At 42.0% G+C, this 72,089-nt stretch overlaps 3 protein-coding genes and 1 long non-coding RNA gene across 8 annotated transcripts in view; all 4 read right to left on the bottom strand.

The window, feature by feature from the left end:
• LOC143481829 (uncharacterized) overlaps positions 1–3,076 on the bottom strand; it is an 11,813-nt gene extending 8,737 nt beyond the window's left edge. The window contains exons 1-2 of the mRNA XM_076979986.1: positions 2,350–3,076; positions 2,118–2,154 (exon numbers count right to left, since the gene is read on the bottom strand). The gene's annotated coding sequence lies outside the window, so the exon portion shown is untranslated. The remainder of the gene's footprint in view (positions 1–2,117; positions 2,155–2,349) is intronic.
• Positions 3,077–3,126: 50 nt separating this feature from the next.
• Positions 3,127–5,457, bottom strand: LOC143481832 (uncharacterized). The gene is made up of 5 exons (XM_076979990.1): positions 4,967–5,457; positions 4,366–4,683; positions 3,751–3,843; positions 3,575–3,642; positions 3,127–3,256 (listed from the first exon to the last, which is right to left on the bottom strand). Exons 1-5 carry the CDS (start codon positions 5,013–5,015, stop codon positions 3,182–3,184), a joined length of 603 nt encoding a protein of 200 aa, XP_076836105.1. The 5' UTR covers positions 5,016–5,457; the 3' UTR covers positions 3,127–3,181.
• Positions 5,458–11,576: 6,119 nt separating this feature from the next.
• Positions 11,577–16,533, bottom strand: LOC143481915 (uncharacterized). 2 transcript variants are annotated; one of them, XR_013122103.1, is made up of 5 exons: positions 16,402–16,533; positions 15,013–15,747; positions 13,732–13,863; positions 13,588–13,655; positions 11,577–12,062 (listed from the first exon to the last, which is right to left on the bottom strand). It is a non-coding gene; the product is annotated as an uncharacterized LOC143481915 (long non-coding RNA). The 2 variants fall into 2 exon arrangements; XR_013122104.1 differs by having other exon boundaries at positions 15,634–15,747.
• Positions 16,534–31,279: 14,746 nt separating this feature from the next.
• Positions 31,280–62,103, bottom strand: LOC143481687 (apoptosis-associated speck-like protein containing a CARD). 4 transcript variants are annotated; one of them, XR_013122050.1, is made up of 5 exons: positions 62,020–62,034; positions 42,154–42,345; positions 33,473–33,642; positions 31,785–31,817; positions 31,280–31,632 (listed from the first exon to the last, which is right to left on the bottom strand). XR_013122050.1 is itself a non-coding variant. In XM_076979789.1 (5 exons), exons 3-5 carry the CDS (start codon positions 33,609–33,611, stop codon positions 31,361–31,363), a joined length of 444 nt encoding a protein of 147 aa, XP_076835904.1. In that variant the 5' UTR covers positions 33,612–33,642; positions 42,154–42,380; positions 62,020–62,076; the 3' UTR covers positions 31,280–31,360. The 4 variants fall into 4 exon arrangements, 3 of the variants coding, with proteins under 3 accessions (XP_076835904.1, XP_076835903.1, XP_076835905.1); XM_076979789.1 differs by having other exon boundaries at positions 42,154–42,380; positions 62,020–62,076; XM_076979788.1 differs by lacking the exon at positions 42,154–42,345 and having other exon boundaries at positions 62,020–62,103.
• Between the last annotated feature and the right edge of the window lie 9,986 nt (positions 62,104–72,089).

The following is a 72,089-nucleotide window of genomic DNA, read 5'->3' as shown; positions in this document are numbered from 1 at the left end:
TTTCCACTTCAAAGTAAATACCTAAAACACTCAGATAAATGAATAAACATGGTAGGTTGGCTTTATTCAGCTTTTATTTATTTACTTGTTTATTTTTTAAAGAAACGTTAGAGAACATTAACCGTCAGTGCGCAGTGCGCATATCGAACTGTCAAACAGGCACTGTGCAAAATGTCAAAAATAATTTAAATAAAATATGCCTGCCTGAAAATATATATAAAAAAATTGCCACACAACAGCAAAAAAATTATAAGTAAAGGTTCAAGTAACGGGGTTTAAAAAGCAAACAACAACAAAAAATGTTTAAAGGTACTTGCCGAGACGCGCCGCGATGAGACGACACAACACGACCGAAACGACAAACGGCTGAACTGTTTTTTTCGCCTTACCCGTTTTAAATGGTATGTTATGGAGTCAAATTAGGGTCTTTAATGGTGACGAAAAAAAAATAATATCGCAAATATAAGATTAGCATTTTGCATTTTACGTTCCTAATTTGTTTCTGCAATACTTTCCCTCTTTTGCATTTCTTTCTTTTCTTTGCGTTTCACATTTTATGTTGCTGCTTTTTTGCAATACTTTCTCCCTTTTGCGTTTCTTTCTTTTGTTTGCGCGTCACTGCTTTTCTTTGCGTCTCGCATTTTACGTTCATAATTTTTTTTTGCGCTTCTCTCTTTTCTTTGCTCCGGTTTTACCCTCTGTGTGGGGGCCGGGAAAGAGGCGTAGCCAAGAGCGAAAGGCGTGCTGTGAACGTTCAGCGCCGTCAGTTCAGACGGTCGCCCAGCTGGACCACAGGTATATGCGTGCAGACATAGACATCAGGTGCTAAAGCACCACCAACTCTGCCCTTTATCAACGAAAGTGCCCTTTTAAAACTTCGTTTAAAAAATATATTATTATATGTGATATATATACTCAGTGATAACAGAGCAGGCTCCCTCCTATCTTCACTCGCTTTTAAAGCCTTACGTTCCGGCCCGACCGTTGCTCTCCTCCACTGAACGTCGCTTTGCTTTACCTAACATCCGTAGGAAGCAATCCAGACTGTTCTCCTCTGTAGTTCCTGGATGGTGGAATAAGCTGCCCTCGACCATCAGAGCAGAGCAGTCTCTCACTAGTTTTAAGAAACTCTTAAAAACTGAGCTCTTCAGTGAGCACCTGCTCTAGTGACTTTAAACACTCCACTGCACCATCATCCATTTTTTTTTTTTTTGCGCCAAGTCTGAATTTTATTGTATCTACTCTTTTATAGTATTGTAAGTCGCTTTGGATAAAAGCGTCAGCTAAATAAACAAATAAATAAAATAGTCATTACATTATAAGTCTGGCATATTGACTCTGCCATGCAAAAACCTTAATTCAAAAGGACAACTGTACATCTTTTGTTATACACATTGTAAGATAGCAATGCGACTGTAGGGCTACGCCCCCCTCTCTAGCTGTCACTTCGGGTTCCTGCTCCTCGTGTCTGTGTTGTTCCCTGCGTGTCCATCTCCATGGTCTCCCCTTGTCTGACACGCCCGTGTCATCAGTGTCTTCACCTGTGTGTCTAGTTTAGTTTAGTGTATTTATAGTTCCAGTGTTTCACATATCGGTTATCGGTTGTTTTGTTCCAATTGGTTAGTTTGTGCTCTTGTTATTCATGCTCTTTGGTCTGTGTTCTACGCTTCCTGGTCTCTGAGTTCTACTCGTTTCGTTGCTTAGTCGTCTGTGTTTTCCGTAGCCTGATTTTCTAGTTTGTGTGCGTTTACCCCGTGTTGGGTTTAAAGTGTTCGTTCGGTGTTTAATTCTTAGTATCGTCATGCCTGTTTATTTGTCAAACCTGGATGGCTCGCCCGTTATGACCCCTGCCTGTTTGAATGACTTTGATCATGGAATTCCTCTTAATAAATCTCGCTCTCCTCAGCGTTTGTGTCTCCTCGCTCTGTAGCACGAGCTACGTTACAGCGACACATTTACCTGAACAACACACCTCACTTAGAGACCAGCGCACATATATACACAACATATATGTGCAAAGACCGCTGTTATTTGAGCAGCAAACAAACATTTACATCAATAAACAGAATATAAAATAAAATAGAGCTACATTTATCAAAAACTGGAATTAACTTTACCTCTGAACTTCGTTTTAAAAAGTGATTTCTTCATTGTCTGTGAACATAAAATAAAAGATGACGTTTGCAAGTTAGCTATAATGCTCCTATTAGCTCAAAAATATATCGGTGTTCAGTCAAGTGTTCGTTGGATAATAATTCTCACACTATTTCTTAAATATATATCTTAAAATGTAGAGTTAAATTGAGTGATGGACCTTTTATACATAACTATTAACCAAATTCTACTTACCATTTCCTATTGTCTCCGTTTCCCAGCGGTTCCTTTGAATTTGCGCCTTTTCGCTCCCGCGCATTCATTGGTAGACATGGGCAGATGGGTTCGCTTTCTTTTTTTTAATTAAGGGGTGAAAATAGCCTCGCTGTGTGGCAAATGCTACTTGTACCCGGGTGCAAATAGACACTCCGTTTTAATTAAAAGGGAAACACTTGACTTCTTGTGCTGGTCTCTTTAGGCACTGGGATGTTGATCAAAACCAGAGGAGCAGACACAGAGGTAGACGTGAGAACAGTCTGATGGGTTTGAAGCCATGAGTCAATCCGCCTAAACTAACAAACCAGACAAGGAAGGAGCAAAGTCGAAAAACCAGAAGCCAAAACAGAATGATAACTAGAGAAGCCAAATAATAGAACACTTTGACAATACTTCACATCGGCTGGGTCAGTGTAGCGGGTTTAAATGGGGAGATGGATAGGTGAAGGTAATCATTAATCAGAGGATGCAGATCTGGCAAGAACACGTCACTTGAATGGATTATTGGTAGATGGTTTCTGGGTGGTGGAGTTCATGTTAGACAGCTAGCTAAAAATACGCAGCAAGAAACTATAATCCATAGTCAGAGACATTTTAATGAAATACAAGCTTCAATATGCTTTACTGACAAACCAGTATAAAACACATGTAATTGTACTATTTGTCTGCAGTTCTGCTGATCAGGGATGAGTTTCCCGAAACGTTCTTAGCGTTAAGTACTTCTTAACCTCATACGTTTCATATGAGGTTACGAAGTACTTAGCGCTACGAACGTTTCGGGAAACCCACCCCAGGTCTGTAAAACTGTATGTTATTTTGTGTAGGTTATCTCTGGGACAGTTCTGGCTGTGTTACTGTATTCTATTGTAGAGTACATCACATTGTCCTGTAACGAAAACACAGCAAACATTAATGCTCACACACCACCACACAGTCTGGTACTGCTGTCTCTGAAGGGAAGTTCCAACACCTTCTCTAATACTTTAGCTAAGGAATGATGTTCCTTTATCCTTCATGGTCCTAAACCACACCATGTACGTCTATGCAGACCAGCGAGACGAGCTCCACTATCTAAATGTTCATGTTCATAGCCATAAAACAGCTGAGGACAGATTGGGTTGAGTTGCCACTGATACTAATAAGAACCTGATACTAAATCCAGGTATTAGAGATGAGCCAAGACAGACGGTATGTGAACACTCACCTGTGTCTGCTGCTCTCTCCTCTGTCCTGTTTGTCCCTCTCTGGTTGCCGTCTGTCCGTGCCTCTGAACTACAGCAAGAAGCCAGACAATGTGACACATCAAATATCATGGATAGCTCATGATACTGTGTGTGTGTGTGTGTGTGTGTGTGTGTGTGTGTGTGTGTGTGTGTGTACCTTTGAATGGCCAAAATATGACTCCGAGTCCCAAAAACAGCAGCAAAACAGGAATAGCAATGAGGAAGCGCTTGTTTAAGGTGTCCGAGGAGCCTGAAACATTGAGTAAAAAGTACTTTTGTTTTTGATTGTGTGTGTGTGTTACTCTGTGTGTTAATGTTTGTCTCCAACAAACTGAAATTTCTCTATAACACTGAAGACAACAGAGCATTTTCCTCATCTTAACTGGAGCTGAACCCTCCTGTGTACCACCAGCTCTTGAGTCATCAGACACGACTACATTAAAACATTTGCTGTTAATTTACCTGTTCAGTTCATTAAAATGCATGAATCCACAGATATATTATAAAATTCAAAGCAGTGTTGCCACAAAGGTCAATCAAATCAGATGGTTTTGTATTGTCTACGATCTACGATCACCATGATGGTGTCACTGTCCAGTCATCACTCAGACAACAGGACACGCCCACACTCTCCTACACACCTTAGTGTGACTCTTCTTGTGAGTTCATAATCTTTAAAATCTCTATTTGCAAGATGTCACAGATGAATTAGTTTAATAATAATTTAGTCTTAAAATGAAAGTAGGAACACAGATCTTAAGAATGACTTTACCTTCCACAGTGAGTATCATGTCTGTGTGTTCCTGTCCTCCAAGATCACACCTGTATTCTCCCTCATCCTCTTCAGTCAGGTGTGATATGAGTAGAGAGTGATTTCCTGGAAAGTGAGCAGTACCCAGCTGAACTCTGTTTCTGTACTGTTCACTCTCACTGGAGATCACGTCCCATGTGTTTCTGTTTGTGTTGAGTTTCTCCCAGGTGAATCTCTCAGGTGTGGTGTGTGTGTTGGTGCAGGAACAGGGCAGCAGTACTGACTCTCCTACATGAGCTCTGATGTAAACGGCTTGAGAACTTTTTACCACAGTGCAGCCTGCAGAAGCACAAACCAGTACGTTAAAGGTTTATTAACATTATACTGTGTTAACATACATGCAATAATCAGTATGTTAAATGTTTATTAACATACTGTGTTAACATACATGTAATAATCAGTATGTTAACAATTTATATTCATTATACTGTGTAAACATGCAAGGCATTAATTGACATCAGAGGATTATCAGATTTAACCAATGTGAAATTAAGAAATAATTAATGAAAAATATACCAAATACTAAATGCAATTCAGTATTATGAGATAATTTTAAACTCACTTTCAGATAAATGAACAAGAATGATGAGAAGACACAAACTCGACAGCATTGTCACTATGGAAACATCACTGGTAATCCACGACCACTGTGGACACACACTGACAACTCTCCACCCAGAACTCCACTACCACTGTGGACACACTGTCTCCAGACGTCTCTCAGCAGCACTTTAGTCCTCCAGACCCTGATGTCCACCCAGCAGAGAGGAACTGAGAACAGATGAACTTCACCAGAGATCTTCTGTCCTTTAATGTTCTCATCAGCAGTTATTTTAGTCTCACATTTCCACACCCATGTGGTGTGAGAACACTTCCTGTTTCTCTTTTCTAACACTTCACAGGCACACTGACCCAGTCTCACCCTGCTACTCGCTCTGTGGGATGCACATACATACTGTGGCCAGTCTATGTTTACAACAGCAGGCCCGAGACTGTTGATGCCCACTGTGTGAAACCATGACAACTAAAGCCACAGAAAAATGCCCAGATCACAAAGACACCTTCTTCTGCCAAAGTCCTTACAAGCTCCTTCTCTCTCTAATATGGTTATGAAGTTCTTTATGAAGATTGTTCATTCCTCAAAAACTGCAGGGAAGGTAAAAGACCTGAAACATGATTCATTTTCATATTGGTAATGAAACACAAGGGGACCATTTCATGTTATACTTTATTTCCTTGTTTACTGATTAAATGATATATTTATTTCACAAGCAATTAAGACATGAACACCATGTAAATTTTGTGAGTGTGAGTGTGTGTTAGTTTAATCTGATGTGTGTGGAGGGTGTGTGCTTTAGGTTAATCTGATGCTGCTCCTGCACTACACAATACTGTGATTATGTACTACTGTACATAATCTCTTAAAGGAGAACTGTGTGTGTGTGTGTGTGTGTGTGTGTGTGTGTGTGTGTGTGTGTGTGTGTGTGTGTGTGTGTGTGATACCTCTGTATCTCCAGTAAATGACTCCTCCCATTCCTACCAGCATCAGAAGAGGGATAGTGATGCAGGCCATGGTGATGTAAATGGACTTCTGTGTGTAAACAGATCAATAAATAAAGGAGGTGCATGTTTACATATTTGGGAGTGATTACTGCATTGTATCTGTGTAAGTGAACTCATTATAAAATTACAATAAAGCATCCATGTAGATCGGATAGCAATGCAAGACAGAAATACAAATCACAGGTGTAAAATATGAGAGGAGACATGAGAAAGAGTGAGAGAGAGAGAGAAAATAGAACTATGTGTGTGTGAGAGTGTAAAATTGCAAACTTTTGGCACTGGAAGAATATCTGACAGACACCCAAGAAAATATGAAAGAAGAACTGTGAATGTTTGATAACTCAACTATGACATCTGACCTTTAGGGGCCTCTGTGCTGGGCTCACTGTGATTGGTCCTTTGAGAGGACACTGGGGTTGCGGTTGCTGGCCAGTCTGTCTGGTCTGTCTGTCTTGTGTGGCTAGTGACCACTGGAGTAGATGTTGTAGTTTGAAGTGGAACGTGTTGAAGGAGAGAAGATTTCAGGGTTGAGTGTTATGTGATGAGAGATCTGCATTTCTGAGTGATACAGAGTTACAGCATTAGAGATACAGCATTATCTAAAATAATACAGTCCTACTAGTAACACAGCACATCACACACACACGTGTTATTGTGTGAGTCACATCTGAACTCTTTGCTCTGTAGGTATTGAACTGTGCTGCATATACCCGGGTGCAAATAGCATCTGCCTTAATAAAATGACTTTAGCTGTCTGCAAGCATTTAGTCTTTGATGTTCTCGTTACAGTAAGACATTATTCATTAAATAAAATCTTATTTCAAACATCCATCCATCCATTATCCAAACCGCTTAATCCTGCTAGTCGGGGTCACAGGGGGCTGGAGCCAATCCCAGCAACTCCAGGCGAAGGCAGGGTACACCATGGGCAGGTCGCCAGTCCACTGCACAGCCAACACACACGCACGCACTCACACCTACGGGCAATTTAGAGTGATCAATCAACCTACCACGCATGTCTTTGGACTGTGGGAGGAAACCAGAGTACCCAGAGAAAACCCACACAGGCAGAACATGCAACCTCCACACAGAGCAGCCCAGACCGAGAATCGAACCCAGACTGCCTTGCTGTGAGGTGACAGCGCTAACCACCACACCACCGTGCCGCCCCTTATTTCAAACATTTGTTTTAATTTCTATGTATATCTAAAATGTCAAGTAGGAGACTGAGAATTCTTCAACAGAAGTCAGTAAGATCTTAATGTCATAAACTACACGACCCAGATGACCTGAGGCTTCACTGCATCTGAAGCCTTTGTCATGTCCCAGAAGCCTTTGCACACTGGGTTTGACCTTTGTAACTGAAGCCAATATAGAAATAAAGATAAATGTGCCATAAGTGGTCCGTTCACCTCAGGAAAACCAATAGCTTGTGTTGTCTTGAAAACAGATCAAATTGTCTCCACTGCAGTAATGAACTGAATGCTGTTCTGGCTCTGCTGGGAGTTCAGCTGTTGGTTGTGTTACTATTCAAGAGATCAGAACTCACTATAGCCCCTCCCCCAAATCCACTCCACTTCCCCCTTGGGAAAACACACAGAAGCAATAAACACCTACATCACAACCCACATGTAAAGTACTGCACCACATATACAATCAACCACAGCTGGATACAGAAGTGGGTAGAGGACATAGAGATGAGTCATACACAGAATAAACAAGTGAGGATAAAACAACAAACACAAATTAACCAGTGAGCACATTTCACATACCACACCCTGTGGACCCAGTTAAGCAATACATGTCTGAGGAGGAAGAGGTGCATGCTGGGAATTGTCATAAACAGTAAATACAATACAGTAGCATGGCCACAGTGACATCAGAATAAAACAGTTCTAACTACTGTAAAAAATAAATAAATAAAACAGACTTTAAACTGGAGTCACTGGAGTGAATGTGAGTGTCTCTCAGAATCCACACTGACATGGATTCAGTCAAGGATCTTGTACAGAGTCAGATTGTGATTGGCTGATTAAACCATGAAGGTCAGAACTGGATCACAGTCACTGATGCGGATTTGGAGGTTGTTTGACCGTCTTCATGAATGTGTGAAAGAAGAAATGATATCTGTACACACCACTAGAAGAGGAACAACACAACAGAATTTAAAGCCCACAAACCCAAACAAGGAGCATGTGTGTGTGTGTGTGTGTGTGTGTGTGTGTGTGTGTGTGTGTGTGTGTGTGTGTGTGTGTGTGTGTGTGTTATATATTGCTAAACAGTGCACCATCTTTAGAAACACATGTAATGTTCATCGCATTGCTAGATGTTGCGCCAAGTCTAGTAATACACATGTAAGGAGGAAGTGGTGGATGCTGGGAAACTGTACTGCCTTCATGGTATTACAGTTTTTTGCAATTTTTAAGACAAACCCTGGGACCCTTAAACATAACTGAAGCTAACTCCTCTACAGAGGTTTCAATTCCAGGTTCAGAAAGTAAAAGTCCTCACCAGGATTTTGCTCAGGCTTCCTGGATTGTGTTGATTCCACTAATTTTACCTGGATTGCACCAATTAGAAAGTCTAGCAAGCTTGAGCAAAATCCTGGTGAGGACTTTTACTTTCTGAACCTGGAATTGACAGCACTGCTCCTCTAGACTATTGATCTATTATACTAAGCACATTCTGTGCTATACTTTGCAATCCTAAAACATACTTTTTACAGAACACTAAATGCAGTTCTCTACATTACTCACGTAATTCACAACTGAGATAGATAGATAGATAGATAGATAGATAGATAGATAGATAGATAGATAGATAGATAGATAGATAGATAGATAGATAGTTAGTTAGTTAGTTAGTTAGTTAGTTAGTTAGTTAGTTAGTTAGTCTTTATTGTCCACAGGGGAAATTTGTTTTCACCATCAATACAAAGCCTCATCAACATAGATACATACATAGATATACTTAACACATACCCTCCCCTCTCCCCACCAAACATAAATACATATATATAAACACATACACGTCAGACAGAGCAGATCACATAGGTATACTTAACACATACCCTCCCCTCTCTACACCAAACATAAATACATATATAAACACATACACGTCAGACAGAGCAGATCACATAGGTATACTTAACACATACCCTCCCCTCTCCCCACCAAACATAAATACATATATATAAACACATACACGTCAGACAGAGCAGATCACATAGGTATACTTAACACATACCCTCCCCTCTCTACACCAAACATAAATACATATATAAACACATACACGTCAGACAGAGCAGATCACATAGGTATACTTAACACATACCCTCTCCCCACCAAACATAAATACATATATAAACACATACACGTCAGACAGAGCAGATCACATAGGTATACTTAACACATACTCTCCCCTCTCTACACCAAACATAAATACATATATATAAACACATACACGTCAGACAGAGCAGATCACATAGGTATACTTAACACATACCCTCCCCTCTCCCCACCAAACATAAATACATATATATAAACACATACACGTCAGACAGAGCAGATCACATAGGTATACTTAACACATACCCTCCCCTCACCCCACCAAACATAAATACATATATATAAACACATACACGTCAGACAGAGCAGATCACATAGGTATACTTAACACATACCCTCCCCTCTCCCCACCAAACATAAATACATATATATAAACACATACACGTTAGACAGAGCAGATCACATAGGCAGTCCAGCAGATGTCACAGAGGACACGGGGAAGCGTTCCACCGCCCGCCGTGTGCTTACATTCAGAGCAGCTATCGCGGAGGGCACAAAACTTTTCCCAAACCGTGCCCGTTTCCACGCCAAAGCCCTGTATCTACACCCTGATGGGAGCAGAATGATGTGGCGGTTGAGGGGGTGGCTGGGGTCATGTGCAATCATATGTGCTCTGTTCCTGGTGGATTTGCTGTTCTGGTCTGGTAAGTTGGGGGTGGGTAGGCCTATTATCTTGGATGCAGTGTGAGTGATGCGTATAAGTTTGTTCCTATTGGTAATAGTTAACATGTTGAAAAAGCAGGGTAGACAGTATAGGAGGATGGGTTGGACTATGCTCTTGTACAGGAGAAGTAAGTGACATGGGGCAACAGAAAGCTTTAAGCTTGCGAATAGCTGTAAGTCTTTGTTGGCTGCGTTTGTGGAAATACACGTTTCATTTTGAATACACTGCCATACAAATGAAACACCCGTTTACCAATTAACCAAACCCAGTCCACACAGGGGTAAACATGTGTAGCCAATTTGAGGCCACAGGTTGTTTGTGTTGGTTTGGATATCAGTGGAGGGCAATACTGGAGAGAGGATGAGGAAGAGGAAGGGTTAGGGTTAGGGTTAGATGAGATGGCTTTGTTTGGACAAAATGAGCCATGTTTTCAGGAAATGTGTAAAACACTGTAAACACACACAACTAATTAGGCTACTGTCACTGAGGAGGACTTGGAGGCTGATTGACAGTCTTCATGTGTGTGTGAAAGAAACATGGACGTCATTCACACACCACTGAAGAGGAACAAAAGAGACTTTAAAGCCCATGAACCCACACAAGAGAAAGATAGATAGATAGAGAGAGAGAGAGAGAGAGAGAGAGAGATAGCTATGCACCAAGATGTTGCACCAAGTCTAGCAATACAGTACATATGCAAGGAGGAAGAGGTGCATGCTGGGAAACACTGTGGTGTTCATTTTTTTCTCTGAGGTTTTTCCATGTGTAAACCTCACCAGTTTTTCTAAGCCTCTGCAATAAGAGGAACCGCACAGCACAACAAACCATGAGTGCTCAAAAAGCAATGTGCTTCACACAGAACACTGGGCCACAGTCACCTGTGTGGGATAAAATGTGGCTTTGATATTTGGTATTTCTGTCTGAGTGAGACTATTTATGCCACTGATCTGGTTTTACACTGTACAGTTCTGAAGAGCCGTCTGTTCTTGTATTCAACCCTCCTGGTCAAGTTTGTCTGTAATGTGTAAGTAATGTGTGTATGTGAACCAGACCACAGCTCAGTTAGAATGGTTTCCACTTTAAATGTAAATGTGCCATATTTTGCCAATTGTGATTTTTCACCGCAATCGGAATTTGTGCTCCGCTTTTAACCCATCTGTGCAGTTAGAACACACACACACACACACACACACACACACACACACACACACACACACACACACACACACTAGTGATTACTAAGGGGCTGTGTTACACACGTGCCCAGAGCGGTGGGCAGCCCTAGCCCAGCGCCCGGGGAGCAGTTGGGGTTAGGTGCCTTGCTCAAGGGCACCTCAGTCATGGCCTCAGGTCTGGGAATCGAACCCATGACCCTCCGGTCACAAGACCAGTTCCCTAACACCAGGCCATGACTGCCCTAAGGTCTTAAAGAGAGAGAAACAGACAGTGTCCTGTCAAACTGCTGTCAGTGAACTGCACTCTACACACATTCTACTGTCAGTGAGCTGCACTCTACACATATTCTGCTGTCAAACTACCTCACACTCCTTCATGATGTATGTGGTGGTCAGTGGGTGTAAACAGAAACCACAACTCTGTCCTGCTTCAACTCTTTATTATGAAACACAATTACTCACACTGCAGATGTGTACAGACAACACTTTGGCATCAGACTTTAAAAGACAAGCTTAATTACAGAAAAAAAGTTTTTAAAGGTAAAATATACAACACTTATTTAGCAGAGACCACATTATAGTTGAAAATTGGCAATATGTAAATTGATTAATCTATATTGAGCATTTAGATGAAGCTGTCTTGTCCCAAGTAGAAATAAACACAAGTTCTGTGTCTGGGAGAAACATTAGTATAACAGTCCAAGTCCATCATGTTATCACCTCCCCTACAAACCCTATCCAATGTTAATCTGTGTGTGTGTGTGTGTGTGTGTGTGTGTGTGTGTGTTTAGATTCATTACTTTAGTTTGATAATGGTGTATTTTGTATTATCTACTTAATCCATTGCTCTTGGTGTTGGTCAGGCGGTGGTAATATACAGTAGGTTACAGTAGAGTACATCATATCATCCTGCAGAAAACATCACAATAAACAAAATAATGAAATAAATAATAACAGAATACTGCACACAATGTCTTGTAGATTAATACCATTATTAATTTCCATGGTTTAAATTACAAAAATTGACAACCCAAACAAACCAAATGGCACTTATGTACACATTAAAACACACATCCACAAATATGTGTACACCTAGACTCTACACACACACACACACACATCAGGCATAATACACAATGGACTGTCATACACTTAACAATTCACTGTAATTTGTAACCCACCACTGCTGTTGTGCTATGGGGTCCAGAGACTGACAGTTCAGTTTTGTACCCTTTGTATGTTGTGTCACCTTTATTTACCTTTTTCACAAGTAAACAGATTATGTCCTAAGCACAGGTGTTAAAGGGAGACTTATAAAATACATTTAAACCATAACTGGACATCAAGTACAGGTGCACCTGTACTTTAACAGCCTGTTTAGTGTCGGGCCACAGGAGCACTGCTGGGTGGGTCTTACCTGGATGGTGGACCACACTCAACAAACAAGTGACTGCAGCGGTAGTGGCTTTAGGGTTTGGGTTCAGGTCAGTATGAGTGACACGTATGAGTGTCTACAGATAACAGCAGAGTGGCTGGAGTTTGTACACAAGTGTAACTGTACTGTAGGTCTATAAAGCACCTAGAAGAGAACTGGATGTAGGAGCAGAGGTGGTTCTAACAACCTCAACTAACAACCTAATCACATACATACGTCACCTCCCCATTCTGAATTCAAATGATAAATGTGCATGTTCCTCTTTAATGAATGAGTGCTTAGTGAAGAGATCATGAGGACTAGTCAGACTTTAAGGTTTCTTGTCTCATTCTGGTGTCAGTTGAAGGTCTAAGAACAATAACACTGACATTATTTCCACTCACCCTAGATGGGGCAGACAGGTGTTTCTCCTTCAGTTTACAACAAGAGCTGCTAATGTTGTTAACAAACACTGACAGACAACAGCAACACCAGCTAATAGTCTTTGTAAATACGTTAGACAGTTACAAACTTCTCTTCACCTGCTCAGACCTGATCCAGGCTGCTGCCCGTAGTACTGACATGTTAATTCACTTTTATAGTTCACAGTGAGTCATACTCCACACCGACTGCTCTGTGGGAACTTTATTAAGACCTGGATGTGGTGTAAGAGATGGCTGTGGGCCTGTATTATGAAGGTTATATTTGGTGTGCTGTCGGCCATGTTTTTATCAACATTATTAGTTAAAACCTTTTGTTCTAAACTAAAGGAAGAAAATTTGGACTCCAAAAATATTCCACATCTGACCCAAGTGGTAAATCCTGAATGTTTTGCACTGTAATTCTCTTTTAAATGCCTGAGCTGTCTATTTAAATATCTCTCCTCTGGGTCTCTGAAACAGACACTACAGCTTACAGAAACATTAATGCATGTCATGTTTCCTTCACTATTGACACTGTAGAACATCCCTGTAGTGACAAATAGTCCAGTGATGTTACAGCACGGATGTGAACACTCACCTGTGTCTGCTGATCTCTCCTCTGTCCTGTTTGTCCCTCTCTGCTCACTGTCTGTCCACGTCTCTGAACTACAAAATTAACTCAGTGTCAAATGGATGTGTACAGTGTGTGTGTGTGTGTGTGTGTGTGTGTGTGTGTGTGTACCTCTGTATCTCCAGTATATGACTCCTCCTAATCCCATCAACATCAACACCAGTACACCCCCCACACCAGCTACAGGTGTGTAGAGTGGAACAGTGTGTCCTGCAGTGTGTCCTGACTCTGGGGTGGTTGAGGCTGGATGCAAATGTGAGTTTACAGTTTATCAAAGGCACAAAGAAAACTACGATTAAGAAAACATCAAACACCGATAAACCGAACAAGACTCAAGACAACAACCACGAAATACTAACTACAACTACAGACACATCAACGAACAAGAACATGGACATATTAAACATACAGTGACAGACAAACAAAGGCACATGAAGCAAACGTACTTACAAACTATAAAGTGATAAGACAAACACAAATAACAGGTAATAGAGACAGAACTGAACAGAATCTAGAGTATCTAATTAATACCGCAATTAATACAAGACATGAGTGATATCAACCAGAAAGACTATAGAATATTTAGATGCTTCATGCAAAACCTGAGAACATACAACAAGGTCTATGTGCAGGACCAGCAATGGTTATACTGGAAATATGGGCTATATATACCTGTGGAATTAGTGAGTGAAACTAGGCACCGGTGAAAATGCTAATGAGGAGGAAGGTAACAAGGATGGAGCATGAAGATTGACACAATGTAACACACCACTCCGCCCCCCTGTCATTCATTTTTGTCTTTCCTTCTGTTTGTTGCGATTTTCAGTTTAATCCCTTCATAGTTTGTTTACATTACAGTATTGAATCAACAGCTTATCATAATTTATATATTTTGAATAGTCATAAAGTATTAATTAAATCTCTAATATTAATCACTATATGTTTTGCTTACATTATATTATTGATCAAGTTGTTTGTTAGTAAGAATGACGGTGTAAGCACTTGTGTGCCACTTCCAATACTCCATGCGTCTGCAGTAGGCTAAAATGGGATGTGTAAGAGAAGGCTCACTGTGGCCTTATGTGGTGAGGCCAGGTAGTAAGACCTCGCTTCCAGAATAGAGACAGCTGTAGGTTGAACTATGGAATGTGCAGTTCCTATGTTTAGGAAGGAAAGCATATATAATGGTGAAAGAGAGCAGACAACTTCAGAGCTGCACATGGGGTGATATGATTAGGTTTTGTGAGCTCTCCAGAGATCTCTGTATTTATCAATAGGCCTATGTGTATTTTTAATAAAAGGCTAAAGACAAGACTGGTAAAGTTTTTTCTTTTGCAATCAACGAACACGCTGCACTAAGCTAAGAAAATGTTAAAGCGTTATGTGTCTCACCTGTGCCTCGTTGCCTCCTAAATTATCCTTTTATTTAAATCCTTGGTTTGTACACTGTTCTTGTCAATCGTTGTTTCGTACTCTCCGTGTTTCCAGGTTGTTTTGACTTTCCTATGTCCTAGTCCCTTGCCTACAGTAGGTTTGTTCTAGTTTTCGTTTCTATCTCTATTATCAGTCCTCTCGATCTCCTAGTGTTACTATTCGTTCTATCGCTGCAGTTGGTTGTTGGTATTAAGTGTGTGTTTGCCTCAGGGTTAGTTTATTGTGTTCGTCTCTTCCTTGCTCCCCGTATGTTTGTTCGTAAGATTTATGATCCTCTGCCCAGGTGTATTTTTATTTCCCGATGTACATGGTCATTACTCTGTTTTTCTTCTGTCGTCATAACTATTACCTGTTTTCCAAGTTCTCTTGTTCCCTCCCTGCTCTCATGTACTGGCGTGTTGCCTATGTACACTGATTTATCCTCGTTTGTTAGTTTGTTAAAGCACACATAAAAAGAAATCCAGGCAGTAAAGTCAAAACCGAAGACAAGAGGATTTGCCGTGTGAACCGCAGCGGCACAAAGGGGGCGATCATGACACGTGCATCCATCCCAACACTTGACACACAGACGCATCTTACCTTTAGTGGTAGTTGATGGACTGGATGAGTTATAACCATGTTGATATGTAGTAGGAGATGATGTAGTAGATGTAGTAGATGTTGTTGTCACTGTTGTAGTAGCTTTAGCTGAAACTGTTGGACATGAATTATCAGTGTCTACTGAAGTAGGATTTCGGCCCTCTGCCGAAATCCACTTCATGGCTGAGTTGCTGTCGTTCCTAAACACTCCCATTTTCTGATAATACAGCTGACAGTTGACTGTGGAATATTTAAGAGTGAGGACATTTCACGACTGGATTTGTTGCACAGGTGGAATTCTATCACAGTTCCACACTGGAATTTGCTAAAAAAAACATGCCTAGGTGATTAATTTTATACATATGTTGCCATGGAAGTGGTTGAAACACCTGATTCCAATAACTTGGATGGGTGAGCAAATGCTTTTGGCAATATGGATATGCAGTGATGTACACACAGTAGGGTGTGATGAGTCATTCAAAGTTAATACTGGGTTGCATTTATGGAACATCTCTGTAATTCCAGTGTCTTCACACATATACACACACAAACACGTATACACACACCCACACTCCACATACCTTATTAGAAACACATCATTCACTGTCACTTACTGTCTTGTGTCTTTAAAGTGTATTTTATATGTGGTCAGACATGTAGATGTCGTCTCTAACTGGACTCCTACTAGATGTGTGAAGTGTTTCTTATAAAATATCTACTGAGAGGATATTTGATGATGTTCAGAAGTAGAGAGAAAGTCACACTCACCATCAGCAGCATGGAGCATGAGGAGCAGATACACACACATCTGCATTCTTACTGAGTTCAACATACACACACACTCTTCAATACTACAGGCAACTGAAAGCTTTGAGAAGTGTATTCAAATGAAGGTCATTCTCTCCTGTGCCTCGCATGCTATTTTAAGTGTCCAGTAAGCGGCACTGTTGTGATATGTAGTTTGCCAGAGTTTCTCGTGCATGTATGTAGTTGCACGTATGACGCCACCCAGCACAAAAGCCCAACTGAGTGAAATGTTGCTAAGTAGTGCCAACCGCCTCACTGTAAATATGAAGTAGCGAGACAATGTGCGTATTTAAATTTGTTTTTATTGAATGTTTGTGTGTTGTGTTCATGTGGTAACGATGTAAAAATGAGTTTTATTGACACAGATGTACATTTGATTGATTTAGAGGGGAGAAAGCACTGTCCACTGGAGTGTGTGTCCTTCAGTTAGACAGACTGTCCGAAATTTTGAATGTAAGCAAGCTGGTATCGCACAATAGGAATGTGTTTTATTTTCAGAATATGTTTGTGTACTGATGATTTTACTGTATTTTGGATGTGAAATGAGTGTCTATTCGATGTTTTATTGTAGGAACAGTCCACCACTGTTGTCTTTTTTCTTTCCTTCTGAAAGGAATAAACTTATGAACTAGTTGTTAGAAGTTCTGAATTTTCATTTATGAACTAGAAGCCACTGTTTGAATGATAACGAATGTACTGGACTTTTGAAGAGTTTACCATCTGATTTTTGCTGAAGTACTTGTTATAGTTATAATTATTTAATTATTTTTAAGTATCCAAATCAAACATAATTAATGCTGGTTCCTGTCGGGAGCAGTCAGGGAATAAAAGTCCCACATTAATTTTGGAGCTGTCTGCTTTGTGCGATTCCCTTCTACTACACTTGGCCACATTTATAATATTTTATATTTGGCACAAACCAGAAATTGCAACATGAAACTTAACTAAACGGACGTTGGGGAAACTACTGTACTAAACAAAAGCTGCTTTCGTGCTAGTTTACAGTATTAATTTTATGACGTGACATGCAAATGTCACCACACCGATTTTTCTCCGTTCCGTCCTTTGTGCAAGAGTCGCCATCTCACGGTAATTATGTGTCAGTACCATGTTCCTCTGTTTAGACCAGGAGTGTTAATCACAAGCTTCATTGCCATATAATCCTTCTTTCATCCACCAATTCAATGCTTTTCGATACCTCAAGATTTGCTGTGATACGATGCAATTTGGTTTGATACTGCAGTCTAGAATCAATATAAAATTATGTGGTTAAATTTCACATTGGTTCAATTGGTTAGATTTATATGAATTCAATCACAAACTAAATATATTTGGAATATTTTTATTAGTAAATGTCAAAAACTGAAGTTCTAAGTAAACAACGTCTCATTACAAGTACAATTAAGTTTCATTGTGAAATGAATGAGGTAGGCTAACCAATACTAGTCCTACTGCAAATCTCTACAGAAGCAGATGCTTTGTTCACTACTATTGTTTAGTAGTTCTGAATGACATTTTAACCAAGATAATCAAGTAATGTATGTCCATAACACAACCATATAAAGTGAAATAAACTAGTAGCATGGATATATGTAATGGATTGGATATGGATTGTATATTGTAATGTCTATAGGGAAGAAAGTCTTTTAGTGGTATTCTCTGAGAGGTTTTTCCTGGAAGCAGAACCACATTCTAGAATAACACAAAAAATTATGTTGGAAAAATATTTTTGAATGTCGTGGAAATTCTCTGTCACAACAACCAGGGTCTCTCTGTAAGAAGAGTTATGAGCGAGAGAGTGTCAGTCAGTGAAAGCAACACACACACACAGAATGGTTACTTCACCAAAATCACTCTAGTTTATTGCTCATGCCGCCAGTCCTTATATATCATGAGGGCTGGCTGATTATGTGTTATGTGTTACAAAGTCATGACCAAAGTCATAATTATATATATATATGTTTCTCAACAGCAGGAGTGATGCAAATGCAGATGTATGAATATTTATTAAAAAGGAAGTAATAAAACACTAAACTACAACACAGGAGGCAGAAAGGGACTAAACACAGAGGGGATGGTACATTCAGACGGGTAAGCAAGACAACTAGCAACAATAACACAAACATTAAATGAAGTAGATAATGAGGAGCGGGGCAGAGGGGCGAGTATCAATCAATCAAATTTTATTTATATAGCGCTTTTTACAACAGTTGTTGTCACAAAGCAGCTTTACAAGTGCCGAGTCCTAGCCCCCAGTGAGCAAGCCAAAGGTGACTCCCTAGTTTTTTTTTGCATGAAGAAGAAACCTTGAGAGGAACCCATCCTCCTCTGGCCAACACCAGTCACCATGACAACAACAATTTAGACAAAGAAATAAAGAAAAGGAAAAAGATGTAATAATGTCCATCATGGTGTAGGCTTATCCAGTCAGGCAGTAGGTGGCTGGCACTGGATGGATCGCTTGTCATCTCATTTTTCCTCGAGCAGACGGGCAGCCATGTGGAGAAAATAAAACAGGGAAAATTAGCTCTGTACGGGGACATATACAGGACAGATGAGATTATGAACATTTCTGGAGTGTGGCAGCAACTCCGGCATTAAGTTAAATTATTACAGCCTAGCTAAAAAAGGCAGAACTAGAAGGTAACATAGGCTTGGGGGCATTCTGAGACAATGGCATCCATCCACTGCAATGTCAACAAACTTGAGTGACCACAAGCAGTGACAGGATGACAGCACCAGCGCCCCAGTCTGCCATAAAACCCTTCGTCTATGAACCCCTGGATCTGTACCTTTATCTAAGGGGGAATATTAATTATCAAACGCTAAACCAAATAGGTGGGTTTTCAAACTAGACTTAAAGATTGTGACTGTGTCAGAGTCCCGGACGCATTTTGGAAGGTTGTTCCAAAGCTGGGGGGCCTTACAAGAAAAGGCTCTTCCCCCTGCTGTTACCTTGTTAATTTGTGGAACTAATAAAAGACCAGCACCCTGTGATCTTAGTTGACGTGGGGGTTCATAGTAGGAAATAAGTTCCTGGAGGTATTCAGGAGCAAGCCCATGCAGTGCTTTATAAGGTAATAATAGAATTTTAAAATCAATACGAGATTTAACTGGGAGCCAATGCAGGGCTGATAGGACTGGTCTAATATGCTGAAATTTTCTAGTTCTGGTCAGAACTCTGGCTGTGGCATTTTGAACTATTTGAAGTTTATTTAGATTCCTATTTGAACATCCTGACAGTAGTGAATTGCAGTAGTCTAATCTAGAGCTAACAAAGGCGTGCACCAATTTTTCTGCATCATCCTGTGATAATGCATTTCTTAACTTGGCAATTGTAACGTTTCAGCCAGGAAGACACGGATCCAAATGCGGATTACTGATGTTTTTATTTCTTGAGTGAATACGGAGTACTCGCACAGGTGAATAACTCCGTGTGGTGTGTGCAGTGTGTGAGTGCGGTTGTCGTGGTCAGGACAGTCCGAGTTCACGCCGGGTAGACAGATGGCTGGAGGTACAAAGGGGCTAGGCTGGAGACGAGGTCTGGAACGAGAGCAGAGGTCAAAACACAGGAGAGCAATCAGGAGATAACACTTGGTAGATGGCATGCCAACAATACTTCGCAACCCGGAAGATAGAGGAGGAAGCTTAAATAGCGTGAAAGGGGAGGGGCGATGAGCGGCAGGTGAAACGCATCTCGTGGCGATCATGTGCTGTTCCTGACAGCAATGTTGCGGAGATGTAGAAAAGCTATCCTGGTAGTATTATCTATGTATTTATCAAATGATAAGTCATAGTCAAGTATGATGCCTAGATTTTTACCTACACTGTAAAACTGTAACGTTCCCACAAGGAAGACAGGGATCCAATTGCGGATTTTCGTTTTCTGATTATTTTTTGAAGTGAATACGGAGTACTCGTATAGACGAGCAACACCGTGGAGTGTGTGCGGTGTATGTGTGTGATAGCCGAGGTCGAGACGGTCCGAGTTCACGCCGGGTAGACAGATGGCTGGAGGTACAAGAGGACTAGGCTGGGAACGATGTCTGGAACGAGAGCAGAGGTCAGAACACAGGAGATCAATCACGGAGAGATAACGCTTAGTCAGTGGCATGCCAACAATACTTCGCAACCCGGTGGTGAGAGGGGAAGGCTAAGTACACGTGGCTATGGGAGGTAACGAGCGGCAGGTGCAAGGACTAAGTAGGTGGTCACGTGCTGTTCCTGACAAAAACATTACAGCCACATTATGTTATGTGAACTCACTTCTTCTTTTCAGTTCCAATTGCCATGGTAAGTTTAGGATATTCAACTCAAGTTCCTTCGTTTTAAATAAAAATAACTTAAAATACCACGTTGTCTTAACTTCTGGTGAGTTTTTCAGAATTGCCCAAGTTTATTTAACTTATTGGTTAAAAAAAGGAAAGTGGGAAGATTTGAATATGCAGAGATGTAGGCACCATTTTAGAATTTAGAAAATATTGGAATACTTTTTACAACTTTAAAACCATGGGAGCATTGGGCTAACCACTTTTTTACAGCGGCATAGCAATTAATATTAACAAGGAGCAACAAATCATCAACTATAGGGAAGTACTTTCAGCGGCGGAGGGACACGCCTGATTCCGGACGGCAATCTGAATGCAGCGTGATTCACCAAGTGGCGTTTGGCAAGCTGGAGTAGCATTTACAACGGAACCACACAGCAGCGACAGTGGGTTTTCATTGTTCAAAACCTGCAAAATTGCTCCTAACATATGTCGTGCATTGTAACACCCTATTTATCTGTTGGTGTTGAAGAATTTGTCTTTTGTCATTTACTCTTTAGACTCTTAAATAATTAAACTATCGTGGCGTTGCCACTGGTGTATAGGGGTGGAGCATGGAGTACGCTACCTCCCATGAGCACTTGCGGCACGAAGCGGTACGCTAAAAGAGTAAATGTGATGGATTATGTTATTATGTGGTTTGTTTTGGTCATACGTGTTTGTTCCGTACAGTCATTTGTGTTTATTTTAGCACTGTTAGGCTCACCGTGTTCATGTCATGTTGGAAGAGTGATGACCTAGTTTGAACAGCGTATGTAAAAGAACAACAAAAATGTTGATTGACTGTGTGATCCTCTCCTTATTGTCTAAAAAGGAGTTAATAAAGAATTGAAGTGAACATGCAAAATCTGTCGCATTTTCCCTTCAGTTTTTTCATAAGAAAGATGTACCAACAGCCAAGGTGAAAGCTTAAGTAACATTAAGCAGGGCTCTCAAGTCTCACGCATTGAGCGTGTGCCACAAACCCCCCCCCCCCCTCTGCTCAACAACTCACGTTCGCCCCCCCCCCCCCCCGCTCAACAATTAACGTTCGCCACCCCCCCCCCCCGTCAACAACTCTCACACTCTGACATGAATCCAAAACTTGAGAGCCCTGCATTAAGTAACAACAATGTTAGAAATAACTTAAAAACATAAGCATGGTTAACTTAAAATAATAAGTTATGTGAATATTGCTGAAGTTTTAATAACTTGAAAGTATGTGTTAAACCAGTCAGGAATTGCAAGTTTATTTAACTAAATAGATAATTTTTAAAATGGATAAATTAAACACAGTGAGTTGTTTTAATTCAGTGCATCAAGTTGAAACAATGAATAATCAGTATTTGAACAACTTGTTTAACTTAACATCTTGAGTTGTAACAAAGATTTCCTTCAAGTTGAGTTTACTCAGCTTTTTAAGGCACCAGGGGAACTTATGTTGCTGAGTTTAACCAACTTGAAATGTTTTACAGTGTACTGTGCCAGGTGTAATGGGGTAGTCTGCAAGATTAAGCATTAGATCTGGAATTTTCTGTCTTGCAGCCTTAGGGCCCAGAAGGAGAACTTCTGTTTTGTCCTCATTAAGTTGGAGGAAGTTTAGAGACATCCAGCATTTAATATCTCTTACACAGGCCTCAATTTTTCCTAAACTGTGTTTGTCATCAGGTTTGGCTGATACTATAATGTAATAAGTTTAGAATCTTACCTGTCTTTATATCTCAGGTCCAACAATGTAGCAAGAGCGTAGACAGGTTAATCTTCTGCAGTGCCGAAGCGTTTGGCGACAGCTTGGGTCTTTTTCATTGTTTTAATGCCGGTATCTGCCTCACCTTCCTTAGTTAGGATGCGTTTGAGGACTGTGACAGTTGGAATGACATCAGCGGTGGAGGAGGTGGATGAGCTTACTTTCCTAGTTAGCACTTCAAATGGTGCTAGAACAGTGTTAGTTTTTTCTAGCAAGGCCCACTGGTTAGCAGTCAGTGTCGTGGGCAGGTCTTGGTCAGCAACGTAAGCACAAAGCACTCGCTTCTGTTCCAGAAGTCTCTATCATAAAGTAGTTGCTATGACTTGCAGGCATTTAGGTTGCATTTGCATCTGGAGCTGGACATCATGTAGCCATGAATATGCGAGTGGAGAATGTTTAAAATGTCCCACAATCTGCCTGCCGCTAGCAATGGCTTCACTCACGCTCCGTTGTGACAATAGTCCCTCCTTAATAACGAGCTGCAATGTATGAGCAAAGCAGCCTACACTACGCACTCCCATGCTGTCCATCGCCTTTTTCATGTTGCTAGCCTTGTCCCTCAAAATGTCGTGCACTTTTTTCAAGGGAATATGCCACTGATTGAGCATTTCCCTCATGGTAGTCGAAATTCAGTGGTGTGTGATCCGTGAGTTTTTTGCTTGGAGCATCGCACTGTGAGGTGTAAAAATCACATCTAACCAGTGGACAGTAAAGCTTAAAAGTGACATAGCTTTAGATATCTGTTGTGAAGCTCATTACTTTAACATCTTTTAATTGTTCTGATATGTGTCCACATGCTTTCTCAAACAGTTCTGGCAGAGCGGTCTTGGAAAAATATTTTCGTGATGGTAAATTATACCTTGATTCCAGGTGTTCAAGCAAGCGACAAAAGCCTTCATCTTCGAACACCGACATGGGTTGCACATCCCAAACAATAGAACTTTCTGTTATTTTTGTCGCTTTCACACTGTCGGGTGGAAATTCTTCACGTATTTGCAGTGCGTCCACCACTGTTTCGTCGTATTGCCTCCTCGACTGTTGTATTCGACTGTAACATTGTGAACTCGGCATGCTCTTTACCATGGTAGATTTGAAGGTGCTTAATTAAATTTGTTGTATTGTATTTTGCAGCGCTACCACCACGCCTTGCAACATTTGTTTTACAAATATTGCCGTCTAACTTGTTGGAGTAGCAAGGGTGAAATACCTCCACATAGCTGACTCTTTGGCTCGCTCCATGGTGTTGTACCTACTTGTAAGTAGGGGTGGGCGGATCGATATTTATATCGATAGTATCGATACAAAGGTGAGGATCGGTATCGGATCGATACCACGGCGAAAATATCGATTCTTTTGCTGCAGTTTAGAGGTCTGCGTGGGACTGCTTTTTAAATCATGCTCCCGCTTGTTTTAATCCCGCTCCTGCCAAAAAATCGCTTGTTTTAATCCCGATCCCGCCCGCACCTGCTTGTTTTAGTCCCGCTCCCGCCCGCACCGGCCAAAAAATCGCTTGTTTTAATCCCGCACCCGCCCATTCTACGGGATGCAGACCCACTTCTTTGGTGGAAAATGAATGAGCCAACATTTCCCTCTCTGAGCAAGATTGCAAAGAAACAGCTGGGAGTAATTGCAACATCTGTACCTGCAGAAAGGCTTTTCTCTAAGGCAGGACAGTTAATAACTCAGAGAAGAAGCGTAATAAAAGGGAAGAATGTAAACATGCTACTGTTCCTGAATAAAAACCTTTAAATCTGTTGTCAACATGGGAACAGAGCCAAAAGGGCACCTTGAGGGATACTTCCTAGGAGGGCTTTGTGAGCAAAGAGCCAAAGGTTACGAAAGAGAGCCAATTATAGTTTACACTTTATTTGCACTACTGAATTTATTTACAAATATCTGTGTGCAATGAAAGACATTTTTTGTGTTTATATTGTTATATTTATATTTTTGTTAAATTGTTGCTTTTTTGTTATTTTGCACAAGAGACCTTTTTCTTAAACAAATGTGTGTTATTCTTTATATTCTTAAATATTTTATATTGTTCTAGTTAATAAAAAGCATTTTTATTTGCCTAAAATCTTCATCCTGTGTTTAATCATAATCAACTAACTAAGGCAAAATTACAAACTATTCAATGATCATGAGTCACATTTCAAGTAAAAAGTATCGCCCTCCCCCAACGGTTTGGAAGTATCGGTATCGGTATCGGCGATACTGACCAGTATTGTATCGATATCGTATCGATACCAAAATTCCGAGTATCGCCTACCCCTACTTGTAAGTCTCCTGGCACGCTGCACACGTATGACGCTGACGTATGGTGTAGTAACACATTTTACAAGAGGTGAAGATACTTTTGTTTGAGGTTATGGGGTGGACCTCAGAGTTTGTTCTTATTGAATTTTGTTTTTCACTTGTGAGTCTCTTTTTTGTTTTTCTTTACCATGCTTAGAATTTAAATAGCAATTTAATTATCCTAAGTTGCTTGCTGCTAATGGCAGTAATCACATGCTAAATACTACATATAATATACACTGCCAGTGATAAATAATGTTAAAACACAAGTTAATATCGGTCTGTAGCACCCTGGTATGTACACCACATTGTATGATGTATACAAATATTCTTCCTGCCAGTACATTATCAGCCCCTTTAATTTTATTTAATTTCACAGAATGCAGATTTGACTTTTTAAATTTTAATAATAATAATGATGAATAATAATTATTGTATTATTATTATTATTGTTATTATTGTATAATAATAATAATAATAATAATAATAATAATACAAATAATAATAATAATAATAATAATGTGAATAAATGTTTAGTGTGATGTTTAATGTGAATAAATATTATGCTACTACCCTGGTAAAAGTATCTATATATGTATGTGTAAGTATTTTTCTCTTTAGAATAACAAGTTATCAAATAAAAGTTACATTCAATATACAAATTCAAATATTTAGTACAGGTATAATGATATCAAATAGTATTAAAATTTAAATTGTGTAACCAATGTCCTTGTGTTTCACAGGCTGTAGATGGACGTGCCAGAGGTCTAATGTGGAAAAGAAAAATGAGTGTTCCTGCTACCGCAATGGAGATGAGGTCTCATAACACACAAAGTTAAAAAAATTAAAAGAAGGCTTCACAGATTATTGACGTCCTCTGGACTTCAATGAACAGCTTTCTCAGGTTCAAACTCGGGGAGGCTCGCCATTAGTGTTTGTAATGAAAATTTGCAGGATGATTCCATAATTTTTTCCTCAGAATTGAGTGATTCCGTAATTTTTTCCTGTTACTGTTACTGGCTACCACAAAATTTTTTCTTGATTTCTTTTAGTGTTTCTTAAAGCCAGAAGGTTGCCATTTAAATTGCCTTTAGTTTTTTGTCATGTCTGTGATCTGCTTTTTTCTAGAAAATTAAACAACTGAAGGAACAGCCTCAGAGATTGGTAATTCCATAATTTTTGCCAGGAGTTGTAGATCATAAATCCAAGTTATCTCCAAGTTTAAATTCACTTTTAACATATTTTAACATAAGTGACAACTCTAATCAGAATAACACACAGTTATCTACACATATATAATAATAATTATAGGAACTTACCTCTGGGATCAATAAAGTATCTATCAATAAAGTATCTATCAATAAAGTATCTATCTATCTATCTATCTATCTATCTATCTATCTATCTATCTATCTATCTATCTAATAATGTTTATTTTATATAGCGCCTTTCACAAAGCCAAGGTCGCTTTACATGAACATGGTCATACATAAGAGAGGAGAGTTAGGGAGTATCAGAGAGAGTGGAAGTAATGAGAGAATAGGAAGGTCTTTACATGAACATGGTCATATATAAGAGAGGAGAGTTAGGGAGTATCAGAGAGAGTGGAAGTAGTGAGAGAATAGGAAGGTCTTTACATGAACATGGTCATATATAAGAGAGGAGAGTTAGGGAGTATCAGAGAGAGTGGAAGTAGTGAGAGAATAGGAAGGTCTTTACATGAACATGGTCATATATAAGAGAGGAGAGTTAGGGAGTATCAGTGAGAGTGGAAGTAGTGAGAGAATATGAAGGTCTACATGAACATGGTCATATATAAGAGAGGAGAGTTAGGGAGTATCAGAGAGAGTGGGAGTAGTGAGAGAATATGAAGGTCTACATGAACATGGTCATACATAAGAGAGGAGAGTTAGGGAGTATCAGTGAGAGTGGAAGTAGTGAGAGAATAGGAAGGTCTTTACATGAACATGGTCATATATAAGAGAGGAGAGTTGGGGAGTATAGGAGAGAGTGGGAGTAGTGAGAGAATAGGAAGGTCTTTACATGAACATGGTCATATATAAGAGAGGAGAGTTAGGGAGTATCAGCGAGAGTGGAAGTAGTGAGAGAATAGGAAGGTCTTTACATGAACATGGTCATATATAAGAGAGGAGAATTAGGGAGTATCAGTGAGAGTGGAAGTAGTGAGAGAATATGAAGGTCTACATGAACATGGTCATATATAAGAGAGGAGAGTTAGGAGTATCAGAGAGAGTGGAAGTAGTGAGAGAATAGGAAGGTCTTTACATGAACATGGTCATATATAAGAGAGGAGAATTAGGGAGTATCTGTGAGAGTGGAAGTAGTGAGAGAATAGGAAGGTCTTTACATGAACATGGTCATATATAAGAGAGGAGAGTTAGGGAGTATCAGAGAGAGTGGAAGTAGTGAGAGAATAGGAAGGTCTTTACATGAACATGGTCATATATAAGAGAGGAGAGTTAGGGAGTATCAGTGAGAGTGGGAGTAGTGAGAGAATATGAAGGTCTACATGAACATGGTCATATATAAGAGAGGAGAGTTAGGGAGTATCAGTGAGAGTGGAAGTAGTGAGAGAATAGGAAGGTCTTTACATGAACATGGTCATATATAAGAGAGGAGAGTTGGGGAGTATAGGAGAGAGTGGGAGTAGTGAGAGAATAGGAAGGTCTTTACATGAACATGGTCATATATAAGAGAGGAGAGTTAGGGAGTATCAGAGAGAGTGGGAGTAGTGAGAGAATAGGAAGGTCTTTACATGAACATGGTCATATATAAGAGAGGAGAGTTAGGAGTATCAGAGAGAGTGGAAGTAGTGAGAGAATAGGAAGGTCTTTACATGAACATGGTCATATATAAGAGAGGAGAGTTAGGGAGTATCAGTGAGAGTGGGAGTAGTGAGAGAATAGGAAGGTCTTTACATGAACATGGTCATATATAAGAGAGGAGAGTTAGGGAGTATCAGAGAGAGTGGGAGTAGTGAGAGAATAGGAAGGTCTTTACATGAACATGGTCATATATAAGAGAGGAGAGTTAGGGAGTATCAGTGAGAGTGGGAGTAATGAGAGAATAGGAAGGTCTTTACATGAACATGGTCATATATAAGAGGGGAGAGTTAGGGAGTATCAGTGAGAGTGGGAGTAGTGAGAGTAGGAAGGTCTTTACATGAACAAGGTCATATATAAGAGAGGAGAGTTAGGGAGTATCAGTGAGAGTGGAAGTAGTGAGAGAATATGAAGGTCTTTACATGAACATGGTCATATATAAGAGAGGAGAGTTAGGGAGTATCAGTGAGAGTGGAAGTAGTGAGAGAATATGAAGGTCTTTACATGAACATGGTCATATATAAGAGGGGAGAGTTAGGGAGTATCAGAGAGAGTGGGAGTAGTGAGAGAATAGGAAGGTCTTTACATGAACATGGTCATATATAAGAGAGGAGAGTTAGGGAGTATCAGAGAGAGTGGAAGTAGTGAGAGAATATGAAGGTCTTTACATGAACATGGTCATATATAAGAGAGGAGAGTTAGGGAGTATCAGCGAGAGTGGGAGTAGTGAGAGAATATGAAGGTCTTTACATGAACATGGTCATATATAAGAGAGGAGAGTTAGGGAGTATCAGTGAGAGTGGAAGTAGTGAGAGAATATGAAGGTCTTTACATGAACATGGTCATATATAAGAGAGGAGAGTTAGGGAGTATCAGTGAGAGTGGGAGTAGTGAGAGAATATGAAGGTCTTTACATGAACATGGTCATATATAAGAGAGGAGAGTTAGAGAGTATCAGTGAGAGTGGGAGTAGTGAGAGAATAGGCAGGTCTTTAGCTGAGCTTTGAAAATAGGCAGAGGAGTGAAGAGAGGAAGGTAGAGAGTTCCAGAGAGTGGGGGCAGCAACACTGAAAGATCTGCCACCCATAGTGGAGAGTGTGTGTGTTGGGATGGTTAATAGACCGGAGTTAGAGGACCTGAGCTGACGTGATGGAACGTGAGGGTGCAACAGGTTGGAGAGGTAAACAGGTGCAAGCCCATGGAGGGCTTTAAAAGTCATTAAGAGGATTTTGTAGCGGATGCGTTCTGAGACCGGGAGCCAGTGAAGTTTATGGAGTATTGCAGTGATATGTTCAAATTTTTTAACTGAGACAAGGACACTGGCTGCAGAATTTTGAATGTACTGGAGAGGGTGAAGTGTTTTTGCTGGTAGACCGTAGAGCAGTGAGTTACAGTAATCCAATCTAATAGTGATGAAAGCATGGACCAGGGTTTTAGCAGCTGTAGGTGAGAGTATGGGCCGAAGCCGAGCAATGCTCCGGAGGTGGAGAAAGGCAGACTTACAGACTGATTTGATGTGAGGTACAAACATGAGGCAGGAGTCAAACAAAACCTCTAAATTACGCACCGTTGGTGACTGGCTAACGGAGGTGTCATCAACAAGTAGGCTGCATTCAGGACAAACCATTGTGAGTATTAAAAACAAGGGAACCGTTACCTCCTCCTTACCCATCAAGCTTCTTCTATTTCCCCAGTCACTCATATATACCCCTTAGCCCCTCCCCAAACAGACCACCACCTCAGGTGTAGGTAAGGGAAACATTTAAACACTCAGCTTATATGAGTGAGGTGAACACATAACAGTTCTCATATCACCACAAATGGAAATGATCACCTCATTGTCCCATTAACTGATTTTAAAAGCAAGTCTGCATACTAATTGAGGTGTATATATATGTGTGTATATATATATATATGTGTGTGTATATATTTGTGTTTGTGTGTGGGTGTGGTGTGTGTGAGAGAGAGAGAGACAGAGAAAAAGAGAGGATATTGACTGTGGGAAAGAGTGAGTGTGTGTGTGTGTGTGTGTGTGAGAGAGAGAGAGATAGAGAGGATATTGACTGTGTGTGTGAGAGAGATAGAAAGAGGATTTTGAATGTGTGTATGAGAGAGAGAGAAAGGATATTGACTATGTGTGTGTGAGAGAGAGAAAGTGTGTGTGTGAGATACTACAGTGAGTTATTGACTTACTCTTCATACACACACTCGAGCGCGCGCACTGCGGTTTGTCCAAGTGTCCAAAATGAGTCTGGAGCAGCAAAATCAGGATAAAATCATGTAGAAATGAATATTCATATTTAACACACATCACCAAAACGTGTCTTCTTCATAAACACACAGAACCTATAAGAATTTAGACCTCAACATGATGCTGAAAATGTGCTAGATAAGCTGTTAGGTTATGTTAACTAACCCAACTAGCCGATTATATATTGTGTTGGTTAAACATTAATAATCATCTATTTATTCAACACCTGAGATACCGCAGACCAGATACCGCAGACATAATCTTATTTTCATTTATCAATAACAGCAGGAGAACCAAAGTGTGTGAATCACCGTGTGTACACTAATAATCCGTTAGATCAACAAACAGTACACCGCTCACACACCGCATCTCCATAGACAGAGATTAACTACTCTGAGTAACTGAGTTAATCTGTGTTCACCAGGAGGGGGCGCTATTGCTGTAGGAATGTATTTAAATCACTGATTCTCAAGCTGGCACCAGACCTCGGAAAACTGTTGCATGTAGGTAATAAAACATCAAAACAGGTGGAAAATTATGGATAATAGAAATCAATGAAAGCATTTACTGGTAAATATTCTTCTTTTAATATATCTTTTCTCTGGTCTTGCCCCACAATATCTGAGTGAACTTACTACTTACTTACTACAACCCATTTCACCCTACGCGCTTCCAATATGCTGGATTTCTACAGACTACAGCCGGAGGCAGAGCTTTCTCCTTTAAAGCCCCTCAATTATGGAATAGCCTTCCAGCTCCAATCCGAGATTCAGACACAGTTCCAATCTTTAAATCTAGACTTAAGACTCACCTATTTAATCAAGCCTTCAGTTAATATTCCCCTAGTAACGTGTGAGGCTCGGAGCCCCCCAGACATTGAGATTTCTGGTAATCTGAGATGTTGATGCTGTCATCCAGCTGTGTCATGGCATCACTCTAATTGTGGCAATGACTTGACTGGAAAGCAATGTCTCAGTGAGCCCTCATGCCTGTGGTCACCTCTGAACCCCTCCCTTTAGTTATGCTGCTATAGATTAGCCTGCCAGAGCCACATGCTGATCACTGGCACGTGAGCTATGTACATTTAAATCACTGGTGGTTTAAATTGATGTCCACACACTCAGTCTGTATTGTCTTTTTGCATGCTTCTACCCAAGATGATTGCATGCAAGCACCTACAAGCACCTGGGAGATGGTCTGGCTTGCCCGTGGATGTACTGACGCCGGGGTTGGATGTGCCATTGCTGCAAGCGGACGTGCTGATGCTAGCTCCTACCTGAGGCTCACCATCTGCACCGGAGGGACTGTGACTACTTGGCCTGGGAACAAGAACCTTAACTATTACTATAGAACCACCTTTTGTCCACAAGAAATGAAATGAAAAGAAATCTAGACAAAATTTTGAAAGTTTTAATTACAATTAAATGTAATGTTTTTGCTTCCCTGACAGATAACCACAACAGCCCTGTGTTAGTTTTTACTGAGCGCCGAGGTCCCTCATCATGCAGGACTGTTGATCCATCAGAACTTCATAAAGAGCATTTTTCCCTGTGTTACCAGACGCTCTCAAGGGCCCATGGATTAATTCTCTCATCATCTTCTGCTCCGTTTTCTCTGAGAGGATGATGTTGTATTGCTCATCCGTAAGGACGTTCTTCATCAGCAGACTGTCCAAGATGGACTCCATTCCACTGGCCCTCTGTACCAGTTCTGCCCACTTTGCATTGATAAAGGCAGCACCTGAAAACGCTGAACATGAATTTACTGTTTTACGCAGATTCACAAGGAGAGGTCATCTTCTACTTGTTGGCCTAGTTGCAATATTGAACTGCTTAAGAAAATGTTTTATCCTCTTTTAGTTATTGCAAACGTGACTAAAATGAAGAAACAGGTTTCTTTACCTGTAGCTGGTGCGGTTCCTTGGGTTGAGTACCCTGTAGAAAACCAAAAAAAAAATCATAATATAGTTCCTCTTTTGCAGGTCAATCGGACATTCAGATGCAACGTCTGATTGTCAAGTCAAACAGGCATTCAGAGAAGATTTTCCTCATGTTTGTCAATTTATTGAATTGACACATATATTTTAGTAAAATCTACACCAGAATTTATTCAGCCATTGACATCTAGTTTCTTCATAATTTACTAAATACGTAGTGTTATTGCTATTAGATCCCATAACTATTATATGCAGAGCCGGACCTGACCAATGTGGTGCCCTAGGCGAGATTTTGGTTGGTGCCCCCTGCATTATATTAACCCCTGTTAATAGATTATATTTATTAATTAACAAAACGAATGAAAAGAATCAGTCACGTCTGACCCCGCCCTCTACCCGTGTGGTACTTTCATGTGTCACGTCTGACCCCACCCTCTACCCCTGTGTGATGCTTTCATGTGTCACGTCTGACCCCGCCCTCTACCCCAATGTGGTACTTTCATGTGTCACGTCTGACCCCACCCTCTACCTCTGTGTGGTGCTTTCATGTGTCACGTCTGGCCCCGCCCTCTACCCCAGTGTTCCGCCGTTGTTTGGGTTGCCTTAGTTTATCTTCTGTTTGTCATGCCTTCTGTTTTCTCCGCCCTATGTTGAGTTTTGTCACCTGTTCCTGGTTTATCTTTGTGAGTAGTTGGGTTTATATTCCCTGCATGTTCGAGTCTTTCCTTGTAGCTCTATGTGTTTATTGTCATATATCATTTGGTGTAAGTTTGCTTGCTCTCATGTTCATGTAAATCCGAGACTCTTGTGCTCACTCACAGCCTGGTTAGTGCTAGTGCACGTGTCCATGTTGTTCTATGTTCTGGTTAGTGCTAGTGCATGTGTCCATGTTGTTCTATGTTCTGGTTAGTGCTAGTGCACGTGTCCATGTTGTTCTATGTTCTGGTTAGTGCTAGTGCATGTGTCCATGTTGTTCTATGTTCTGGTTAATACTAGTGCATGTGTCCATGTTGTTCTATGGTTGAGCTTCCCTGGTACATGTTTTGTTGAGTATGTGTATCATTGCTAGTTTTTCTGTTTGGTTTAGTGTTCGTAGTATCAAGTGTTTTATTTCTTATGTCTAGTCTGTCTTAGCGGTTGTTGGTTTGTCGTCTCGTGGTTGTTTTATCTTTGTGTTTGTCTAGTTCCTGTTTAGCATTCAATTATTAGTTCTCCTGTTATATTTTAATCTCATCTCCATCATGGGTTTAGTTATTTTGTTCATAATCCCTCCCCACCCTCTCCTCTCCCTGTCAGCACAGCTGGGCTTCCAGAGGTTACTGGAGTCCCTGTAAATAAAATGTGTTCTTCTCAGCTGTTGTGATCACCTCCCAGCTCCCCAACATTACAGTCAACTCTAAATCAAATCAAATTTGTGAGCACCCTGTGCCTTCAAGTCTTCCAGGTCCACTTGCACAAAGTCAGACATTTTGTAGATTTACAGTCAGGAGTCTGATTAATCAATGATACCAAACAGCTGATAATGATCTTAGAAAGAAGATTTACAACTGTGAGAATTGTATTCATGACCTTCGTATGTATATAAACCCAGTAATTATAAATAAATATTAACTGTGGTCTCTGATCATCTCAACATTCAGATTCATCTCTTACCTCCATTTGTAAAGTTCATTGTCACCGGTGCATGAAACTGACTCCCATGGATCTGAGGAGCACAGACATTCCCTCCTGTCTGAGCTGTGATGTTGGTCTGATTTGTGATGTTGGTCTGGACTGGAGTGGAGGCCTCCATCTTCTAATCAGACGTTACTTCAACAACACCACTAAACATCAACATATGAGGATGTCATTAAATAAGTTAGTGTTTCACATGTGTGAAATAGCACCACCCAGAATATGACACAGGTCAGTGTGTCTCACAGTTTGTTTATTCATGGAGATCTGCAGTCAGCATTATTAAACATTTATTAAATAGTAAACAAACAGCAAATTATATTTTATTATTTAAATAATATAATCATTTTTTAATAAAAAAAAAATACAGGCTAAGTTTGTAGATGGTTGGCTGTGAGTGTCACGTTGAGGACCCCGGCCCCTCCCTTTTGGGCGTGTGTCTACGTCGTCTACGTCTCCTAGTCTGCATCTGTGTATCTCCGTGGGTGCGGTTATGTCTTGTGATAATCCGTCTCACCTGTGGCTCGTCTCGTAATCACGTGGGGCTTATGTGGTTTGTCTATTTAATGTGCGTTCGCGCAGTGTCCTGTGCTCGTCGTTGTCTGAGTCTGCACGTTCTACGTGTCTACGTTAAATGTTTTACGTGCGCTTACTGCGCTTCATTGTTGAAATAAACGTGACGTCTGTGGTAAAATCAGTGGATCTGTGTCTCGTCCGTCTGCCGCCTCCCGCGCCACAGTGAGCAGGTTCATATTATTAATACACAGTTCAATCACATAATAAATACATTACATATGAATACATTACATAAATACATTACATATGAATACATTAATTCAGAACCCGTCAAATTATGTTTCCAGTAATCTTTTCAATTTAAGAGTAGTGAAAAGAAAACTGAACTGGTAAATAAATTTACTGATGACAGTCTACCACTATTACCTCCTCCCCTACTGATGATGGTATAACTCTCTTCATTAGCTCTTCCCCTACTGATGATGGTATACCTCTCCTCAGTAGCTCCTCCCCTACTGATGATGGTATATCTCTCCTCAGTAGCTCCTCCCCTACTGATGATGGTATATCATTCCTCATTAGCTCCTCCCCTAATCATGATCTTTGATCAGAATGTAATGCATGTATTCTCTCTCTGACATTGAGAAGTAAAGATTCATCACTCTATAATCTTCCTGATGATGTCTGACTACACTAACATTAGGAGTTCTATTACTACTGTCTAACTACACTAACACTAGAAGTTCTATTACTACTGTGTCACGTATGGCCTCGCGCCCCCTCTCCTAGCTGTCACTCCGGGTTCCCTCGTGTCTGTGTTCCTTGCCTGTTTATCCCACCCTGCTCGTTTGTTTCGATAATTCCCTATTGTCTACCACGCCCCTGTGTCATTGCCATCACCTGTTCCTCGTTTAAAGTTCTGTGTATTTATAGTCCCTGAGGGTCCCTTGTCCTTCGTCGGTTGTTTTGGTTGTTTCGTTCTCTCTTGGTTGATCGTGGTATATTTCTAGTGTTGTTTGCTTATCGCCCGTTGTTTCTTGTTCTCAGTGTATTTCCTGCCTGGTTAGTGTTTCCCTGTTGTCATCATGCCCGTATATGCGTGTTACTCTGACTGCCCACCTGTTATGAACCCGGACTGGTTTTCTGACAACGATGATGGTATGCACTGTAATAAATCTCGCTCTTCTCAGCGTTTGTGTCCGCCTCCATGCTCCGTAGCGTGAGCTGCGTTACATGTCTGACTACACTAACACTAGGAGTTCTATTACTATTGTCTGACTACACCAGTGATTCTCAATTATTTTCTGCTAAGCCCCCCCCAGGAAGAAGAAAAAACTTTGCGCCCCCCCCCCCCCCCCCCCCCCCCCCAAAAAAAAAGAGATGTACACACACACACTCACTCCACCACCACCATGGTCACTACTCTCTGCCGCGACTATAAATTCTGTGGGCGTATAAACCCCATACATGACAAAATGGGATAATAATGTCTTTTTAGACATAATTTATGTAGAATAATTTATTTAACAGAAACAATTGCATCATGAAGTGAAGTGCATCAGTTTGCATGAAATGGAAAAAAATGAGATCCCTATTTAAACTAGAAAGATTTTTGAACTGACTGGCATTTGATACTGAAAAATGAAATTAAATAAAATCAATAAATAATAATAAATTCAACTTGATCAGCAACATTAATTCAGGAGCACAATATATTAACACTTTAAACCTACAAAACATGCAATGCAACAATTTGTGCTGTTTTTTTTTATCAAATTGAGTCAGAACTAATGGCTACAATGAGCCCGTTTTGCAGTGCACAGGTTTTTGAAGCGGGGTTTGAAGTATGACACTGCCACTCTCAGCTCCGGTTCAATGTTTAACTGTGATCTGTACTTTGTCTTTAGTGCAGCAACAGCAGAGAAGCCAGTCTCACAAAGATATGATGTTGCAAAAGGAATAAGGATGCCCATAGCCCTCTGCCCCAAGAGTGGATACTCCCTCTCTACACTCAGCCAGAATTCACTCAGTGTCTGTCTCATTATCTTCTTCTCTCTGCACCTTTCTTTTCATTGCTGTTAAATACTTCTCCATGTTGTCTCTTTATCGATGACTCCCTGCGCTCAGGCTGACAATGAAGCCTGGTTCTTGTTTATACTTTCAAGTGAAGAGTGACCGTTGCGCTCGACTCCGCGACCCTCCTGCGAACCTGCGTGAACGGTGGAGGCGTCACATTCTTTGTAGTTTTGTCTGAAAAGATATGTGGTAGCAGAGCCGGAGTGGTTAATCGGGAGATTCGGGAGGATTCCCGATGGGCCGGCTCATGTCAATCTCTAGTTTGGGCCGATTGGGAGGGGAAAATAATTTTGGCCCTGTGTGATAGTATAAAGAAACGCCCCTCAAAACAGGTGAAGGAATATTTACCTGACGAATTTTAATGTTGCTTTATGTTTCAGGTTTGAAAAGTGCTGGAATGTAGGCTAAAGTACTTGAAAATGCTTGAAATCGTAACTACTTTGTTTCACAACAAATAGCTATCTGACTGAACAGTTCTCTTGTATTACGGTAACAAATACGAGCCTCTTGTAATTCCAGGACGAAACATGAGAGAGACGTTAAGACTGGGCATTTTGAAAATAAACAACCATTAAATAATGTGATAAAAAGCTAATTATTTCGAATCATTTCGAGTATATGTATAAATATTTAACTTAATTAAGTTTAACGTGCTGGGGAATATTGAAATGGACCTTTAAAGTGACATACAAGTGCTTTAATTCCACCTTATAAAGGTATATGATATGGAGCTTTTTTAGTGTCACCTGAACCTGAAATCATTATTACTTGAAAAAACAGTCTGTAAAATTCATTCAGGTATGCAAAAATTCAAGTTAAAATTCAGTTTCAGGTCGAAATTCAGGTTCGGGTCAAAATTCAGGTTCGGGTCGAAATTCAGGTTCGGGTTGAAATTCGGGTGGGGAATGCATTCGGGATACTTAGGATGAGCAAACAAACTCAGAGCTAATCAAACTGCATCTGGTCAATCACAAAACATATCAGAGGTCATTGGAAGGCTGCTAAATTTCCTGTAAGGGTGCGGTCCCTGTTTGGCGTGTAAGTAGCATGTAAGCAGCACGAAAGTGACCACTGTGCCACCCAGAAATGGCACCTTGTGGCAGCTGCCACATAATCGTGGCACTTAGTGTGGCCAGTGCTGCTTGACTGTGGCCTCCGTTATCCAGTAACGCTGCCTGCCTCTGCTCACAGGCATCTAAAGAGTCTTTTGGGTGACTGTGTATCTGCCACTCGCGTAAATCATCCCAACGAGCCCTAAATTATGTTGAGTGAAATACTAGCCGACATCCAGCTAGACAGCTCTAAATTACTAGTTCAGAATACTGTTTAGGGATAACGTCGAATTAAGATTATAGGAGGGTACGCGAATCTACAGTGGTAGACTGTTAACGACAGTACTGTAAATTTAAAGGATTTATTATTATAGATGTATGGTTATCAGTGAATGTTCCTCCATGCCATCAGCGTAATTTAAACCTTTGTGAGCGAGTGGCATCGCATTTGTAGTATTTGTGCAATTTGTAGTATATTTCGCTTTGTATTCAGTTTCGATTGTTAGTCTGTTGCCATCAACCATCAACCACCGAGCGGCTCCTGCCACTCATTGTCTACCACTAATCTAAACTCGACATTATCGTTAAAGAGTATGTGTTTTGTATGAGAGTATGTCGTGTGTGCATGGGTGAGTTTGAGTGTTTTTGTGTTTATCTGTACACGTTCTCTGGTATGTTCGGTTTAGTCATCAGTGTCGCTGTAGTGGTTTCTGGTTTTGTCTATTATAGTCATGCCTCATCGTGATCGTGCTGTCTGTGTGTCTTCTATTATATTAACTCAGTTAAGTTAAAGTTAAATGTGAAACCCCATTGTGTCCTCCCATTGATAACACTACACCCCATCTAAAGTGCAGTAAAAACGGGACAAAAAAAGGGACAGACAGGGTGAGGAGACGGGTGAGGCCATGACAGCAGGCCCACCTCGTCAACCTCTGGGTAACATGCCTGCCCCCCAGGATCCTAAATCTTGTATGTGTGGGGGTGGAAGGGTGGGAATACATAGGTCCAGAGGAAATGGTCCTCTGGAAGAGGAGAGCCAGCTAACTAGCTGGCACATTGGGCACCGTGCCTCACTGCTCCCCCCCGCTTGACCCGGGGAGACCGGTGGGACTCCCCACTCCGCCACCGCATCCAAGCCCAGACCCCCACCACCTCCACTGGAGAGAGTAGCCGGTCCGGACCTCCACCTTCACCTAAACACATTCACCCACACACACACGATACACCCACACACATATGGGACGATAACTGGAAGGAAGTGCAGGGTCTTTGCCTGGCTTAAGAAGTAGGCTAATATTAGCAGAATTCATGTCTGGGGACAGTATGTGATCATTTTGAATTTGAGTTACCATTCTGAAAAAGGTTGGTTCTAGGTTGGTTCTAGCACAGATCATACAGCACAACACACCTGGAACAGAGTAACTCACCTGTTCGATTGCTCTGCTATTGCTGTTTCAATAAAAGCGGCTATTATCTGCACTTGGATCCTTGTCTGCCTGATTAGTACTTTACATAATACTTCGCCCAAAACAATGGCTCCAGCGTACGTACCTGCACTCCTGGCTCAGCAAGGACATACCATAGCCGTACTCCAGGGAGAGGTTCGACAGCTCACCGTGACCATGAACATCCAGGCTGCACAGTTACGGACGGCTCAACAACAGGTGACAATACCAGGCCATACAGTCAGTTCAACAACAGGCTGCTGTAGCCACCGCTCCGCCTGTCTTTCCTCCCTGTATTCCCGTAGCAGTACCGGAGCGGATGGCTCTCCGGAACGTTGTCAGAACTTTTTAATGCAATGCTCCTTGTACTTCGAGCATCACCCTGCCCAGTGCCTGACCGAGAAGCAGAGAATCCATTTCATGTTGACACATCTCACTGGAGAGGCCAGTGCCTGGGAAACCGCCCTGTGGAACAGCAAAGACCCGTCTATCGAGTCTGAGCAGTTCTCTGCGTTGTTTAAGTCACATGGGCACTCTGTTGTGCAAAGTACGTCAGGAGCAACGTAGCGCAGTGGATTACGCTCGAGAGTTCTGTACCCTGGCTGCCGGTAGCGGGTGGAGCGAACCAGCCCTCAAGACCGTGTTCCGTAAAGGATTAAGGCAGGATTTGCAAGTGGAGCTCGCCTGTCGCAGTGAAGGGCAGTCGCAGTCAGAGCTCATTCAAACAGCTGTGAACGTTGACAAGCTGTTACTCGCCCGCCATCTTGTAGAAATCCACACTCCTTCGCATTGTATCGGCAAGCCCTGCCATCGCCTGACACACCACGAGAGGGTGTGAAGCCTATGCAACTAGGCAGAGCCCCACTGTCCTCACACGAAAGGTCTCGGCATCTTCAGGAGAACCTCTGCCTGTACTGCGGTGAGAGCAGCCACTTCCGTGTTCATTGCCCAGTTCGCCCGGCTCGCACTGAGGAGGAGAGTCCCACGAGCAGACACATAAGCAACCCTGTTTTCTGCTTGGACCATAACAACCAGCTGAATGTGCCTGTGCAAGTTATCTGGGGAGGCATGTCTACCCACCTGTCAGCACTCTTGGACTCTGGGGCCGTGGGAAATATCCTGGATGTTGACATGGCCCGCCGATTGTACATTCCCACTACGTCAGTCAGTCCTCCCTTACGAGTTAACGCTCTGAATGGCCAACCTATAGGTGAGGGACTGATCACTCAGTGTACGGCACCAGTCACGCTCCAGATAGGACTGTTTCATACAGAGACCGTTCAGTTCCTGCTCCTGCCGTCACCCCGTGATCCAGTTGTTCTCAGTTTTCCCTGGCTGTCTTTACATAATCCGGCTATCTCCTGGAAGACTAGAGATTACGAAATGGAATTCTCACTGCTTCAAGCATTGTATGCACTTACCTCTCCTGTCCACGTCCATAGAAAGCCCCAATTCCCCTCTCGAAACTGTCATTCCTGTTCAGTATCAAGGTTATGCAGACATCTTCTGTAAAGAAAGCGCCAGTCATCTGCCACCACACAGACCAGGGGACTGTGCCATTGATCTGCTGCTTGGCTCCCCGCTCCCACGCAAAACGAAACCTTACCCTTTGTCCCATCCTGAAGATTCAGCAATGGAGAAATATATAGAAGAGACCCTTCAGAAGGGGTTTATCCGTCCCTCTAAGTCACCCATAGCCGCGGGATTCTTCTTTGTGGAGAAGGACGGAGGGCTGCGTCCATGTATCGATTATCACTTTTTAAACGCTGTCACCTCCAAGTTCGTTTATCCCCTTCCTTTCATCTCTGCGTCACAAGAGCGCCTCAGAGAAGCACGTATATTCACCAAGCTGGACTTGCATATAACCTGATTAGTATTCATGAGGGAGATGAATGGAAAACTGCGTTTGTGACTCCCCAAAACCACTACGAATACCTTGTAATGCCATATGGGCTAGCCAACAGTCCGTCTGTCTTCCAGGCATTCATGGATGACATATTCCGTGACTTGATAGGTAAGTTTGTCATAGTTTATATAGATGACATCCTGATATATTCCACCTCCATCGCAGACCATGTCCATCACGTCACTGCAGTACTGGCCCGCCTGCGACAGCACCGCCTCTATGCCAAAGCAGTGAAATACGAGTTTCATCGGACTTCCGTGACCTTCTTCGGTTGCACTTTATCCCCTGGGCAAATCTCTATGAACCTGGACAAGATGTCGGCTGTCACGCAATGGCCTGTGCCCTGAACGAGAAAGGAACTGCAGCATTTCATAAGATTTGCCAACTTTTATCGCTGCTTCATCAGGGTTTTTGGTTCATTGGCCACTCCGCTCACCAACCTCCTTCGGGGTGGGCAGCACCTGCGGCTGGACTGGACACCTGAGGCTGATTGGGCATTTTCGTTGCTGAAAGAGGCGTTCACCTCAGCACCTATTCTACATCTCCCTGATCCCTAAGTCCCTTTTGTAGTGGAGGTCGATGCCTCAGAGGTGGGTGTGGGGGCGATTCTCTCCCAACGCCAAGGAAAACCCCCTAAATTGGTCCCTTGTGCCTTTTACTCAAAGAAATTGCAACTGGCAGAACAAAACTATGACGTTGGTAACCGGGAACTTCTAGCGATAAAACTCACTTTAGAGCAGTGGAGACACTGGTTAGAGGGGGTTGAACATCCCTTTGTCGTTTACACAGACCATAAAAACTTGGAATATCTGAAAGAGGCCAAGCGACTGAATCCCCGACAAGCCAGATGGGCGTTGTTCTTCTCCCGGTTTTGATTCTCTGTTTCCTACCGGCCTGGTTCCAAGAACACTAAAGCCGATGCCCTATCACGCATACATGAAAAGGATCCTGTTGACAAAGTACCGGAGTACGTACTGCCTCGCACCTGTTTCCTGGCTGCTGTTCGTTGGAACCTGCAAGGTGAATTGGAGGACGCACTGCGAAGTGATCCTAGTCCTGACGACTGCCTAGAAAGAAAGCAGTTACCGCAGGTACAGGTCACCCTGGAATCACACGCACTACACATCTCCTGTCACGGCGATATTGGTGGGCATCTCTAAAAGAAGATGTGCGGGACTATATATTAGCGTGTAGCATATGCGCTAAGAGTCGCACCCCCCGAACACTCCCTGTAGGGAAGCTGTTAACGCTCTCGATTCCACGCCGTCCCTGGTCACACATAGCGATGGACTTTATTACTGACCTGCCCAAGTCCGAGGGGAATACAGTTATTTTAGTGGTCGTTCCTGCCCTGCACACTAGGAGGCTCCATGCTGACTGTCGCCGCCTGCCCACTCTGGTCTACCACCCAGGTGAGAGTTTGGATGTCCACCCGTAACTTGAACCTGCGACGGAATAGCAGGAAACTAAGCCCCAAATACATCAGGCCCTTCAAGGTCTTGCATCAGATAAACGCCATCTCATGAGTTACAACTACCCCTCAGTATCGCATTCATCCTGTCTTTCATGTCTCTCTGCTTAAGCCTGTTTTACAGTCCCATGTCTGCTGCCACACCGATTACCAAGCCACCTGAGCCACTGGAACTCGGTGGTCGCCCTGTTTACCTCATTCAGGACATCCTGGAGTCCCGTCGGCGTCGAGGTGGGCTTCAGTATCTCAGAGTGGGAGGGCTATGGTCCCGAGGAGCAGGCGTGGGTCCCTGCAAGGGATGTGTTGGACCCTACTCTCATCGCTGAATTCCACGCTGCTCATCCTAACTTCCCTGCTCCCAGGCGTCGTGGCCGCCCCCCGTCTGGCTGATCATATCATGAATAATGTTACCTGTTGAGTTCTTAATAGAAGAGATAGTTGATAGTTTTTCCTTATTAAGCTTTAACTTAAATATTTGAAATTATATATATATATATATATATATATATATATATATATATATATATATATATATATATATATATATATTAGGGATGCACCGAAAATTCGGCCACCGAAAATTTTCGGCCGAAATGGCTTAAATTTGCATTTTCGGTTTTCGGCCGAAATACTTTCATCACCGAAACAACACGGCCGAAACAGTGTGCTGTGATGACGCAAACAAAAATCGCCACCTGCACGCGCTTATTTGGATAAAGCTAGCAAAAAAGTTTTCCAGTGATGGCGCCGAGGCAAAGGACATTACACCAAAAATTATGGAACTCGTCGCCTTAGACCAGGGGTCACCAACGTAGTGCCCGCGGGCACCATGTCGCCCGCGAGGACGTCACGAGTCGCCCGCGGGCTTGTTTTAAAAATAGCTCACTATAGTGCCATGCACCAAAGCGCTGCATCGTTTATGTTTTTGCTACTATTATAGATTGTCCGCGGTTGCTAGCGGACTTCCCGCTTAGCAATTGACACACGCACTCCCCCCCCCCCCCCCCGCGCTCAACAACTTTTCGTTAGATTGATGCGAATTCATCTGGTAGCCCTCCGCAATAATTGGTCTCCAAGAAGTAGCTCCCAGTTTCAAAAAGGTTGGTGACCCCTGCTTTAGACGATCAGCCGTTCTCTGTCGTAGGGATTTCGTAGGCTAATAAAGCACATTGAGCCCCGTTATGTTTTGCCGAGCAGACGACATTTCTCAGAAGCGTGTTTACCTGAGCTGTTTAATGTTGTTGCAACTCACGTCACGTTTTTATGAGAGAATTTATATTTATCTTTCAGGCCAGTCCGTTATAATTAAATTTAACTCGTATAAAATACATATATTTATCCTCTCGGATAAAAACGGTCTGCAAGCGAGTTAAATTTAATTAGTGGTCGGCCATTGTCAGCTTTATCGCCGTTAACGGTCCACCACTACTGTAATGTCAGTGCTAAATAAATATTTTCAAATCAAATTTTGTAGTTGATTTATTCTTTGAATAGCAATGGCTTGATTTTAGTGAGGTTAGCCATAAATCCAATGCTACTAATAATTGGCATAATGTATTTCGGTGTTTCGGTTTTCGGCTTTCGGCCTTGGTTTCCTCATTTTCGGTTTTCGGTTTCGGCTAAGAATTTTCATTTCGGTGCATCCCTAATATATATATATATATATAGATAGATAGATAGATAGAGGTGTCAATTCCAGGTTCCGCGATTAAAAGTCCTCACCAGGATTTTGCTCAGGCTTCCTGGATTGTGTTGATTCCACAAATTTTACCTGGATTACCTTGAGCAAAATCCTGGTGAGGACTTTTAATCGCGGAACCTGGAATTGACACCACTAATATACATATATACATACATACATACATATGAAGAGTTTTGTTCCAAAACTCTATAAATCCATTTTGATCACTGAGTAAAAATGTGTTTTCTTTAGCAAGAAAGTGGTAGGCTGAAAACCTGTTTTCTGTTTCAAACGATCAAATACCATACTAAGGTTAAAAAAACAAACAAATCAAATCAAGATTTTAATATTTAAAGATTTATTTTAAAAAACAATTCGTTTTTTCGCAAAACGCAATAAATTCGAGCGTGTGTTAATGTTCTCCGTGTCTTTACGTCCGTGGGTATGTGCGTTCTGTGCTCGTCGTTGTTTGAGTCACACATGTTCTATGTAAACGTGTTTTATGTGTGCTGTCTGCGCTTTGGTAAATGTAATAAACGTAACGATTTGGAAAGTGCAAAGGATTCTGTCTCGTCCATCGCCTTGCGCCCAACATTACAAGAACATTTTTAACTTTTTTAAACTGTAAAAACACTGGGTAAACTGTCAGTGACATGGACTAACTGTAAATAGTCACTGACACTGGATAAACTGTCCTTCTGTTTTTAGATTGCCGATTTGACTCGTCGTTACCGTCACTGTCCGACGCCATGTTGTTTTACAGTTAGTTAGACCTCTGGTTAGACCGAGCACGCCTGCGTGAATTCAGTGACGAAGCGGGGGTAAAAGTTCACAAAAAATCGATCTTTGGACGTACAAATCGATTATCAGATCATCATATGCGAATCGATTCTGAATCGGAAAATCGATTTTTTCAACACAGGCCTAGGCTACGTGTATATAGTGTGTGTGTTTGTATCGTTTGGTGCTCGTCTTTAATGTGACATTCGTTGTGTGTGTTAAACCGTGTCAGCACGCCGTGAGTGTGTACTGTGTAGTTTATTATACTGGTGTTATGATGCGGCGTAAGCGTTTACTATTCAGTGAGATTGACAGCTGTTTCAAGACGCTGTGAGTGTGTCCAGCGTCAAGCTCAATAATCGTAGCCTTTGAACGCACCTCGTCTTTGCATCCTCGACTCCCTCGCACCCGTTACAGTGAAATAGTATAATACATACCGTTAGTATAATACATACCGTTACATAAATAGTATAAATAGTATAACTATTAACATAAATAGTATAACTGCTATACGAACAGGCTCCTCTATACCATCAAAACCGTTCATTTTAGCGGACTTGTGAAAAACAAGATATATTTTATCAAAGTAGGCTACAAGAAATGCCGGGCGGCTCAACAGGTCGCGTTCTATGATGTTTACATATCTGGTGGTGCACTGTGATTGGATGAGTGGAGATGTGGCGTTTTGCAGGAAATCAGGATTGGCGTTTGTTGCATTTTGGAAGGAAAGAGAGAAAACGGCAGTATTACACGGCGGATGTGGCGTTTTGATCAAAATTGAATATTGGCTTTTCAAGAGTGGTCACATACCATTCTGATTCTGGCTCTAACTCATATATACACACTAGTGTTTTGATTGCCCACTACCTGATCTGGGTCCTGCGGGTGAATTCGGAATATTTCATAGAGTTCCTAGGATTCTCTTCCTCCTCGGTGGCATAGTCGGAGTTAACATGGCACTTCCAGATTGGGTAGGTCACATGTATAGCTCATTTTATCTTTTAGCCTACAACTATAGACCAATATAATTAAAATGACAATATTATAGTTTATAAGTCCCATTATAGAATTTTTTCTTGCTTCTGGGCTCCCCAAAGGAGCGTTAAGACAATGTGCCACAATAATAATATACTAGCATAATAATACAATTACAGCAGTTTGCAGTAATGTAATGTATTGTAAAGCTCATGTATGGGGTCATATTTGAGCTTGACCACATATCTGTAGTGGCAGAGTAAAATGAGATGTCTTCTCCTTCAGAATGCCACCTTTCTCTTCATTACATAAGGTTTTTTGTCAAATCTTTGCAGCATGTTTATAAATGTTTTCTTTTCGACCGTATTTTAATGGCAGCATCTCTTTGGCCATAAAGCGAGTTAAGCCTGGTTTATACTTGATGCGTCATGAGCGGCGCGAGGGTCCGCGTGGCAGAAATGACAATCGCGGTGGCTCTGCGCATGCGCGAGGGTCTCGCGCGCTTTTGATTTGCGAGGTTGTGCACCTCTCGAATTTTGTAACTTCGCGCGCGCCGTGCCTCAGCGCAATGAACAAAGTCATGTTTGTCGGGTTCATACACCTTTACAAGGTGGAATTCAAGTACTTGTACGTCACTTTGAAGGTCCATTTCAATATTTCCCAGCACGTTAAACTTAATTAAGTTTTATATTTATACGTATACTCGAAATAGTTCGCTTTTTATCACATTATTTAATGGTTGTTTATTTTCAAAACACCCCATCTTAACGTCTTTGCATTCTCTCATGTTTCGTCCTGGAATTACAAGAGGCTCGTATTAACGTAATACAAGAGAACTGTTCAGTCAGATATTTGTTGTGAAACGAACAAATTCCAGCACTTTTCAAACCTGAAACACAAAGCAACATTAAAATTCATCAGGTAAATGATAATTACATTGTTCATTCCACAAGGTATTTCTTTATACTACCACATATCGTGTGGCAAGTATAAATGCTTCCACCGTTCCAACCAGCTTCAGGACCCCAACCAATCTAGCTTCAAGCCGGCACATTCTACAGAAACTGCACTCATTGCAGTAACTGAGAAACTCCAGGCGGCTAGAGCAACTGGACTATCATCAGTTCTGATTCTGCTTGACCTTTCGGCTGCCTTTGACACAGTCAATCACGAGATCCTCCTATCCATCCTTTCAGGCCTTGGTATCACTGGCAATGCATGGACGTGGTTTGCATCCTACCTGGAGGGACGTTCCTACCAAGTAACATGGGGAGGATCAACATCCACGCCATGCAAACTCTCCACCGGTGTTCCACAAGGCTCAGTGCTGGGTCCACTTCTTTTTTTCCCTTTATACCCGCTCACTGGGTGAGAATTTCTGCACATGGCTTCTCTTATCACGGTTATGAGGATTACACCCAGCTCTTCTTTTCCTTCCCACCTTCTGACACACAGGTTTCAGCTCGAATCTTTGCATATCTAAAAGACATTGCCTCTTGGATGGTAGCTCACCATCTAAAGCTTAACCCAAGCAAGACAGAGATGCTGTACATCCCTGGAAGAGCCAGTCCTCATCGTGATCTTTCTATCCCATTTGAGAACACCGTGATCACTTCATCCATGGAAGCGCGTAGCCTTGGTGTAGTTGTCGACAATCAACTCTCCTTCACAGCCCATGTTGCTAACACAACACGATCATGCAGATTCGCCCTTCACAACATTCGGAGGATTCGGCCATTTCTTTCTAGGGAGGCCACTCAGGTTCTTGTCCAGTCCCTTGTCATCTCAAGACTGGACTACTGCAACTTCCTCCTGGCTGGTCTTCCTATGGATGCCATCAAACCCCTGCAACTGATCCAGAACGCTGCAGCTCGGCTGGTCTTCAACCTTCCCAAGTTCAGCCATGTCACTCCCTTGCTGTGCTCCCTCCACTGGCTTCCAGTGGCTGCCCGCATCAAATATAAAACCCTGGTGCTGGCCTACAAAGCAAAGAATGGTCCGGCTCTTCCTTATTTGATGGCCATGGTAAAACCCAGAAGCATACCTAGAGCCCTCCGTGCCTCAAGTATGACTCGTCTTGACCCTCCATCATCCAGGACACATGGGAGACAAGCATTCAGACTTTTCTGTGTCCTGGCTCCAAGGTGGTGGAATGAACTTCCCTTGTGTGTCCGAACATTGGAGTCACTTGCTGTCTTCAGACGCAGACTGAAGACCCACCTCTTTCAAGTGCACTTTACATAATTATACTTTCGTCTACTGTGCTTTATCATCTCTTTCCTCAGGTGTTTGTTATAGGTATTACTTACTGTCTTTTTTTCAGGTATTGTGCATAATTGGATTGCTTACTGTCTTTTTCCTCAGGTGATGTGTATATTCAGGTATAATAATGACTTGGCATAATTGTTAGGTATCATATGACTTTCGTCTAGTGGTTTTTCCAGCTTAGAGTACCTTGTGTTCAGGACTATCTATACTACCTTGGAGATTCCAAGCAACTACGTTTTTGTAAGTCGCTCTGGATAAGAGCGTCTGCTAAATGCCATAAATGTAAATGTTTGCAGAGGTTCGCAAGGTGGGCAGAGTCGCATGCTACGGTCACTATAATAAACAACCATTAAATAATGTGATAAAAAGCAAATTATTTCGAATCATTAGCCTCAAATACGTTCGCGAGCTAACATCACCTGTGTGTGTGGAGGTTATTGATGCATACGCTCTCCGTGTACTGCACTAATTTCCTAACCAATAGATGTTGCTCTCTGATCACAGATTCGTCTTTCGTTAAGGGGGGAGGAGGGTGCGAGAGAGAAACACTGTGTGCCTTTCTGAAATGTAACGCAGTTTCAGTTTATTCTCATGTAAACAAATTTGCGTGGAAAACCAATGGCCAATTATCGACATCAGCAAAAATGATCGCGGTTAAAAAAATTATCGTACAATAAGTCGATAATGTAATTATCGCAACAGGCCTATTTGATACATATTATTGGTTGAGCTACCGATGCTAACCGCTACATGGCTACACAGTGTACACAGCAATAGAAATGTTAGTTACATGTTGTTTATAATAGGGCTCTAGAGTGCGACCTAATTTCTCAATGGTGCGACAAAAAAAAAGCTGAGGTCGCACCGGTGCAACTAGCTGTTCCATGCAAAAAAGTCTCTGTGGTCCCTGTGGTTTAACAACAGACCAGTGTTAATTTCGTTGACAAATAAATTGTCATAGTTTTCGTCAACAAACCTTTTTTTCATTATGAAAACTAAATAAAAACTATACGAAGGGATAAAAACGATGATTAAATTAATGGACATTTTCGTCAACGAATAAAAACGAGACGAAAATATTGGCCAGCGACGACATCCAATCAGACCTGATTTATTTAGTGAAAGGTAGGGATAAGTTAAGAAGAGATCCAACCGTAACTACTTGTGTACTAGCGTACACGGAGAGGCGGGACAAACCGTGTAACCATCCAATCAGAACTAACGTCTTCACATCGCACAGAACCCGGGAAGACCATACCAGCCTGTGAACAGCAGGGAGAAAGATGAGCGGCAATATATGGACACATTTCTCCTTTGACTTTGAGAAAAACAAGACAGTGTGTAAACCATGTGGGACGACGACATCTGGAAAAATACGACAAATGAAACGACATCTGCGGGCTATGGCATTGTTTTTACGGCACCCAGTTTTATATAGAATGTAATATGCATTGTTCATAATAAACTCCATGTTTTTTCAGGTAGAGCAGGTCTACTGGTCTTCAATGTTTTGTTATTGTTATGCTCAATAACTAAGTTCAGGGGGGTGTTCCAAGAAGCGGGTTAAGCGAGAAAACCCGGGTAAGTTAACTCAGAGTTCACGGAAACTCGAGGTTTTCCGTTCCAGAAACCGAGCTTAGAGAGAACCGGAGTCAGTTACTATAGCAACTTATGCTCTGAAGCTAACCTGCTCGCTGGCAGGTTAACTTGGACCTGACCCAGAGTTACAAACACGTCATCATGACGTGTCCTTTCCTCGAAGATCATGTGGATATTGAAGCTCAGTTTATTCGCTGAGTTCTTCGTCGGGAACGCCTTATAAAACCCCGAATAGACATAGGCCTACTATCATTTTCGGATTATTTTTTTAATGAACGTTATCGTTTTCAGCACAATCCATTACTTACATCAATAACTTTATTATTATAATAACATTTCAAATATTACACATCGCGGATCAGCCCTAAATTCTCTCCAGATTGTTATATATCGGTCTTCGTTTTTTGCTAGTGGAAGTTTTCTTTATAGTGTAGGAGATGCGGAATCTGTCAGCAAAACTACTGTATGTCGGTCTGTCCGAAAACTATGTCCGGCATTAAAATGACTAGTGCCCGGTTTTGTGGTGTTTCCTGGGCTTAAGCCAGTTATGGACATCAAAGAGGAATTCCACAGCATCATTGGTTTGTCTTTAATTCACACGGACAATAAAGAAATTAAGCAAAGGAGAGGCAATATATAACGAACTTCATTCCATTTACATTTTAAGGATTTCCTAGAGTGATTGGCTGTATTGATGGAACCTACATATGCTACCTATTCCAGCACCATTAGAACATGAAAATTCATCCATAGCATTAATGTACAGGTACTAACCTTTATAATCCTTAATGAATACTTATCTTTAATGGTAACAAAAATAACGTAGCTATTGTAACTGACCGTTCTTCCCATCAAGATCATATGTGATGCTTCCCACCTCGTCACAAATGTTGAAGCCAGATGGCCAGAATCCGTGTATGATTCCACACTGTACAACAAATCTGAACAGAGTAGGCATGCGGTAGTTTTGCTAGTTGTTCACATGCAGTGTAATCAGTAGCGAACCGTGACCATTAAACCTGGGCCCGCTACACCCCCCCCCCCCCCCCCCGAATTTTTTTTTTCCTCTCCTAATAAACTGCACTAAAGAATAAAGAAAAAAACCGAGACGACAGTATAGCTTTAGAAACGCATGTAGTGCGTTCAAATAACATTTGTACTAGATAACTTGTTAAGCAAAATAAGTTTCCAAACAAAATAAGGTTTCACAGCTCCGTGGTTCTCGCAAGCGGAATATGTAAATGAGGACGTCAAAGGACTTAATCGAAACTAGCTAGCGGCGGTAGGCTAACGACAGCTAGCGTCGCCACAGCGGGCGGAAATTATCATACAGTTAAGCCCGCCCACTAAGAGGGTAGATATGATTGGTCAATTTTACTGTCATTTGAAACTGGTATCGCGCTGAATTATAACTGCCAGGCCCTCTGTAAACGAACAGCGGGCATCACAGTCCTGATAGGGGGAGACACAGGCTCACAGGCTTCCACTTAACCCCTCACCTTCCAACACAGATTGAATAGACACAATAATTTATGTGCTTATATTTTTGTAATTGTTTAGATGTCAATTGTAAAATTGTAAGTAGATAAAATAAAATTGGATAATTATATATATAATGTTTTAAGAATATTTTAGGCCCTCTGAGAGGGCGTAGAGGGCCCTGACGGTTCCCCACTGAGTGTAATAGTTAAATCATTGCAAACCCTAGTGCAGGGGTGCCCACAAGTTTTCAGCTTGCGAGCTACTTATAAGATGACCAAGTCAGAAAGATCTACCGGGGGGGGGGATGGGGGGTTGGGAGGTGGCGAACGAAATTTGTTGGGGGGGGGGAGGGGGTTGGCGAACGTAATTTGTTGCGCAGATTCAGCCCCGGTTCTGGACTGCTTTGCTTGGGGGGGCAGTAAAACATAATGAGGGGGCATGTTGATAGTCGTGTTTATGAAGCCAGAAATATATTCAAGGCTTGATTTGTGCATGAATGATGACTATTGATACTGGCTTAAAGTGATGTATTAGGTAAAGAAATAAAAATGCACATTTTCGAACTTAAAACTTAAAACACAATGATTAAAAAATACATGTTGATTATGTAAATGGAGAACAAAGATTATCTAATTGTATTTCATTTCAATACTGCCATTACTAATAGAACAACTCTATTTCTTGAAAGGCTGACAAATGTACCTATACACAGACTGAGAATATTCAAACATGGAAATAGGAATGAGTGAGAATATTTATATTACTGGGAAATTAAAATATAAAGAAAACAAAAGAATACAAATTCTGTTATAAAAGGGAGTATTCGTCACATTTCTATTTTGAAAAAGAAAAAAATATGAAAGTACATAAAATAAGAAATCTACTGCACTTTAATGGTAAAAAATCTGGTAAAGTATTGAAGTTTTTATTGATGTTATGAAACGTACTGGTACAATGCGGTATTTATGCACAGTATAACAATACTGGCTGTGATGGCGAGGAATCGTTTAAACCAGGGATGTCAAAGTCAAAAACACAGAGGGCCAAAAAAACAAATTTGCTACAAGCCGAGGGCCGGACTGGTTCAATGTTTATTAAAACATATTGAAATGATTGCACATAGCCTATTGAACCAAGACCTAACACAGTGTATATTATTTAATGTTTAAATGAATAAAGCACTATTTTCTTATGGATCTGTCAGTAATTTCAAGTGAAAACATTTTTCAACAGGCAAACATATAAAAGCAAACTTCCTTCAAAGAAAAATCACACGAAGACACACAGAAGACACACAGGTTTACCTTTTACCTCCGTGAACATGTACTCTGCCTCCCACCTGGCTTGAAACCCGTTCTCAGTGTCCACCTTACATTTAGTCATTTTTGAGAAGGGGGATAGCTGAACGTTGATGTCTGCTCTGACTGCTGATTTAGGTTTATACTTTCGCGAGTGACCATAGTGCGCGACTCCGAATTTTAATGTTGCTTTGTGTTGCAGGTTTGAAAAGTGCTGCAATTTAGGCTAAAGTACTTGAAAATGTTTTAAATTGTAACTACTTCGTTTCACAACAAATATCTGTCTGACTGAACAGTTCTCTTGTATTATGTTAACAAATACGAGCCTCTTGTAATTCCAGGACGAAACATGAGAGAACGTGAAGACGTTAAGATTGGGGAAAATAAACAACCATTAAATAATGTGAATAAAAAGCGAATTATTTCGAATCATTTCGAGTATATGTATAAATATTTAACATATTTAAGTTTAACGTGCTGGAAAATATTGAAATGGACCTTTAAAGTGACGTACAACTGCTTGAATTCCACCTTATAAAGGTGTATGAACCCTGCAGACATGACTTTGTTCATTGCGCTGGCAGAGCCACTGCGATTACGTCATTTTTGCCGCGCGGACCCTCGCGACGCTTCGCGCTGCAGTGACTTCGCGGGCTACCGTTGCATTGTGGGGAATGTAGTGTTTGTGCGTACAAAACACCATCGGGCGGCTGTAGCCTGCGGGCCGGTTCTAATAGTAATTCAATATCATCCAGGGGGCCATAGATAATCAATTCGCGGGCCGGATCTGGCTCGCGGGCTTTGACTTTGACATATGTGGTTTAAACCATGAGCCGCGATGGCTTGCACGGGGGAAAGAGCAGCCTCGCGCGCTGTCGTGCACCTCTCGAATTTTGTAACTTCGCGCGCGCCGCGCCTCAGCGCAAGGAACAATGTCATGTTTGCCGGGTTCATACACCTATACAAGGTGGAATTAAAGCACTTGTACCTCACTTTAAAGGTCCAGTTCAATATTTCTCAGCACGTTAAACTTAATTAAGTTAAATATTTATACATATACTCAAAATAACTCGCTTTTTTAATCACACTTTCAAAACGCCCAATCTTAACGTCTTCACGTTCTCTCATGTTTCGTCCTGGAATTACAAGAGGCTCGTATTTGTTAACCTAAGACAAGAGAACTGTTCAGTCAGACAGATATTTGTTGTGAAACGAAGTAGTTACAATTTCAACATTTTCAAGTACTTTAGCCTAAATTCCAGCACTTTTCAAATCTGAAAAAGCAACATTAAAATTCGTCAGGTAAATGTTCATTCCCCTGTTTTTTATTACCACATATCGTTTCGGACAACACTGCGCTGCAAGTATTTAAACGCTTCCGCCGTTCGCGCAGGTTTAAGAGAACCAAGTTAGCCTAACCGCTAACGGCTAATAAAATAATTTAAGCAACACCTATGTAAGAGGTGAGTAACATTAACACTAGAAGTCCCAGAGAAGGGTCTTTCAACACTTCTACTATCGGAACCCAGAGAAGGGTCGAGAGAACTGAAGGATTTTAGCTAACACCCTATTATCAGCTGTGATCAGGCACTTTTGTCCTGCAAATAAGGCCATTACTGGCGCACCACAGGAGGGAGCATGCTTCAGCTCACAACTAATTGTTGTTTTCCATTGAGTTTAGCCATTTAGTTTCTAGTTAGTTCTATTTAGTTTATTGTATTTTATAATATAAAGGTTATATATTGTATTTAGTTTAGTTTTATCTGAGCAACAAAGCACAAACAATAAATTATTTTTTTATATTTTAAATAGAAAATTAGACATTTTATAGCCAGGTACATGTGAGTAATGACCAGAAGCATTTGTGTCTAAGTCAGGAGGACTGAAATTTCAGCATGAGAAACATACAAAAGAACAACTGTTATGTTTCCATGCTTTTTTATGTTCCATGCTTTTTATTATTGCCATAAAATTATACAAAAAATACAAGGAATATAACAATTCCACACATATTTACAATAGGCTGCAGTGCAGGGCTGTGTGTGTGTGTGTGTGTGTGTGTGTGTGTGTGTGTGTGTGTGAGTGGCATGTCCTTCTTGTGTGACTAGCACTTCAGCAGTCACTCAGCAGTCTGTCAGAACATGCCTGGCACTGCCAGGGTATCTCCCTGGTACATTTGCCACACGTGTATCTGTAGCAGTAGACACACCTCACATTTGCACAATTGTTCATGAGTGTTCTCATCAGAGCATTCACATACACCTATCTACCCAGTCTGCCAGTCCCTCATTTGGGGAGAAAGCTACAGTATTGTGGCTATTCTCACTTTAGTGACCCCATTTTGTTTCTCTTTCACTCAGACAATAAAATACTCCAATACAGTGAGGACATGCACCTAAGACGAAAATTTCAGACCCCTCCATGATTAAAAATTGTCCAAATTGTCTAAAGTGGGGAATAGCCACAATAGTGTAGCTTTCTCCCCAAATGAGGGAGTGGCAGACTGAATGGATAATTGTATGTGAGTGCTCTGTTGAGAACATTTCAACTTTATTGTATATATTTCTAAACTTACATCATGTCCTCTGTAGCTGCTGCTCTCAGCCAGGCCCTCTGACTGCCTCTCTCACCTTATGCATGTCCCCTGCACAACAATGCAGCTGGGGGATGGGCAGACACACTCAGGACCAGCTTACAGACTTTTGCATGACCTTTTTTGAGGTGGATCATCACAATTAATTTGGTCATTTTTTTCAAAAATTGTTATTTTGAACCCACTTATCTTTTTTAGAAGAAAAACATTACTAACATTACTACATTTCTACCTGAGCCTGCCAAAAGCCAGTGCTGAGGTATTTTGGATCATGAGGCCATCCTTTGTCATGCAGCCATTTCTAGGTAGACGGGGGGATGGGTGATAGTGTGAGCTATGTTGATCCATTGACTCAGACGGAGAAGAAAAGACCCTTTCAGAGAAATCTGAACTTTAGCTATTTTGACCAATAATCATGTCACCTTTTGCAGTGAGAAAAAAATCCAAAATTAGTACAAAGGAGGTAGACTTGAGATGTTTTGGAATTATAGTTCAAATAATGTCTGTCAGTTTTATAATAAAGAGAAAGATGACTGTAGCCACCTACATGTGGATGAAAATCCATGTCAACACACATTTCACTTACTCTGTTGACTGAGAAGCAAGGATAGCAAAGGTTTCCAGTACACAGCAGGCTTTGGACATGATCCTGGAGGGGCCGTGGGCGGGTGGGGTTCCCTGGTCTTTCTCTGCCTGCCTCTGGCCTCTGGGGCCTTGCTAATAAGTACATTATGTACATTTATCCTATGTTGCACTTACATAAACACACACACACACACACACATACATCAGTCATTTGTGCTGTATGTCTTACTTTCTGCTCTTCATTTAGTAGCAGCAGTTGGTGAATCATTGCAGTGGTCATTTGAGCTGTTTTTTCTGCTCTTCTGTCTTTTCCCTTTTTACTTTCTCTCCCCTTCTTTTCTCTCCTCCTGTTTTCTCTCCTGTCCTGTATGGTTCACCTAACCCCAATTGTTTTTATCACTATTGTACTGTATTATACAGAATTGTTTTCTTTTGATCCTTACATGAAAACAAAGTTGTCCTCCAAAGGTGAAAGGTTGGAGGTGGGCCAAAAAAAAAGTTTGAAAAGCCCATATGAAGCAATTTTCAAGCCTAGGGTCACAAACGTCACACACAACACATTGTTAGTTTTCAGAGAGTAGTGAAAATCTGTAGTAGTGAAATCTCTTTTGGTAAGATTTCCTAAATTTCCTATTTTTGTTTGCTGGTTATGGCTGTATTTGGAAGAGACACACTGCAAAATCTTGATCTTGATAAGTTAAAATTGCTCAATAATATTATTCTATTTTAAGTAGCTGAGGGTTTTTTGTATACATTTATGTAAAAACATTTATACCTATTAGCAGTTTTTCAAAAGACAAAACTACTTAAAATAAGGTTAAAAATATCAGAGCCATTTTGACTAATCAATATGCCACTTATATGCCATTATAATTCAAATATTATGTTTGTGTCAATTTCACATTATTTCAACCTTTCACAAATCAAATCTCAAACATATGGTTCTGTAGATGAGGAGACTTCTTGCAAGAGATCTTGCACAGTCTCATATGGCAGCCAAGGAGGTGCAAGCTTTCAGCAGCAACCACCCATACCTGACACACGCCTCATTTACATAACACTGGAGGCAAGTTCAGCTCTTCTCCCCCCTGCTGATTCCTCAGGCAGTGGACACTTTTGCAAATGAATGGATGTTAATTGGAGCCACCAGAGGTGTCAGTTTGGACTAAGGTTCTTTGGACCCTCTTTAGGGACTTCAGGGGGGTGGTTGAAATTTCAGGGACTTCTAGTGTTAAAGCAACGAAAAACCACAGTTAAGCAAATATTACCATGTGGAAGACAGTTTAAACTCAGAAGAGTGTTTACCAGTATACCTGTCTTTCACTCACACTAACAGAACATATACTGCCGAACTGAACCGTTTGGGGCGGTCTGCCGATTTTTATATGACTCAAAGAGCCAATCAGGAATAAGCAAGGAAATATCTTCACGCTGTAAAGCAAAATGCATTTCTGTGATTGGTTCAGAGATAATAAAAAAAAGCCGTTGCTTGCATTGTGCTTGGGGGGGCAAAGACACAATTTGGGGGCCCCTAGCGCCGGCCCTGCGCGGATTGCAGATTGGCTACTATGAATGTCAATCAAAATACAACCGTCAGTGCAGATGGGCGATTCATCTACTTTTTAATGTCACGTGATCTATGCACATTCCTTCGCGATCGACCGACACTTCCTTCGGCCCGGTCGATCGCGATCGACGTAATGAGCACCCCTGCCCTAGTGTGATTATAGGACATGACGGCCTCCTTCATGGAGACAGAGGGTATCCCTGCCTGTCCTATAGGCCTACCTTATGACTCCCTATTCAGATCCTGCACCTGGACCACAGTCCCGCTACAATCAGGCCCACAGCAAAACCAGGGCAAGAATTTAAATGACCCTAGGAATCCTCGAGTCCAGGTTCCAGTGCCTGAAGGGGCTCAGAGTAACCCCTGATAGGGCGTGCCACATAATAATGGCATATGTGGTATTACACAACATTGCAACCATCCAGGAAGAGCGACAGCCTACCATCTCTGACATGCCCACAGACGAGGAACCTTACATGCATGTGGGTGACAACAGAGATGGTGGAGTTGTCAGAGACTCCATCTGCAATCACTGCTTTCCACATTAAATCATGCACCACCACCCACCCCACCATCCACCCTGTAACCTTTTAATATACATTACAGTCAAATTCACTGTTATGTTTCATTATTTCATTTTTCCTGTAAATAAATATATTTTATAATATATTTTAAGAATAAGATATAGTTATGTACAGCCATACCACTTTGTACAATATTCTTATACTTCATTTTTATCTGATGCCATGTGTGTTTCACACCACTCAGATTAGACCTGGAATTAGTAAGTGTTCAATAAAAAAATATTTAAAAACTCAATACAGTATTATAAAGGTGGAGAAAACCGCACCCTTCTGCTAAATATAAAAATATCATTTTCACTCACGCATTACCTCTGTTGGCAATTTTTTGACATGCTGACTGCCTTTCTCTAGCAGCTACCGCAGTATTACATTTACGTTTAATAATATCTAAATATTCTGCATACGCAGTCATTAATACTTCAAGCTACAGTGGTGTGAAATACGATGTTCGGCTGATTTTCGCGTTTAAGTCCATGATAAATCCTATTTATCTGCGTTCCATTAAGAATGCCTTTCATAGTTAAGCGTGAACGCGCTTCTGTCTGGGTCAACCTACTCAAGAGTTGAGCGACCCTGATTAGTTTAACTCCGATCCGCCGTTTTGGAACCGAAAACTCTGAGTATGTCAGATCGGGGTAAGACAACTCCGAGTTCAGGGTTAAGTTTAGAGTTTGTTAAACCCGCTTCTTGGAATACCCCCCAGGTCAATAAAGTTGTTTGCGTAAGAAAACGAGGGGAAAATTGAACCCAAATGCCATTAGAAACAAATAGGTAGAAGTGATTTTCACTAGGGTTGTGTGTATGAAATAAACATGCGAACAAACAGAAAACCACTCTGCATACACTCAGAAGCAAAACGAAACTCAAAAGGATGCTGACAACTCAACGCATAAAAATAAAGCAGTACCATAGAACACGGGGAAAAACCCAACAGAAAACAATGTGGAAAACTTAACACGTAAACAGGCAAAACTAAAGCCATATAGACACGGAAGGAAAATAACAAAGGTAACAAAGAATGCGGAAAAAGTCAACGTGTAAAACGAACTAAGGAACTCAGGGGAAGTGACAGGCCACAGGCAAACGCTGCAAAAAAACAAAACCCTTCCCAAAAATAAAAGAGTAACTGACAGGAAGAGATAAGGTTGGAGGAAAACTTGAGATGGGCCAGAAGTGGCGCAGGAGGTAGATACTCGAATAAGTAAAAGTAAAAGATAGAGACGAGAGAGAAGACAAGAGAGAGCTGGAGAAAGCAAGAGTAAGGTGGTGAGACACCTCAACACTGCAACGCAACTTTGGGAGGAGACAAGAGAGAGAGAAGGCTGAGAACGTGACGGCATGAGACCAAAACGAATCAGCAGTGATCCGTTTCACCAAGCTTCCTCAAGAAGCCTTGGAAACAGCTGAAACGAATCACCTCTGATTGCGCTCAGCGAGTCTAGGACTGACTCGGGTGCCTCTAGTGGATGTAGAAGGCGTGGCATCCGAGCCAGTCCTGACAGTTTGGAAATCTGTTTTTGTATATATTGCACATACAAACGATAATATTCTGTAACTGGTTAATAAATTTCACTTTGTGCAAGTGTATATAATGACCATTTATATTTTAGTCAAATAAATTCTAATGATAATTAGTCGACTAAAACTAAAAACAACTCCAATGACTAACTTATGACTAAAACTAAATTACATTTTAGTCAAAAGACTAAGACTAAAATCAAACTAAATCAAACATAGCTGTCAAAATTAACACTGCTCCCCTCTGCCTTTCACCGGCAGGCAGCAGCACACAGATCAGATGAGGCAGAGATGATTGCAAAAGAAGAACTTCCCTTCACTAAATTCAAGTCAGAAATAATTCTTCAGAAGAAAAATGGCTTGAACGTAAACCCAACGTACAGCAATGATGTCGTGTGTGACATCAATATGGACAGCAATAAAAAAAGTAAAACCGGTAACTGCGGTGTTAAATGTGATGCAGTTGAAAAATTTGGGTGCACCTAACTTTTGTGCTGGTGCACCTAAGAAAAAAAGTTATGTACACCAGTGCAACCAGTGCAAAAAGTTAGTCTAGAGCCCTGAATAATGCAATGTATTAGTTGAATTACTGCATATCAGTAAGTATAACCAACGTAGAGCCGATTGTTGTTCATATGTTTCAGTTTCACCTTTCCTTGTAACATCTATAAACCTGTGGATAAAAGTTAAATGTCTTCAGAGTCCTTATGCCAGGAAAGCGTTTATCTGTCTGTCAGGTTGTGTATTGTACATATGCAGAGGACAGAACAGATACCAACCATTAATTACCCTTAGTTGATAAATAAATGTTGTGGTTCTGGTATAATTAGAATATCAGTTGGCGAACGTAAGATGTTGGGGGGGGGGGGGGGGGGGGTGGCAAACGTAACACTTGTAACGGAGTGTTTATAGACCTGAAATAAATGCTCTGGTTTAAAATTAATTCTCCCGTCGAAATTAATAAATATATATTTTTTTGGGTCCGTATCCGGTTAATCAGGAATGAGATTGGGTCCGGACAGGACTGCGTTTGGGTCCGGATCCGGACCAGTTGAGTACCTCTGTGATATACCCTACACTACACACACTAACTGATATATCTGATATACCCTACACTACACACACTAACTGATACCCTACAGTATACAGGCCTACACTACACACACTAACTGATATATCCAATATACCCTACAGTATACAGGCCTACACTACACACACTAACTGATATATCTGATATACCCTACACTATACACACTGTGATGGAAGTTTGATGATTTCCATTTATGTCAGGCTTTTTTAGTATACATTAAACACATTAGATATAGGTGTTAGAGATCTTTTTACATATACGTGTGTTAATCATGGCACTGAAGCCATCCTCGTGACTTCAGTAGGCCTCAGATGTGTTTGTGTTCTCTCTGGATGGCCTCGGCTCGGTCCTAATCTGATGTTCCTCTGGTGTTCCTAAACTGACCTCGCTGGAGACACCTAATCTCTACTTGGAAAGGACTACGGCGACACTCAGTCTGTCACGACATCACGAGGATGCTGAGCGTGGAGGGGGCATGCATCATATGCATCTGTCAAATCAGTGTTAATTATTTCATGTATTGTCCAATCACATTTGGTTGATCACCTCATGGACACCGTGTGTATTGATGAGTAAAAGTATAAAAGATGAGCGAATGTGGCGAACGTAAATTGGTGACGGGGGGGCGGAGGTAAACGTATTGGGGCATCTACTATCTGTTTATTGTTGCCATAGAGGCAATCCCCAGCCTCGTCTTGAGATCGCGGTGCGCGATTTAAAAAATCATTAAAAAAAACTTTTCAAAACAGCGGGCCGCTTTAGGGTATTTAGAGTATGGGGGCCCTACAGTATACAGGTCTACACTACACACACTAACTGATATATCTGATATACCCTACAGTATACAGGCCTACACTACACACACTAACTGATATATCTGATATACCCTACGGTATACAGGCCTACACTACACACACTAACTGATATATCTGATATACCCTATAGTATACAGGCCTACACTACACACACTAACTGATATATCTTATCAAGCAACCCCCACATCACACCCCAACCACAGCACTCAACTTCGTTATCACTACAAATAATCACTACAGCAAACCTATACACAAACCTATAAACCTAACCACACTATAAAACGGGCGAACATCACTTCACACCAAAGGGCCACCCGATTGACCTCACAACTACTCGCCTTCCCTCTCCTTTAATTTACAAACACTAATTAAAACAAACAGATGATATGGTATTCTAAAATACTCCCACAGGGTCCGAGCTTTTGGGCGTCGTCTAATCTCCTTGAGGCTGCGCTCCACAGCGGCACGGCCAAGCCCTACACTAACCGCCCCAACTACCTTTCTACAGGATGTCATCGATCCTCTCCTCCTAACGCAGGAACAACTGAATTGGCTGTTGACTATCTTCATCGTCTGCTGCTCTAACTGCAGCGAACGACCCCCTCCCGCACCAATCTAAGCAGCGCCCACGATTCGCCAAATTTGCCCAAAAACAAGCCTGTCTCCCCTCACATCACCCCTCCTTATCAGTGCACAATTACCCACATGTGCAATCTCTGCCCTTGAACACACCCCCTCAGCTCACTACAGTATATAACTGTAAATATACAAATGTAATACTTTTTCGAGTCTTTAGATTATCCTAGTTCGAGTTTAGTTCGCCTGTTTTTCTGTACACGCAGTTAATTACGTCAACAAAATGACAGCTACAAACGTAACTGCGAATTCAGACAGTTAAATAGTAAATAGTAAAATAGTTAAATGGTAAAATACATTCAGTTATTGCGACTTCGGTATAAACATTATAAACCGTTCACTGTGTAAGGTCTTTAGATTATCCTAGTTCGAGTTTAGTTCGCCTGTTTTTCTGTACACGCAGTTAATTACGTCAACAAAATGACAGCTACAAACGTAACTGCGAATTCAGACAGTTAAATAGTAAATAGTAAAATAGTTAAATGGTAAAATACATTCAGTTATTGCGACTTCGGTATAAACATTATAAACCGTTCACTGTGCAAGGTTCTGCAGGTTCATATTTTAAATAACAGAGTCAGATACTCACCGTGTTTCTTTCTCAAATAATTGTTCCACTCTTCACAAAACGGAGCTGCTGTAAGTTTTACTTTCACTTTCAACCAGATTGAACTGGTTTGATCTTGCGGAAGAGAGGAGTTTCAACACTGTAAATTGTTATGTATTGGTTAAACTTACATTGTTGTTACATAAGTCATCCTGTAGATGGCACTAGCATTGTGTTAGTTCAGGTGAACGTTTTCAATAAAAGCATAGAGTTCCAATGTACCTCCATGCGGTGTGAGTCACATTATTGAATGCAGACTTTGCATAATGTTTTTCTGTATGTTGTCTTAACACTAGAAGGCCCAGAGAAGGGTCTTGCAACACTTCTACCATCGGAACCCAGAGAAGGGTCGAGAGAACTGAAGGATTTTAGCTAACACCCTATTATCAGCTGTAAGCAGGCACTTTTGTTCTGTAAATAAGGCCATTACTGGCGCACCACAGGAGGGGGCATGCTTCAGCTCACAACTAATTGTTGTTTTTCATTGAGTTTAGCCATTTAGTTTCTAGTTAGTTCTATTCATTTTATAATATAAAGGTTATATATATTGTTTAGTTATATATATTTAGTTTAGTTTTATCTGAGCAACAAAGCACAAACAATAAATTATTTTTTTATATTTTAAATAGAGAATTAGAAATTTTACAGCCAGGTACAACTGTGAGTAATGACCAGAAGCATTTGTGTCTAAGTCAGGAGGACTGTGTCATGGTGAGGGGGCCGGGTCGCCACCAGAGGGCACGCAACCCGGCCAGCAGCCGATCCCAGCACACACCCCCGCGCACGCAGCCACTCCCACAGTCACAATCACCATCATACTGAGCACCTGTTTCTTGTTTACTTTGCACTTCTTAAGCCCGCAGGTCGTCTGGTCCAGTGCTGCACATTGCCGCTACACGAGCGTCTCTGGTTGACTGCACGTCCCTACCGTGTGTGTACGAGCGTCACCTTGCATCCACTGTGTATATGCTACGAGCTTTACCTTGCATCTCCAGTGTATGCGTTACGAGCTTTACCTTGCGTCTACAGTGTATGCGCTACGAGCTTTACCTTGCATCTACAGTGTATGCGCTACGAGCTTTACCTTGCATCTGCAGTGTATGCGCTACGAGCTTTACCGTGCATTACGTACTACGAGTGTTACTGGTTGCCATGGATAATAAACCACCTTCTGTCCAACCCACGTCTCCCACTGCCTCTGTCCCGACGCCCCCGGCGTCACAGACTGAAATTTCAGCATGAGAAAAAAACAAAAGAACAACTGTTATGTTTCCATGCTTTTTTATGTTCCATGCTTTTTATTATTGCCATAAAAATTATACAAAAAATACAAGGAACAAAACAATTCCACACATATTTACAATAGGCTGCAGTGCAGGGCTGTGTGTGTGTGTGTGTGTGTGTGTGTGTGTGTGTGAGTGGCATGTCCTTCTTGTGTGACTAGCACTTCAGCAGTCACTCAGCAGTCTGTCAGAACATGCCTGGCACTGCCAGGGTATCTCCCTGGTAGATTTGCCACACATGTATCTGTAGCAATCGACACATCTCACATTTGCACAATTGTTCATGAGTGGTCTCATCTACCCAGTCTGCCTGTCCCTCATTTGGGGAGAAAGCTACAGTATTGTGGCTATTCCCACTTTAGTGACCCCATTTTGTTTCTCTTTCACTCAGACAATAAAATATTCAAATACAGTGAGGACATGCACCTAAGATGAAAAATTCAGACCCCTCCATGATAAAAAATTGTCTAAATTGTCTAATAAAATTGTCTAAAGTGGGAAATAGCCACAATAGTGTAGCTTTCTCCCCAAATGAGGGAGTGGCAGACTGAGTGGATAATTGAATGTGAGTGCTCTGGTGAGAACATTTAAGGTTTAATTAATACGGTTTAAGATGGCGGCGCGTATAGACGCAGCGGCTCACAGCTCTCCTTACTCGTGTACCTTTTTCTGTCTTTTGTATGCTGTTTGATATGTTGTATGTCGTTTACGAACTCCTACAAACACAACAACCGTATGGATCTATTACACATCGGATTTCAACAAGAAATGGTCATCAGTAGCGATTTTCATTGCACTCACAACATTCCGGACGAGATAGCGAGACCAGCAGGATCTCCGTGGATTGTTATCGGGTCTGGCAAACGACGTAGACGGCGTCGTGAGAGGAAGCAAAAACGGGGCTGCAGGGCTGGACTGCTGAATAAGCTAAGGAAACGGCCACTCAAACCACCGCTGCCAAGCCTCTATCTCTCAAACGCCAGATCCATGGTACACAAAACGGACGATTTAAAGCTACAACTAGCTGGAAGTCACTACGTTCGAGACAGCTGCATGATCGTAATCACAGAGACATGGCTACATGCTCAGATTCCCGACGCTTCTGTGCAGCTAGCTGGGCGAACGCTACACAGATGGGACAGGAACAGTGACTCAGGGAAAAACAGAGGCGGAGGGCTCTGCATCTATGTGCATGAAGGTTGGTGCAATAGCAGCATTATAATGGACAGGCACTGTTCTCCCGACTTAGAGTTCATGTCGGTAAAATGCAGGCCATTTTACTTGCCTACGAAACTAACTGTAGTTATCATTACCGCAGTCTACATTCCACCCGACGCCAATGTAAAAACAGCTCTTGCTCTGTTGCTGAACGTTATCAATAACCATCAGCGTACCTATCCAAATGGCATTCACATCATCGCAGGGGACTTTAACAAGGCTAATCTCAAAACTGTTTTACCAAAAATATACCAACATGTGAAATGCCCAACAAGAGGGGAAAATACACTGGATCATGTATATTCCAACATCAAGCATGCTTACAGAGCCATACCCCTCCCCCACCTGGGTCAGTCAGACCACCTTTCTTTGTTCCTCATCCCTGCATACACCCCCCTTATCCGACAAACAAAGCCCAAAAGGATCACCATTACCACCTGGCCCGATGACACCCTTACCAGACTACAGGACTGCTTTGAACAAACACAGTGGGAAGTTTTCCAGCATGAAGACCTGACTGAATACACAGACACTGTACTGTCTTACATCAGACACTGTACTAATACAGTCACAGTGGAAAAGTCATTCCGGGTATACCCAAACCAAAAACCATGGATGACTAACCAGGTCCGAGCGCTCCTCCAGGCCCGTGACTCAGCCTTCAGATCCGGAGACAGAGCATTATATAGTGCCACTCGTGCTGACCTGAGGAAAGGCATCAGAACTGCCAAAGCAGAGCACAGGAAGAAAATAGAGGAGCAGTTCAACAACAACCCTCGTGGAGCTTAGCAGAACATCCAGTCCATCACCAATCACAGAGGCTGTGCTACGACACCCGGCGACCCAGACGCGGCACTAGCAGAGAAACTGAACTGTTTTTATGCCCGCTTCAAATCCCAGGCACAGTTTCCGAATAAAATCATTTCCTCCCCCCAACCACAATCCACTCCAGTCACTGGTCCCCCCCACACTCTTGCAGCTGAGGATGTTAGACGGGTGCTTCGTGCTGTGAACCCTAAGAAGGCTGCAGGCCCGGATGGTGTACCAGGGAAGGTGCTTAGGGCATGTGCTGACCAGTTAGCACAGGTCTTCACCAAAATCTTTAACCTGTCACTGGAACAAGCCATCATCCCAGCTTGCTTGAAATCAGCCACCATCATTCCAGTCCCCAAAAAATCACCTACAACCAGCCTCAATGACTTTCGCCTGGTAGCACTCACCCCAGTCATCACAAAGTGCTTTGAGAAACTAGTTCTGAAGCATATCAGAACCTGTCTCCCCCCTACTATGGACTCACATCAGTTTGCATACCGGACCAACAGATCCACAGAAGATGCAATATCCATCGCCCTCCATTCAGCAGTTAGTCACCTGGAGAAATGGGGCAGCTACGTCAGGATGCTTTTCATCGACTACAGCTCTGCCTTCAATACCATAATACCGGACATTCTGATCCCCAAATTAGCCAATCTGGGGCTTCCACCATTGACCTGCTCCTGGATAAAGGACTTTCTGATCAACCATCTCCAACAGGTGAAACTGGGTCCTCATCTCTCCTCCGTCTGCACCCTAAACACTGGCTCCCCCCAGGGGTGTGTGCTCAGCCCACTCCTCTATTCACTCTACACATCCGACTGTAGCCCCGCCCACCCAGAGAACATCATTGTGATATTTGCAGATGACACAACAGTGGTGGGACTGATATCAGGGGGGGGATGAGACAGCCTACAGAGATGAGGTCATGAAACTTGGTGAGTGGAGTGCAACTAACAACTTGGCACTAATCAACAAGACTAAAGAAGTCATCCTGGACTTCCGACGGAACAGGGCCTGCTCCCCTGCTGATCAATGGTGAATGTGTGGAGCGAGTGTAGTCTGTCAAATTCCTAGGAGTACATATCTCTGCAGACCTCTCCTGGACAGCCAACACCTCTGCACTGGTCAAGAAGGCCCAGCAGCGGCTACACTTCCTGAGGGTGCTCCGGAAGGAGCAACTAAGCACACGCCTGCTGGTGACCTTCTACCGCTCCACCATAGAGAGCCTACTGACCTATGCTGTGTCAGTATGGCACTTGTACTGACTACTCCCGTACAGTCAGTTCCTGGAGGCTGATGCCTGGATTGTTAGGACGTGTGTCTATGCACTTGAAAGTAACCACCCAGAAAGTTCGGTCGATGAAGGTAAATTATATGTGCTAGTTTATTTTCCCCAACAAGACAACATGGCAAATAACTCATAACAAACTTGAAAGTAACCAAAATAACACATAATCCTCACCTTAACCACTTATAATATCAAAGTCACACAGACACAGTCAAAAACTGTTGCTTCCTAACAGCCCCTGTCTCCAGTGGACTTCACCATGGGTATTTAAAGAGTAAAAGACCCTCTAGTGGCAGGGAGGTAAATTACAGCAACACAAATAATACAAAGGATAAATGGCTCATACACACCCACCCCTAATTGAATCTATAAGAGCAATTACAAAATCTAATGAGCCATAAACACCAAAGTGAAAACAAAAAAATGGAAATAACCAATTACTCCAAAGCTTCATTGAGCAAACATATTTTGGTTATTGGTCGTTCAATGATATTGGCCTTGGTTTGCAAACGAACCACACGTACTAGGCCACACTTGTCAGGGAATGTTTCAAGTATGCGGCCAAGTATCCATGACCCACGTGGTGCTGTGTGATCTGCAACCATGACCAAGTCTCCAGGAGCAAAGTTCCTCTTCGCCTGATTCCATTTCTGGCGCTCCTGCAAGAGTGGTAAGTATTCATGAATCCATCTTTTCCAAAAGAGATTTGAAATATACTGGGTCTGTTTCCATCGCCTCCTTGCATATACATCCCCTTTGTCAAATAGACCTGGTGGAAGAACTGGTTTTCCTTTAAGGAGTAGCAAATGGTTTGGCGTCAGTGCCTCAAGATCGGTGGGGTTCCCTGAGAGCCGTGTAATGGGGCGATCATTCAGCATAGCTTCAGCTTCTCAAAGCACAGTATGAAACATTTCATCAGTTGGGGTTTGCTGACAAAGTATAGAGCACAAAATTCTCTTAATCATACGAATCATGTGCTCCCAAGTGCCACCATGATACGGACCCGGCTGGAGGGTTAAAGCTCCACTTAATTCCCCTTTCAGACAAGGCCCTTTCAATGCGGTCAGGGTTCAAAGAGGCTAAGGCTTCTCGCAGTTCTCTTTCGGCACCCACAAAATTAGTGCCAAAATTCCATCCATTTTTGCTTCACAAGATCTTCTGCCTTACATCCACGCGAAGCAGCGTCAGCAGGGTTTAGGGATGTGGGAATGTATCTCCACTGCTCAACCTCCGAGCTATCCCTGATTGCACTTATCCTGTTTGCAACAAAAGTTTGAAATCTGCAGTCCTCATTCTTTATATATACTTGATATATTCTATATACTTGAAAACTGATGTGCTGTCAGTCCAGAAGCATGTCTTCTCCAGTGGAATATCCAACTCTGATCGAAGCATCCACTCTTGCCACAGCAGCCATGAGCTCTAATCAGGGAATGGTGACAGACTTCAGCAGAGCCACTCTGGCTTTGCCAAACAGGAAGGCAACATGAACCCTCTTCTCCATGTTCTCAATCCTCCAGTAAGTTGCCGTGCCATATCCGTTCACGCTTGCGTCAGTGAAGTGGTGTAACTGGGCGCTGATCATTTTCCCAAATCCATCAGGTTTCAAGCATCTATGGATCTTGAAATCTGCCACCCTCTCCAGATCGGTCAGCCACTTGCTCAACTTTTGCTGGACAGCTGGAGGTATTGAACCGTCCCAATCACACTTTACCCTGCACAACTCCTGCAGCAGTAACTTGGCAGGTAGCACTACAGGTGCCAGAAATCCCAATGGATCATAGACGGAACCGATGATGCATGATATGCCTCGCCTGGTTGGTGGTTTCTCTTTGACCTTCAGCTTGAACTTGAAAGTATTGGTCTCAATGCACCACTGCAAACCCAGGGCCCAGTCCAATGGCAACTTATCCCTGTCCAGATCAAGTTCATGCAGGTTCTTGGACTTAAGATCCTCAGGAATGCTTTGAAGCACTTTCTGACTGTTACTGATCCATTGTGTGAGGGTGAAACCTCCCTTGCTGCATATGTTCGTAAGGTGCTTGACCATGGTGACTGCTTCCATTTCAGAGGGCAGACTCCACAACAGATCATCCATGTAGAAATTATGGTTGACCATTGCAATCACTTCTGTTGGAAAGTTGGCTTGGTTGTCTTCAGCAGTCTTTCTAAGTGCATAACAGGCAACACTGGGTGAGGACACTGCTCCAAATAAGTGGACAGTCATACGATGTTCAACCAGGTCCCTTTCCAAGTCACCTTGAGGCCACCACAGGAATCTTAAAAAGTCTCTGTGCTGCTCTGCCACCCTAACCTGGTGAAACATAGCCTTTATATCTGCCATTATGGCTACTTTATCCTGTCTAAACATTAGTAGAATGCCAACTAATGAGCTGGTGAGGTTTGGACCTTGCAAGAGCTGACTATTAAGAGAGTGTTACGACCCCACGATGTCATGGGTCTAGGTTTGGGGTGTGGGGCAACATGCCGGTTGTGGACAAGATGTAATAAAAGAAGAACGCAGAAACCAGTTGGATGCGTTAAAAGAACTCTTTACTGCAGTGGTAATGAGAAAAAGAGCCTTTACGCAGCAAACACTGAACACACTGAACAGACACGTACATACAACCACACACGATTAACCATAAATCAACCAACCAAGGAAAGGAGCAGTAGACGGCACCAAAGAAAAGAAACAAACAAAAACACACTACACTACGGTAACAAAGCAAAACTTACCCCTTACAGAAAAGAAAACATACCTACTGCTCTAACTAATCTCAAACAAAAATACACATACGGTGCCCGCCTCTATACTGGTGTTTCTAACAAATGCAGGACTGCGTGAGTGCATATATGAGTGCGCACATGCTGCTATGCTCTCAATCCATGGTGGTGTTTGCTATACAACTCAGTTCATAACATTATGACAAAGATTTTCACAACAACCGTAAAGGCAGAAAAGCTCGTGTCGCCTCTCAGCGACTTCCAGCAAACACAGCAACCACACACATACATACACAACCATAAAGGCAGTAAAGCTCGTGTCGCCTCCCAGCGACTTCCAGCGCGCGCGCGCGCACACACACACACACACACACACATACATACATACATAAAGGCAGTAAAGCTCGTGTCGCCTCCCAGCAACTTCCAGCGCGCGCGCACACACACACACACACACACACACACACACACACACACACACACACACACATACATAAAGGCAGTAAAGCTCGTGTCGCCTCCCAGCAACTTCCAGCAAACACAGCAACCACACACATACATACACAACCATAAATGCAGTAAAGCTCGTGTCACCTCCCAGCGACTACCAGCAAACACAGCAGGCAGATTATGAAGCCGAAGAACCGCCCCCTCATCCAAATCGCGGTCTCTGATTGGCCGACAGACTCCACACTCCTGATGAGGCAATCCACCTGTTGAAAATTAACCAGACAAAAAAAAGAACAACCTCCCCAAAAACCACAGTACACGTAACACACTCACCCCGAAGAGCAAACATATAAACATGTTTGTGACAACTTCAAACAATACACAAAATGCAACACATCATGCACGTGAGAACGCATCAGCAACGACATTCTCTGTCCCTTTTTTATGTCGGATTTCCAAGTTAAAATCCTGGACTATAAGAGCCCATCTCATTAGCCGTTGGTTTTGATTGAACATTCTAGACAGGAACACCAATGGATTATGATCCGTGTAAACAACCACAGGTTGTGAACACGAACCAAGATAAACCTCAAAATGTTGTATAGACAACAACAAAGCCAAAGTCTCCTTCTCGATTGTCGAGTAGTTAAGTTGATGCCTGTTAAACTTACGGGAGAAGTAACACACCGGATGATCTATGCCACATGAGTCTTCTTGGAGTAACACAGCACCAGCTCCCACAGCACTAGCATCCACTTCCAGTTTAAAGGATTTCGTAAAATCTGGAGCTGCTAGAACGGGAGTGCTGCAAAGAAGAGCCTTAACATCGTCAAATGCATGTTGACATTCCAAACTCCAAGCGAATGATCTGGACGGACTAAGCAAAGAAGTAAGAGGACTTACCACTGTAGAGAAATTCCTGCAAAACCCTCTGTAATAACCTGCCATACCTAAAAATCTTCTCAACTCACTGCGCGTAGAAGGCACCGGAAAATTAAGAATGGCTGAGATTTGGGCATCCACAGGTTGAACCTGTCCACAACCAACTGTTTTTCCCAAATAACTCAAGGTAGCCTGAGCGAACTCGCACTTCGCCAGGTTCAGAGTTAAAGATGCTTGTTGTAAACGCTCAAAAACAGTCTCCAATGTTTGCATATGAGTAGTCCAATCAGATGTATAAATGACAAGATCGTCCAAGTAAGCAGAACAATTCGGCACACCCGACAACACGATATTCACAAGGCGTTGAAATGTAGCAGGTGCATTCTTGAGTCCAAACGCCATCACAGTGTATTGCATAAACGCATCGGGGGTTACAAACGCACGTGAAGTCAAAGGCACTTGCCAATAACCTTTTAGCAAGTCAAGTTTGCTTACGAACCGAGCTGACCCCACATTATCTATACAATCATCCATCCGCGGCAATGGATATGAATCAGAAACTGTAACCAACTTCACGCTTCTATAGTCAGTACACAATCGAAATGATCCGTCCGGTTTAGGGACTAATAGGCAAGGTGAGCTCCAAGGACTGCAACTAGGTTTTGCCAAACCGTTTTCACACAAATATGATACTTCCTCTCTCATGACTTGTCTTTTTGCTGCATTGAGTCGGTAAGCGTGCTGTTTTATCGGAGACGATGTAGTGACCTCGATGTCATGTTCCAACACAGTTGTCTGTGAGGGTATGTCATGAAAAATATCAATCAATCAATCAAAGTTTATTTGTATAGCGCTTTTAACAACTCAAGTTGTCGCAAAGCAGCTTTACAGGGTTTACAAGGTTAACAATACTATGGGTCCAGAACCCTAATGAGCAAGCCAAAGGTGACAGTGGCGAGGAAAAACTCCCTATGGTGGTGGGGAATAGGAAGAAACCTCGGGAGAACCAAGACTCAAAAGGGAACCCATCCTCCATTGGGCGGCCCGTTAACACACAAATACACAAGTCACACATAATTCACACAATCAGACTAGGTAAAAGGTAGAATTGAAAGTTCTGGGTTTTGATATTGTCACTGTAAATGTCTGTTGATGAATGCCAGGCTTTCATTCCGTGTCAGAGCAGTGATGCTGGTATTGTAGGCTCCGACTGCAGTGTTACTCCCCAGGTGAACCCCGGCATCAGCACATCCACCGGCAGCCAGACCATCCCCCAGGTGCCTGCAGGTGCCTGTATTCAATCGTCTTGGGTAGAGCCTTGCAAGAAGATAGATAATACAGACTGAGTGGACATGAATTTAAACCACCGTTGATTTAAATGTACGTAG

Source organism: Brachyhypopomus gauderio, chromosome 18 (genome assembly GCF_052324685.1).
Source record: "Brachyhypopomus gauderio isolate BG-103 chromosome 18, BGAUD_0.2, whole genome shotgun sequence".
Classification (NCBI taxonomy): domain Eukaryota; kingdom Metazoa; phylum Chordata; class Actinopteri; order Gymnotiformes; family Hypopomidae; genus Brachyhypopomus; species Brachyhypopomus gauderio.
Note: the sequence above shows the minus strand (reverse complement) of the source record. Positions and strands in the feature narration are given on the sequence as shown.

What these genes read in the sequence shown, in the direction of transcription:
- LOC143481832 (XM_076979990.1), bottom strand. Translation starts at nt 5,015, where the DNA reads ATGCTGTCGAGTTTGTGTCTTCTCATCATTCTTGTTCATTTATCTGAA. An exon ending in TCTTGTTCATTTATCTGAAA is followed by an intron (nt 4,684 to 4,966) that starts GTGAGTTTAAAA and finishes GTGCTTCTGCAG; the next exon opens with GCTGCACTGTGGTAAAAAGT. An exon ending in CATGATACTCACTGTGGAAG is followed by an intron (nt 3,844 to 4,365) that starts GTAAAGTCATTC and finishes TCAATGTTTCAG; the next exon opens with GCTCCTCGGACACCTTAAAC.
- LOC143481687 (XM_076979788.1), bottom strand. Translation starts at nt 33,611, where the DNA reads ATGGAGGCCTCCACTCCAGTCCAGACCAACATCACAAATCAGACCAAC. An exon ending in AATGAACTTTACAAATGGAG is followed by an intron (nt 31,818 to 33,472) that starts GTAAGAGATGAA and finishes GGTTTTCTACAG; the next exon opens with GGTACTCAACCCAAGGAACC. An exon ending in AGGAACCGCACCAGCTACAG is followed by an intron (nt 31,633 to 31,784) that starts GTAAAGAAACCT and finishes ATTCATGTTCAG; the next exon opens with CGTTTTCAGGTGCTGCCTTT.